The following is a 72,089-nucleotide window of genomic DNA, read 5'->3' as shown; positions in this document are numbered from 1 at the left end:
TGGGTCCGAAGGTCAGAGGGATTCTGAGTGTTTTACGTGGAGCATGTCCAACAGCTCTGCATTTGACATAGCTTTGTATGTTAGGCAGTGAGCCCATCTGAGTAGGTGATATGCAAGGGAGTACAGATGGAGCATTTTGAGATGGTCTGTGTATGGCATGTATTTCTGGCCACTAATGCTCTTTGTGAGGTATTGCTGCAGGCTTTACAATTGTTGTAGTTGTCTTGTGCGGTACATAGCAAAAGTGGCGTTGTACTCTATTATAGTTCTAGTGAATGATGAGTAGTGGGGAACAATGTCCTCTTCTATTCTGCATGAGACACATTTTGTGATGAGGTGTGCCACATAGCAGGGTTTCCTGACTACTGTGGGGATGTGATTATCACAGTTGTGTCCAGTGTACACCTGTGACCCAAGGTCTCTTATCACACTTTCAGTGTTAAGTATACTACCGTCTATGTTGTAGTTCTTGGCTACGGAGTTTTTAACAAAGGGGATGGCAATGCACCTTTTGGCATTGAGCTAGAGCCCATGGCTTTGACAACAGCCATCTGTCTCAGTGAGGTCCTTTTGTAGGATGTCCACATCTTTAGTGTTTACAATTATGGCTCCTAGTTTGCAGTCCTCTGGTAACTTCTGTAGCCACAGACCTTCCATGTTAAAGTTTACTTCCGGGAAGTAGATACTAAACAGGACAAGACACAGGACTGGACCTTGTGGTACTGCACTCATCACTGGTCCAAAGTCATACTTGGAGTCTGCTACTTTCACAGTGTGTGTTCCGTCAGTAAGCCTGTTGGTAGCCCATCTTGTGACATAGTAATTTATACCTAGTTTAGTGGGTTTATCTATATTTCCAGAGTGTGGGGTGGTGTTGTAAGCCATGGCAGGATCAACATAGGCTGTGTGAACCACCTTACCCTTGTCGATGGTTCTGTTGACTGCTTCAATGTCATCTATCAGGCTTAGGTGACATGATCTGCATTTTAAAAACCCAACATGGTTGTGGTCCAGGGTTTGGGGATTACAAATGTAATTGTTTATATGTTGTATGATGATACATTCCATGGCCTTGAAGAGCGGGCTTGTTAGGCTAATGTGCCACTAGTTCCTGGGGTCAGTGGTGTCTCCACCCTTGTGTAGTGGGATAGCCGTCACTGTGCACCATTCAACAGGCACAAAGCATGAGGTGAGGCTATGACTGCACATGGTACATCAGTGTGGTGCCTGTTTGTTCTCTGGTTTGTGTGGAACACAGCCTGTGAAGTTATCTGGTCCCATGGCTGCTGTGATACTGGCTTTGGAGAGTGTTTTTTACTTGTGCAGCCATGATGACAGCAACTTTGCAGTCTTCCATTATAGTGATGTGCTCTTTCATGGGTGAGGGGGGGTACAGTTAACACTGATCCTGCCTGCCAGGATGTTGGCAATATCAGTTGGGTCTGTATATTTAGTGCCATTGAGCTGTAACTCAGAACAGATCTGAGTGTAGCCATGACATGGACCTGTCTGTTGGGTAGAGATCTCCTGAGTAGACAGTATGCAACAGAGTACAGACTGGCTTACATTCAGTCTTGTTGCATGGGGCAACTGTTAGAGGCCAGTAATCCTCTTGTTAGGGTACTTCAGGGGTCTTTCTGGCTGCTGAACATGCCTAGTCTGATTCATCGCAAGTGTGTTGTGGTACTCTCCGATGGGTCTGATGACTGATGAGTACTGGGAACCTCCTTTGACCTACATGCACAGACCTTGGCAGTTTGTGTGAACACATAGCATGATTTTCTGACAACTTTGTGAATGTGTTTCTGGAAGTAGAGATGTCTATCCACATTTGTCCATAGATCCCTTATTATCACCTCTGTATTTGGTATAAGTGTGTGAGCATGCCCAGTATGACCTTTCGGTATGTTGTTGCTTGACATTTGCTTCGTTTTTTTAAGTGTGTGGGCATGCCCAGTATGACCTTTCAGTGTGATGCTGAATGAAATCCACTACATTTGTTGGAGTGTGTGAGCACACCCAGTATAGACATTTATACTATATGTTTATGGAAAATCAAGTTGTATTTTTACAGCAGGGCTCACCTTTGTGTCATAGATCAACAGGGATCATGCTGTGCCTGCAGGGCTTAAATGAGACACTTTGCATAGGCTTATCAACATTTTTACACACAGGGGGGACAGCTATCCTTTGTACATTTCTACCCAGGGGCACACTTGATTGTTACTGTGGTTGTACATAGGATGAGGGTTTCACCTGACACTTATACACATTTGCTATGCCTGCACTGCTATGTACGGTACACCATTTCAGTCTGTACTGTTGCCTATCGTACTGGCTTGAGGCATACTACTGTGCTACAGATCCTAGCGTCCAATGTCACGTATATTAGATTGCGACTTCATAGCCTACACAACCCACATCACACTGCCTGGCCTGATGTTCTCTGTCTGCATAGGCCTGTGGGGGAGGTTACCCATATGCCTCTTTAGGGACATGATACAGCATTTCTTTGTGTTTGCATTACTGTACAATTGTCCTGCTGTGTCTGTGCCACTGCAATGCTATCATGGCATAGTGGTTCAGTACTGTGACTATAGTGCACAGTATACTGGGTTCGAGCCCTGTCACTGCTTTTTATTTTCATGCTGGGCAGACCAGACTGCTTAAGGAACAGTAAAGCAAATATGAGCATGTTTACCTGACTTTGTTCAACTTTACACGACTTTGCCCGACCTTGCCCAACATTGCTCAACGTTGCCCAACATTGCACTAGTTAGCAAGGGCAATTTTGTTTACATATACTAAATATTAGTAAATGCTGCTTAGCACTGCTTTATATTGCTTAAAATATGGCAATCATGCCTCCAGTGGTGCGGCAGGGCTGCCTATGTTGGATGCACATACTACACTCCCTATACATGTTTGGAAACAGGTAGTGTCAAGTTAGGCATCCCTTTTATTTTATGTGCGAGTCAGAGAGAGGTATCATTTCCAGGGTTCCTACTGAGCCAGTGTATGTGCTATGCACTGCCTCTTTGCATGCTGGGCATGCCTCCTTCTGCCTACTGGGGCAGGCTCAGGTTGTTCCTCCTCTGAGTCACGCTGTGCCTGTGCAGGCCTTGGCAATGTTGGGGGACTGTTTGGCTCTGCCCCATGCTGTTCCTGGTGCAGCTGTTTTCGCAGGATCATATTGTGTAGCATGGCACATAGCATGACAATTTGGGTACATGTAGTTGGTGAGTAGTGCAAGGCTCCACCAGATGTGTCCAGGCACCGGAACCATGACTTGAGCATCCCAAACATACGCTCGATTACATTTCGTGTTTGTGTGTGTGTGCCTCATTATGGAGTTCTTGTTCAGGTGTGTGTGCATTTCTGATGGGTGTCATCAGCCATGGCTCCAGTGTGTATCTAGCATCCCCCACTAGTTGAACGTCAGGGATGTCCCCATTGGCAAATGTCTGGTACAGCTGTGTCATATGCCAGATATGGGAATCGTGGTAGTTTCCAGGACAGCCAGCACACACATTCAGTATTATGTCCTGGGCATCGCACACGACCTGGCAGTTGATGGAGTTGAAGCCCTTGCGGTTGATGTAGGCCCTACTCCACTCACCGGCTGGTGCTTTGATGTGTATGTGCATGCAGTCAATTGCACCGACTACCTCAGGGTATTCCACTATTTGTTGGAAGAGACGCATATTGCTGACCAATACCTCATGGGAATTGGGGAAATATACATGATCACTGACATGTGCTGACATGGCATTCAGGAACTGATGCAGTACCCTGGATGCTGATGCCTGTGAAATCCCCATCATATCACCAGTTGGTCTCTGGAAGGTACCTGTTGCTAGTATTCTTAGGCCAACACATACCTTGGTTTCCACTGGGATGGGTTCCCCTCTGTTGGTTCTGTGTGTGAGGCGTGGTCTGCACAGCTCAACTATTTGCTGCAGGATCTCTATGTCCACTCTATAGCGCTCCACTATCTCCAGCTCATGCAGCCCCTGGTAGGTTACCCTGGGTCTGTACACTCTTCTCCATCTAATCACTGTGGGTTGCTTAGCAACATCCACAATGGCACCACCCTCAGCATCTTGCACATGTTGCCTTATAATAGCAATGGCAGCCCATAACATTTTTTTTCTCAGTGAAGCTATTTAAGTTTTCACTTCTCTTTGTATACTGCAGTGTTGCAGTTTTTCTGAGTAAAACATGGGTGAATGTTGTTTGCAGAGTTTTCAGTGCTGGGCTGGGGTGGGCTAGTGTACTGCCTGTGCAATTGGCTGATTCTGAATGATTTCACCTGGCAGCTCTGCTAGTTCTCCTTGGTTAACTTCCTACTACTACTTTTCCTTCCTTTTCCCTTTCTGTTTCCACAGGGGGTGGCACAGCACAAACAAGCACAAACACACACACAGGAGTGCACACGCGTGCACACAGCCTTACACAGGCTTACACAGGCTTAGGCGGGTGCACATCCTCACCCACAGGCTTAGACAGCCTTACACAGGCTTACACGGACACACATGTGCACACAGGCTTAGACGGGTTTACAGGCGCGCACACACGTGCACACAGTGTAAGCATCTTTGCAAGAAACTTTGGTGGTAGCCACAGTGTATGCCTTCAGTTTCTGGGTTTCAGTTCAGACAACTGTAGACACGCCTCTTCCAGTCCTGAGTAACTCACAACAAACACATGCCACTCTGCTCCAATAAGCTTACAGTCTTTGATACATTCCACCCACATGATGTCACCTATCTTCTACTCTGTTACTCCCCTAATCCTACTCTTACACTCTAGGGACATGGTTCACATGGCAGGGAAAATTGGGATTCACTATCCTTATACTCATTTGCATAGGATTGCCTACTAATGCTCGGTTACATCGCTCACACTGAGCTTCCCCCCTTAGCAACCACTACTCGGTAGCCATGTTGTCTTCAGCCTACCATTCACTTGCATCGCAGATGGATATTTTAATAAAATGCCTATTTTTGGCTTTTATATATTTTTTTTTCTGTTTTTTAGAGTGCTGCATGTTTGCGCAGCACTGCGCTACGCTTAAACATCAGAGATCAGGGGAAAAAAATATTTTTTATTATTTTGCAACACATATAAATGCCAATGGCCTTATATTTGGCCATTGACATGCTTCCTCAACTGGATGCATCCTTTATTTGGAGCTGTCATTTCTCTGTTTTGCTATTTGCAGAACTGTACTCAGTTACCAACCGAGTACATTTCTGCAAATAACACTACTCTTACTCGGACAGGTTAGTGTTTCCTGGATCACAAATTTACCTCATTTGCATAGCTTTCAGCAGCAAATGAGGTAATTTGCATAACCTAACACTGTCCATGCAAGAGTCGTTTTAGGAGCTTTCATGCACGCCCCTGCCGGCTGTTCCTGGATCGCTCGGCAGACATATTGGTTGTCTGGAGTCTTACTCTACTCTTAGACTCCGTGCAAGCCTTCCTGAATCCGGCCTTAAGAGTTCAACATGACGTGGGGCACTAAGTGTGACATGCAAATTGAGCATTTTGTGAGGGTAATTAGTTGAGTCCTCATTTACAATAAAAAGTTTGCAAGTGTCAGCCAAGGCAGTAAACGTCATTATGCAATGGAGGAATGTGTAGAGCTGCAAACAACAGCTGACTCTGCTACTGATTGCTAAGAACCATTGAATGCCAGCTTCTGTAAGGTAAGTGTTACTTTTCAGTTTCACTTTACAAGTATTCTACTGTTAGCTGCTCTGTTGCTTAACTACATAAAGAAGTAGCTTTGGCATTACTTTTACAAATTATTGAATGGAGATACAGTGGTAGTACAAGGATAAACCAATTCATGTGCTCAAGTATTATTAAGCCTAGGAAACACATACAACAGCAAGTACTCAGAGCACATATGAGCACATTCTGGATAGCCTTGTAGCAGCTTTTGGTAGCAAACCATTTCCCTGCTGTATAGCTGCTAATGATAGCCCATTGCCAACTTGTTTTAACAATGAGAAGAAACACTCACATTGCCATCAGTGCTATAACAGGACTAACATTAGATAGGCAGGCTGGATATAACAATATGAGTATATCACATACCACCAGCATAGTATATGAACAAGGGGGATAACAGAATGACAATGTGTTGCTTGGGGCAGTCATAAACATCATGCTAATACCCCTGTTTATCATGTCAGCAGAACAATGCTTAAGAAGGGTAAGAAGCAGAGGAAATATGATGCTGCTAATAAAAGCTACCTGGAAAAATAAGCTTGTCATGGCAAAAGCCACTTCAGGCTCTCCATCTCTACATCTGAAAGTGTTTGATGCAGAATAATAAGGATGGGGACAACAGAAAACATGCTTACAATATTTTTGGTGGTATAAATTAATTCTGTAGGTGACCAGGAATGAACATATGAAATGATCCACTTCAGGGCCACTGACTGACATTACATACAAAGTGGGAAAAAATGTCTTCCTAGCATGGGAAGGTAGGAAGGCGGGAGATGGGCCATCAGTTGCGTCCCCATTATGTAGATGGAGAAGTTTTTGGTATCTCTCAAAGGCAGAAACGTCACTACAAGGTCCCACAGTGAGGTGCTGGTCATTGGTGGATAACTGCATTATGCACCAAAAATATCCATTGAAGATGACCCAGGTACTTAGTGATCTTCTCTTATCACTCTAGATGTAATACACCTTGAACCATTACTCACTGGCCAGCTTAGTAAATCTGCCTGCTGTGGGTTATATAGGATCATTATGCATTCAGCCACACACCTGCAAGAGCTGCAGTATTTAAACAGTTGGTTTTCAAGCAATGCTGTTATTACATTCACTATTTTATTTATCCTTCCCATGTACAGACCATGGATACATCCTCTGTGTCTGTAGACACCCTTGATACATACTACAGAGGGAGGACAGATTAATGGGAACACTGGCAGTCAGGGTGTTATGTTACCCCTTACAGGACAGTTGTTAGAATCTACCAGTAACCTCACTGGTTGTTGGTTAGATAAAGGTGGAAGGGTGCTGGTGCTCATCAGAGATATGGTTGACACCCTCTCTATAATGTAGCTTTGTGAATTGCTATGACCAAATGTATGTCCTGGACTATCATGGAGGCACAAGTTAATACTGTCATGGACATGTCAGAGTTAGCAAGCCTAATGCAGGCTGTGCGAGATGACTTCCAGGAGTGTACATCCTTTATTTTTGATAGTTTTGTCAGAGTAAATCATATATTATAATATGCCATGACCTCTCATACTCACATACGATTCCCTTTTAGAAGACTGAAGACGCATTCTTTCGAATGCATCTTGGTCAAACTCAAAAGCCTGAAATTGCAAAATATTGAAGCGGCTTTTAAGCAAATTCTTTCCCCTGGAAAGAATTTGCTTGGCCACTTCGTTACTTTGCCATTTTTTACACTGTAATGCGGTCTCAGAGTTGGTATATTTAAGTATGGGGGGTGTGGGGGGTGAAGTCCCCTACTTAATATAATGTTTAAAGTGTGTAATATTTTTTTTTTTTTTGTTGGAACAGCGATTTTTTTCCTTAGGAAAAAAATTGCTGTTCTGACAGTTTGAAATTGTAAGCTTTCACTTACATAGGGTCGATTAATCATGGTTCACTTTTTTAAGTGTTCAGTGATCTAATATAAACCCTCACATACCGTACTTCAGATATCATTTGTGAAGTCATTCCACCACTAACTTCAAAGATGGTGGGCAACATGGCCGTGGATGCAGTGGTACCACTTCCTTCGAGGATGTCCTCATGGTCATGGCAGTAATAGCAGTGACACTTCAGGTAATGGATGTCGTTCATGGTCATGCATCATGCCAACATTTATAGGTTCATGGGTAAGTACTAGGCTAGCTGCCCTTGTGGACTATATTAAGCAGAGACGGTTTCATTTTTTGTGCTCAAAATAATTTATCCCATTTGGTTATAGATTGGTCTTGCCCATCCCATGGTAAATAATTATATATTACTCCTAATACAAATAACTGGGATCATACCATAAATAATCTGAGGAGACCCATGCATGGGATAAGGAGACAGTCTTTGGGTAAATATTCTGTTTCCCCATCCATAAATCTAAGTTAGGTTTGAAAATGGACAGGGATGAACTTTGTTTTATGTGGATGGGGAGTCTGTTCCACAACTGTGGTATTCTCTGCGAAATATACTGGTCAGTAAACCATTCCGTTAATGTCTGAGAAGAGGTTTAGATTCCTAAAGCAAGCATTTCTGATGCCATTTGACTTGCAGATGTGCAGAAAATCCATCAGTAATGAGTTGGAGGATGCCTTCTATGACAGATACAAGTCACATCTTAGCAGTCGGTAGGATACTAAGTATAGTGCCAGAGCTTTAAATCAGTCCATATAGGACATGTTGTTTAGGCCTTGTATCCTGTGGGCATTCCAGTTGTTGTATGTGTCTGCAAAGATACATGCTAAAGGGCCATTATAGTAAATGATTGGCCTAATGAGTGCTGACTAAACGGAGTCAATGACATCCCTAGATTTAGACACAATTCCTTTATTTATAAGCTATGCAGTACAGCAGGACTTTCTTACAACAATAGACACATGTTGGTCAAAATGTAGCCATTGCAATTACTCTTACATGTAGCCCTTTTTTGTATGAGCATACATGGGATGCTTAAACTTCTATCATGTATGCCCTAGAACTGCCCATTGCACTGTACCCACATTCATATCACCACTACTCCCAGCACTCTTACAGGCAGCTATTATTAGTATGTGCACACATGGGATGCTTAAACCTCTATCATGCATGAACTGGACCTTTCCATTGCACTGTACCACACATTCACATCACCACATCAACCAGTCCTCTTACAGGCAGCTATTATTGGTATGTGCACACATGGGATGCTTAAACCTCTATCATGCATATGCACTGGACCTGTCCATTGCGCTGTACCACACATTCACATCACCAAAGCCCCCAGTACTCTTACAGGCAGCTCTTATTGGCATGTGCACACATGGGATGCTTAAACCTCTATCATGCATGCCCTGGACCTGTCCACTGCACTGTACCACACATTCACATCACCACAGCCCCAAGTGCTTCCCACTGTTAGACAATCAGTGGCACTAGTCCTTCACAAAGCTATTTACAAGGGTCTATATTATGAAATCGAACTTCCAAAATGTCAAAAACCATTAGTTTGAACTTGGAAGATCGAATTCGGATAACATTGAAACTTCAAAACAGCAAATTTTTTCCCAGGGAAAAAAATTTGCTTTTCTGAAAAACATGCACATAACACAATCACACCAAACACCTTCAAAACCTACACTAAACCTAACATAAACCACTATCTATGCACTATCCTTAACCCAGCCCTAACCCTAAAGTCCGTCACTATCACACACTTACCTGACCTGCGCCCTAACCCTAAAGTCCATCACTATCTCACACTTACCTGACCTGTGCCCTAACCCTAAAGTCCATCACTATCGCACAATTACCTGACACGCACCCTAATCCTAAAGTCTGTCACTATCACATACTTACCTGATCCACACCCTAACCCTAAAGTCTATTACTACCCATTTGTACACATACATTGATCCGGTCTGAAAATGCCAAAGCCGCAGAAACAGCCAACCAAATTCTTTCCATGGGAAAGAATTCAGGTTTCCGCGGATTTGACATTCTCACCTTTTGAACTACCAAGTTTGTTCTTCCCGTATTCGGTGTTCTTGATGTTCGATTTCACAATAGGAACCTGTTTACAATAATGTCCCCTTTTACACACACAATTCCCCTATAACTAAGTACAGACTTGGTTTTCGTTGTCTTGAGTACTTATACATTTCCTTTTGAAAGACATCTATAAATGTGTTTCATTACACACTTGTGCAAATGATAACTGTGCCCTGCCCTTCATATGTTGTTACATGCACTGCATATATCAGATGCACTGTGTGATAGGCCCATACTTGAGTAAGCACAACCTGCTGTCGGATTTTCATATATTAGTTTTACTGATTGCAGTGTATCTGTTTCAGTACAAGCCAAATATTTGTGTAAGCCACTTCCTGTTTGTCAGTGCCACTGCATACTGTACACACCTCCATCTAGCATATTCATACCCCTCCCCCACCAACTCGTCATTTGTCTCAGCCTCCCCGTCTGGTGTGCTGTAGGCTGCTACTCCAGCAATAGCCCCTCTGCTGCAACAAATCAGGATGAAATCACTGTTGATGTAAAGGTCCTCCCAGAAGCAGTAAATTAGTAGGTCATTGGCATGGAAGGCACCCACATGTAAGGACATGACTGAAGCTGCTATTGTAACAAATATATGAAAATCACCCAGTGTCTTACAGAGACCTCAAATAACAAGGGTAAAAAGTTGTTTCCCAATAGGTTTTCTGGAATCTATGGAAGGCCCCCAAATATTCTCAAGATCCATGAGTGCCATCCCAATAACCCAGAAGCCTGACATTGTCTAAAAGTCCAAAAACCACTCCAACCATCCAAAAGCTCAAGGTGTACTATGAGAGTTTTAGGCAAATCCTCAACTGCTGACCTGGCCACTAAAAATTGAAGTAGCACCTGCACTCCCCATGTCCTGGGACCAGAGACCAAAGACCTGTAGAAAGCCTTGAAACCCTAGAGAGATGAAGAATATGCCTTCCTCATATTGATGGTCCATGAGCTGGCCAAGAGTGATAGCGTTACTCATCTTCAGTTATCCAGGCTCCCACAGGGATGGGATGCCCTTTGGATCTGAATGCTTGACCAACTGGTGAAACCTGACAAACTGTCAGCTATAGGGTTAAGATAACTAGGGATATGAACACACAAAAATGACAAATTAAAGTCTAGACTCAGCAAAACTAAAGGCCTGATAATTGAGTACATCTACTTGGACCTGGAAGAACATTTATTGAGACCATGCACCACTGAGATATTGTCTGAGAGAAAAACAATCCTCCTGTTATCTAACATGTCTTTCTATACAAAAACTGCCACCCAAATGGGAAATATTTCTAAAAATGTAATGCCTCTCCTCCTCTTCTCAGGCCAGCTTTCCAGCCACCTTTTGGAAAACCAGCTGCTTAGGAAGTAAACCCCACACCAGATCCCCCTTCTGCATCAGTTAAAAGCTCAAGGTCATTGGAAGTAGTCCAAGAGAAGTACCAAAAAGAAATTACATTGAACTGGTTCAAAAATGTCAACTACAGTCAAAGATCTGGACAATGACACAGGGTAGTGCTTGGGCCTATCATCAAGCCAGAAACAGACCACAGAAAAGTACTGCCTGGAGAGCCTGCCCTGCAGGTAAGGTTCAGCAACCCTTGTAGCTGCATGATGCCTCCTAAGCAGACTTTGCTGGAATCGAAAAATTTCCAAAGTAACTGACAGACTTGTTGAAGTTTGGGTGAAAGAAGCTTGAACAAGCTATCAATGGTTTTGACTTCTAAACCCAGAAAAGTCAGGACTTGGCTTAGTCCTCCTGACTTGTTGCTGGTCAAGGGTAACCCTAACTTGGAAAAAAGCCACTTTAAATTGACATGGATTTAAAGCACCATCATGACCCTCCTCCACTATCAGAAAATCATGTAAGTAGCCTACTTCTGACTGGAAGGGTGCTCATTATTGCCAGCACCAATGTAAAGATGTGCTAAATGGTTTGAATGTCACACAAGCTACAGAGCACCCCATTGGCATTGCAGTGTTAAGAAATAGTTTACTGTCAAGCTAAAAACCTAAATAATGCCAATCTTCTTGTCTCATGGGGAGAAGATGGAAAGTGGATTGTGTATGCATCAGCAGAGCCATGGATCTGAATAGCCCATAATGACCTCCACCGCCTGGTCTGGAGAGGAGTAGCATACATACCTTGGTCAGCTCATTGTCAATAAAATCATTAATTGAACCCCCTCCCAGATGGGAAAGATGATGAATTAACCTGAACTCACATTCTTGTTTCTTAGGAACCAGACCAATGGGGGAAATTTTAAAAAAGAGGCCATGGGTGGTAGAAAATGTGTGATTATTCTGCCAGCTGATCGCTCTTTCTCTATCAGCATAGCAGCAATATGTTCAAGTCCTTTGATGGATGACAGATTATTTACTAACTTAGAATCTAACAGGGCTATGGGATGAATTGGAAAGCCTTTGGAAAATCCTTTAAAAAGAGTGGCTGTTGTCCTCTGATTTGGATGACCTGACAATAGGCAGGATAAGCTATATAAGCAAATGGGGGGATGAGCTCACTGTAGTACATTTAAGTCCACTACTAAAGGTATTACCTGTATCCATGAAAAGGTGCTTTAGCCCAAAAGGAGGTATTGTGCCCCTCCTCCAATCTCTCCCTCTGCCTGAGAAGTGAAAAAAACAGGCTTGTCCCTACCAACCAACCCCCAGCACCTGGAAGCAGGGTGCCCTTTCCCACATCCTGAAAACAAGTGGCTGTATTTGGATGGGGGGTCAAATGCATTTACCATAGTTGAAGCCCCAGAAAAACTTTGCATCCATTAGATTAATGACCCCTCCATCAATCCTGGTAGCTGCTTGCTTGTCCATCATGGCACTGAGCCATATGTCAGGATGCCTCGGCACTCACCTGAGGGACTTATCAAGATCTTTCAGCTTCATAAAATGCTGATCATAATTCAGCCAACCAGAACCCCATTTTAAATAGTGGGCTTCCCTTATGGCCACAACATAAGCTAATAAAGGCAATGTCTGACTGGGGTCCTATTTGACAATTACACCCATAAATACAACAAAGCCCAGTGACCAAGTATCCATTCCTGACCAGTGTCATGGTTGATGCCTTCTTCCTGATGGCCACTAAGGCTGCCATGAATCCTTGTTAGATGTGTTGTCAGCATTCAGGATGCACTAAATTCTCTCATTGTACACTAAGTTGAAAATATCTTCAAACTCCCCTTTTATAATATTGTCTTTGACCATGATGGGAAAAAGTGCTGTGATGCAAGAGCCCAGGGAATTGGAACCTGAAAAGTTGAGCGCTGCCATGGAGGACAAGAACTGTGGAATATAATCATCCAGATGAAGTGAGTCTTCCCTGTCTGAACCAATGACCTCCTCAGACCCTACGTCAAAGTTGGGTACAGATACTTGAGCAACCTGGCCAACATAAGTACTTACCCCCTTTCAGGAAACTGGAGGTGCAGGGGCAGTGAAGTTTCTTTCTAGGTCTAAGTCAAACAACCTAACCCTCCCCTCTTCCAACAAACAATTTATAAACTCCTGTAAAGAATCTTCAGAAGATTGACAGCTACCAATAATACTAAGCCCTGCTGACCCAGTAGAGATATTACTTTGTGCTTCCATTGATACTTCAGACTGGGATTAAGGGCTGACCCTTTGGCAGAAGGAATCTGTGCCGATCTTCTTCCAAGCTTTCTTAGTCTGGGCTGGTCCTTCAGCTGCACCTTCTTCTGCATTTAATGATGGTCTCTTCTTGTAATTCTGGCTCTGCTCAGCTGTTCCCACTGTAATTCAGATAGCTACCCTTCCAATGAAGAAATCTCTCCTTAATTAACTGGAATGAACATTAATGCAAATCATACTGTCTTCTACACCCCAATTCCCAGCATACAGTCACATTCAAATTAATTCTGAACAGCTAGAAAAAAATAATTAAAAATTCCTTAAAGTACAGTGCTAAAGAGCCTCACTGAAATTGATGATAATACCATATAAAGTATACAAATAAGCCCATCATAAGTATTCCCAGGGTAAGTAAACACTTGTCCATCATGAGGAATTATGCCCCTTTGCCACTGAAGTGTGATCCCGGAGTTGGTATAAATAGTTAGGGGTAATGTGGGGGATACAGCCCCTCCACCTAAGTTGGTTTTAGATAGTGCGGTGTGTTTTAATGTTGTGTTGGCCAATTGTTTACTTGCCTTGTGAATACTTACATGGCTCGGGTTTTCAATTTCATGATTCTCGTCAATATATTCTAGTCTTTGGTATTATGGAATTAAGGTGTTTAGAAATAGATTCATATATATGTATATATATATATATATATATAGATATACATACATACATACATATATATGGATTTACTTTAGAAGCTCAAAATACTGAAATATCAAAATTCAGTATTTTGAGCGCATAAAGTGGAATCCTGAAAAGAGCAAAACATCAGAAGCGCGAAATTCAAAACCTTGAATACTGGATATTTTGAATTAGCGCTTCTGGTGTTTCACTGTGGTTATGGATTCAGGTAAGTGTGTATGTGTTAAGGGTTTTGGGTAGGGGCTGTGGTGTTTGTTAATGTGTTTTGCTGCTGTGATGTGTGTGTGCGAGGAGAATGTAGCTTGTGTGGTGTTGTTTTGTGTGTGTTTGTATGTAATGCGACCTTGAAGTTAGAATATTTAAGTAGGGGGTGTGTGGGGAGCTTGTGTTTGCGTTTGGGGAGGAAGGTGTGTGTGGAGTAGAAGCGCTAATTCAAAATCTCCGGTGTGCAAGATTTTGAATTTCACGCTTCTGAGTTTTCATTGTTTTTAGATTTCGACTTTATAGCCTCGAAATACTGAATTTTGACATTTCAGTATTTCGAGGATATAAAGTGAATCCCCATACATATATATATATATATATATATATATATATATATATATATATTTATAAATATATTTGTTTAAACTTTGCATTTCCTGCATTCCACAGTTTTTAAACTCAAATGTGTTTTTGTCTCTACTGTCAGAACATTTAAAGTAACTAAAATTCTAGATTTTACAAAACATACTTTGCTGCAGTTTAACTTCTGCGGTGGTGCAGCGGTAGCGTTGTTGCCTCACAGCAAGAGGTTTTCCCATTCGATTCTCGGCTAGAATGCGGGGAGTGCCTTCTGTGTGGAGTCTGCATGTCCACCCTGTGGTTGGGTGGGCATTCAAAAGACATGCGTAAATGGGCGTGCCTTCTTTGAAGGTTGATCATCAAGCTGGCACCTTGGCATTCATGAAAATCTACTGCCAATCATTAGTGGACCTGAGTTCCGCTGTGGTGACCCCTAACTGGGAAAAACCAAAAGACAACAACAACTTTGCTGCAGTTTTATTTCCTTCTGAAACACAAAAGGTATAAAGACGTTCCTGCCATTGCATTGTTTTGATGAATATCCCTTATTTAATGACAGTAGCTTAGTTTCTTTTTAACCTTTCCATTGTTTTCTAACCTATGAAAGACTGTAGGACTTAATCCATTTACTGCATCGTACTGAACTCCACAATATGATAAGGAGATGTTCTGTATTACAGATGACAAAAAATATGAGACATTGTGATTATAGTACTTGTGCTGAAATGTCTGGCATTTAAAAATAGTATTATTTGTAAAAGCAGCTCCGTGAATGACTCCTTATGTATTAATTTCTGTTCATCATGTATAATAATTTGTTCACCAGTCACATGAAAATCCTTTGTTTTTACTAACATACACAGACACATGGAGACACACACACACACACATATGCTCACACACAAATACATGTGCGGATGTGTATGTGTGCACAGATCTTCATACTGATCAAAGTTATTTTTCTTGAACTGAAATGTTAAAATACTTTGCCTGCAGCTCATTTCTAACATAGTAGGCTGTACATCTAGTCATTGGGTTTGGTTGTAGTGGCAGGTTGCACTGCCTGTGATTAAGAGTAGCTGAGGCATGATTCATAGATGATCCCTGGGATTCAGGAAGGATGAATTTCCATGCAAGAACAGTGTAAGAGCTCCTGCATGGAAAATGGCCACTGAGCGATTCAGGATAGTACAGTTTCCACGTGCACACGCGCCCCTACACTGTTCTAGTGTAGAAAACCGTGCAGCATGCAAATCACCTCATTTGCTGGTAAAAAACATGCAAATGAGGTGATTTAGCAATTCACCAAGCTGCCAGGTCTCCATGCTAGAACAGTGTCAGTGCAGAAATGTATTCAGAAAACAACTGAGTACATTTCTGCAACTGACAAAACAGAGGCATGACAGCTCATGAAAAAAGCATGTATTATGTACATTAGACATGCCAATGGCCAAATATATGGCTATTGGCATGAAAAAGTGTTTAATTATTATGAAAATCCCTTTTAGAGCAGTAACTAACAACCTACACACTTGGGTATGCAATGAGGGGAGTTATAGTGAATCACATATTTATTCAAAGTGTCAGCATAACTGTGTAGGTGCAGCAATACAACAGTGCAAGTCTAAGATCTGAATGACTTCATAAGGGGGTGTGTCATGCTTGTTGTAAGCTCAATGGAGCTCTGTGGCCCATGTTTGCCCTTAGCTAAGCACAGCTAAGGAAGGGGATGTGTCAGATGTGCGTAATCAGTGTGTACATAGCCTAAACGGGTTTGCGTGCCACACACCGGGTTTTAAACATAAACAAAAACAAAACAAAAAAAAAACAGATAGGAAATGGCAGCATTGTTTACATTTCAGCACTGGGTATGCATGGCATGCATTGGGGCCTAAATAGGGAGGAACTGGTAAGGGGAAACAGCAGTAGAAAGGCAATTAAGGAGAACTAGCATAGCTAGCAGGTGGAATGTATCAGAATCAACCAATTATACATGCAGCAGCCCAGTACCCTACTATAAACTATGCAAACACCTTTCAGACTGTTTTTTCCACAAACTCTACACCACTGGTGTACACAGATGGGGGATTTTTAACTGGTAAAACTAACTAAAAATGTTAGAGGCTGCTGCTGCTTTACTCCATCAATATGTGCTAGAGACTGAGGGTGATGAGGAGGAGAATTCTGAAAACTGACCCACAGTAATGAGGATGAGAAGAGTGTTCAGACCCAGGGTAACCTACCAGGGCCACATGGGCTGTAGATAGTTGGGTGCTATAGCATGGACAGGGACATTCTACAGCAAATCGTCCAGCTGTGCCATCCCCACCTCTCACACAGAACCAACAGGGGGAAACCCATCCAAGTGGATACCAAGGTATTTGTAGGCTCAAGATTACTAGCCACAAGTACCCTTTAAAGACCAACTGCTGTATCATGGGCGGTCTCACAATCATCAGCATCTAGGGTACTCCACCAGATCCTGGTTGCCATGACACCACATGCCAGTGAGCAAATATATTTCCCCAACACCCGTGAGGCGTTGACCAGCAATATGCATCTCTTCCACCAAATAGTAGAATACCATGAGGTAGTAGGTGCTATGGACTGCAAACACATACACATGAAAGCACCATCTGGTGAGCAAGGTAGGGTCTACATAAACCCCAAGGGCTTCCCCTCCATCAACTGCCAGGTTGTGTGCGATGCCCAGGGAATTATAATGAATGCGTGTGCTGCCACCACCAACCTCACCCAGCAGGACAGGTGTAGATAACGATTAAGAAAGGCTGGGCTAAGGCCCCCAAATGATGGCAATGGTGACCAGCTCCCCTCCAGACCTACACAGACATACCACAACAGGTCTGGCAGTTGCATGTTAGTTCAGAAGGGTAAGTAGTCTGAAACTCAAATTAATGCCATTAAAATGTAACATGTGTACTCTACTGATATGCCTCCTTTCTGCATGATAGGCCACAATACAATATGAAATGGAATCCAACAGAGTAACTGAAATACCAGTACTGTCATCGCAAATGTTTAAAGTCTTCAGGTGTGCACCCTCCCCCCACACAATCCCATGTAGAAATGCAGTAACATGTAAGTTTGAGGAGTAATAGCACTGGAATACAGATTGCAAGAGCTGTCCCAATCTACAGTGGTGCATGCAGGGGGTCAGTGTGGTAAGCTTGCTGTGTGTTTAATATTGTGTGGAAGTGGTCAGCATGTAGATCTGGATGGTTGTGTCTCAGTGGCCTATATACAGTACAGTGGTCGACAGAGCCATGTTCCAACAACTGCAGTGCCAACCACACTTCTTCTCAGCTACACCCATGTCAGAAGTTGTACATACTCACTGTCCAGATGTTAATATCTGTCACCATCGGAAAGTTGGACATGCCATGAATGGGTGCCCATACATAGAAACAGTATACAGGTGGAAGTAACCTACACAGAATGAATATAACTGCACACATCTTTGGAATTATACATAGAGGTTAGCATCTCATTAGTTGTCCCTCTAGTATGGAAAACTGGTAGTCTGGCCAATCACTGGCAGACCACAAAAGGCACAGTTATAAAGTAATGATAGGCTGTCCATATCCACACACAAGCCAGCATAAGGGGAATGTCCCAGACATATCTGTGAGTCAGGTGCAAGTAGCTTTCATATCACACATGCACCCAGCTCACCCCACCATCAGCCACAGGTTTAACAAAGGTCATGTGCTTGCTGTAGGGAATGAGTATAGCATGAACCCATCTCTGTATAGAAATACATACATGATGCTGCATGCTGAATAGGTGTCCCATGCAGGTGTGTCCCTAGCTGTAAGCAACAACCTGACCACATCCAGATTTGTGTATTAGTATGAGCAGGAAGGATTGATAGGAACACCTCAGCCATTTACCACTGTCACCCCAGGCTAATCCATTGACTTTTAGCCTTTGAACATATGAGTGACAGGGTTTACTATTATAATTCCAAAGGCAACTCGGTCTACCGCACTATGTTTAAACATGGAAAGTCAAATACGGCAATGTCGAACTTCAAAAGCAAGCCTAGGAATGGGTTTTAATATGGGTCGAGATAGGGTTGAGGTTTGTAGTTTGGCAACAGCAGTGAACCCCTATCTCGACCCATGTTAAAATGCATTCCTAGGCTTGCTTTTGAAGTTCGACATTGCCATTTTCGACTTTCCGTGTTCGAACATAGTGCGGTCGACCAAGTTGCCTTCGAAATTATGATAGTAAACCAAGTGACAGAATGCACTGGTCTGCTACACATGCCCTGCAGCAGTCCAAATTGCCTACAGTCCTCTGCCAAAGGCTCATGCTTCACCCATAGAGACAATGTATGGAATTTCAGGGGGTTCCTAACTAACAACCTAACAGTAAACAGTAAACAAATGCAAGACCATGTTGACAAATGCCAGTAGCATGCCACCCCATGTCCTACTACAAGAACTGTGGACCAGGCCATAAATACTACTGAGATAAAGGCCCAGCTATAGGGATACCTCTGAGATATTGTTTTGATAATGTTAGGAAGAGGACAGAATAACAGAGGCGGTGTAGAAGCATGGATGTCATGGAGTGTGTGAAGTCTGAAACTCTAATGTCCACCCATACTACCTCCTGACTGCAAACCCATGAATGAATAGCCACAAAACTGCTTGTAAACCACAATGTGAAGGTAAACTGACCAGCTATATGAGTTCTGCCTCTGTATAACCTGGGTGTATCTGTACAGCCGAGAGGTAAGGCCCAGCAGGATTATGGCCATTCCGTTAAGTTGAGAAAAGCACAAGAATGGGATCCCCAGCCAGAATAGTAACAAGGTGTTGACCCATATACACAGAACCAGCAGTCTATTGTCTGTAGCTACCCCTCCACAATGGCAGGAGTGTGCCAGAATGTGTAATCTATGCCTCAGTATATTGGTCTCAGCTTCATTCATCTTGTATTTCCCTGGTAAATAACTGTGAGCAAAGAATGATAACTCTCAGTAGTTGATGACATGATACATCACAGTATAAAACAGTACATATGCCAGAAAATCTGTGCTACAACCAGCTATGTTACACAAGCAGCACAGACAGCAATAGTAACAGTATCCCCCATTTGTCAAGCCCATTGTGTCTCCATATTGGCAACCTATCTACAGTTATCCTGCAGAAACTGGTTGCTAGGTGTAGCTGTAGCACACAAAACCCTGAAATGGAGTCCAACTCTCCCTGGAATGGCTGCACACACTCAATATAGAAGGTCATACTGGGCATGCTCCTACACTTAGAGAAATGAAGCCCATGTCTGACAGCACAGTGGATGACAGATATCTGTTATACGCAGATGTCTGTGCACACCAAATTTTACACCATTGATACTTCACACACACACACACACACACACACACACACACACACACACACACACACACACACACACACATACACACACACACACACACACACACACACACACACACACACACACACACACACACACACACACACACACACACTCACATTAAATAGGAATTCTCACACATATCTAAGGCCAACATAATATAATATGTCAAACGTACGCACACAGAGACATGGGGAAGAGAGAGACAGATAGCGACAGATAGAATCCCATTATGAGGTCAGTCTCTCCCAGTACACATCCCATTGGCCTATATCACATGATGTGCTGATGTCATTCACTGTAGAAATTCCTTTGGTTAGCCCTCAGCCCTCTAGTCTCAGTGGTGCTTGTGATAACTGTGTAACACTATAGTACAAATAAGAATCCATGTAGCAGTTGTAATCTCAGTCCTGTCAAATGTAAAGTTGTGTGTGAGTGTGTGTGTGTGTGTGTGTTTCTAGATGAATGTGTTTGAGGCCAGTCACACTCATTGCACTTCCCATTGCCCTACTCTAGCACTCCTGCTGATGTCAGTCACCCTGAAATAACCCTTTGGGCAACTTGCAGTCCTGTAAGCTCTGTGGTGCTTGTGATCGCTGCATAATGATATAGTGTAGCAACCTAGTTAAGTAGGAGTTCTAATCCCTCTTCTGGCAACTATGAAAATGTGTGTATTTGTGTGAGAGAATGTGTGTCTTTTTAGAGACAATGTTTTGAGGCCATTCATACTCACCACACTTCCCTTACCTCTCCTTTAGCACTGCTGCTGATGTCACTCACCTTCAAAGATACCTTTGGACAGGTCTCCAACATATAAACTCTGTGATGCTTGCGATAAATGCGCCATACTATAGTTAGGGAAGAACTCTAATCCTGATCCTCGCAACTGTGAAAATGTGTGTGTTTGTGTGAGAGAGTGTGTGTGTCGTGGAAAACTTATTCTGTGGCCATTCACACACACTGCCCTTCACTTACCCCTCCTTTAGCACTGCTGCTGATGTCACTTACCTTAGAGGTATGTTTAGACACTGTTCTATCTATAAGCCCTGTAGTGTGTCTGATAAATGTGTAGCAATCTACTAGCCATAACTACATAGTAGGGGTTTGAATATCATTCTTGGCAGGTATGTGTGTTTGTACCATAAAGATTTTGGCCCCATTTACACCCAGTGCACTTCTCAGTGCCTAACTTTAACAGTCCTGCAGATAACATTCACATTAGAAGTACCTGTTGACAACCTTAAACCATGTAAGGTCAGTGGTGTGTGTGGTAAATGCGTAACATAAATGTCTGAAAACGTATTTAGATAGATGTTTGAACCTCAGTCCTGGCAAATGTAAAGGTGTGTATAGGGTGAAATATTTTATGAAGTCTCTCACCCACTACATCACCCAGTGCCAGTATTTACAAGGGCTGGAGATGTTCCTCACCTTAGAAGTACCTTGGGACAACATCCATCGTGTAAGCTCTGTGGTGCATGCGATAACTGCGTAGTACTGTAGTACCTAATACATAGGTAGGTAGGCGGTTTGAAACTCAGTACTGGTAAGCATGTGTGTGTGTGTCTTTGTCTATTAGTATCCTGTGGGGGTGTGATAACAGGATCTATTGGTGGGTGGGTTTTGTTAACTTATTATTTTGGGTATATGTCCCAATGTCCACATTACAAGGCCAACAGTTGTCAAACACTGTAGAGGGTGGTGTAGACAATCCATAGCCCTAAATGTGTAGTGCCATGTGCAATGAATATGTGACAGTATGGATTAGTTAACAATATAGGCAACCCTTCTAATATTCAGAGACCACTCTCCACCCAGGAATCATACACAAACACACTTGGCTAGGCAGCAACCACTATATCAGTAGTTCTCCTGCAAATTGCCTCACAGATAGTATCCACAGTGTTATTGCACTGGACTCCATGTCAAACCAATGACCAGACATGACTGGTGTCACCCAGGGTGTGGATCCATGTACTCTCATGATTGGGATCTACCCTTCTGAGGTGCAGGAGATCACAAAGGCACCCTGGCTGATAATGTTTGCATACAACAGTAAGATGGTTGGTAATATTCCCAATCCATGTGATGTTGACATCACGCCCAAAGGCCACTTGACACCTTTGACTGTTGTCAGAAACATGGACATTACCTCAGTGCCAAAAGTTGCACCACCATTACCTTTGGAAACACCATGGTTCACATGAAGTAATACATTGGTGGTAGTCCACTGAACAGTGATGTTATTATAAGAGAATGGGGAATACAGGTTGACAGTCAGCTGCCTGTTGACCACAACAGTGCCACTGACATCAGAAAGTACTTTGATGTGTTACATCTCCTTACTGTGGGTTATCCAGCAAGTAAAAGGACATGGCACCCTGTACCATCCCCTCAGTAGCCCAATCAATGTGTACAGTGGCTCTTTTGCCATGTTCCCCCATTGGACATCTGCAACAACTGTAGATTCTGCAAACGTACCCCAAAAAGGGAATACCATGCCCTATACATATGCCCTGTATGGACAGACTCCAATAACTCCAATGAATGCCCATATCATACTGTCTATATAGGTACAAACACTACCTCAGTTACACAACCATGTTCCAAACTAGGTCAGGAATGTTACTTCTGAAGATACCAGTCTGTCCACACAACATGCCCAAGAGACCTCAAGCACACTTCTACACTTCAAAGAACATGCATGTGGGATATTTGCACAACCCAGACACTGTCCATGTTATGGAATATAAAGCACATACATGTGAAGCAGTGCACATCACTAGCCACCCACAATAGAAATCTGGATGAGTGGATGGGGAATACAATACACACCACTGGGGACCACTCCAGTGACTAATCTCCTGAGCCACATTGGGGACTATTGTCATGTGGCCTGATGTCAGGTTATTCCCTTGGACTAGCCCTGTAGAGCCTTCAGGTCCATTCACCTACTACACACCTATGAAGCAATGAACCTATGGATCTCAGTACTGGCAAGTGTGTGTGTGTGTGTGTGTGTGTGTGTGTGTGTGTGTGTGTGTGTGTGTGTGTGTGTGTGTGTGTGTGTGTGTGTGTGAATAGTAATCTCAGTGTATTTGGTTGATGAATATTCCCTGTGGCTGTGGTTATTAGCAATCGGAGGTGTGTCCAAACCACAACATGTACCATTCTCCAGTCTACAACAGATGTTGTAAATCAGCATATACCTATGTACAACCCTCAGCGGAATAATCTGTGAGCCATATGCAATCACTGTGTTGCAGACTGGGGAATTCCATGCAGATACAGCCGTACCCTGCCTAAGACATGGTGGATGTGTTACCACACTGCCATACCCCTTGGTCTTGCTGCAGGGCCACATCCTGGTGACACACAGATGCCTATAAAAGAAACAGGGTACAGTATGTGAGAACACATTCACTCAGCACTTCACTTGTGGGAGGAGAGTGATAAAGCTGACATGGAATGTGTTGCCAAGACTGTGGCCAATATCTGTTGTCTCAAGATAGGTATTAACATTGTGTAGTAACTCGCAGCACTTATGTTTAATGCTGTGGAGGTTGTTGATGTAACTATTACAGGCTGTTGTGATTGTCATCAGCGTCTGCTGCATGTCTGCCATCATAGATGTCCTTAGGGGATTCCATGAGGGATCCAAAGTTATGTTTGAGGTTAATAAAGGAGTTCAAAAGTCATGGGAGACCACCTTTCCCTGCAACACTGTCCTCCTTTTGATGTACACTTTAGTAATGGCAAGGAACCATCACGTTGTCTCCCAGTGTTTGGAGGATAGTGTCTGGTTTCTGTTGGCTCTGTCTAGTACAATGCATTCATGTACCTGTTTGTACAGTGCATATGTGTATGATTCCACAGTCATGCAGATATTTTCCATTGCTATGGGTGCAGTGAGGTCATCCCCCTTATTCTCATGCCTGCAAAGTCAAATTTGGAGAGAATTTGCAAGGTGGTTAACTTTGTGCGGGGGGTGTGGCTGACATCTTGAGTTCCATTTTGATTACAGCCTGTGTGGATTTCACCATGCAGGGACTGACAACTGCAGATGAGCAACAGTCCCATATTTAAGTAGTCAGCACAGACAAAGGTTGCTGTATCCTCTACCAGGAGTCAGTATGAGCTGATCCAGGGCATTGGAAATGATGAATCCCATAAGTGTTGGGCCACTGTACTGGCACTTGGCTACTTTCCCCAGGTGATGAAGGGGTAGTTGAAGTCTTATATTATTTCAGTGTTGCGTTGGACAATCATGGATGGCAGGGTGTTGAGGAATGTGCATTGACAGTCTAGGGACATAGATGTGGACCCATAGCAGGCTGTGGTCTGGATTGCACTATTACCCCAAGGAAGTTGTACCGGAAGTATCTCCAATGCATTATGCTGGGATACAAGTCTGGAGGTGTTCCTAGCCATAATGAATATGGAGACAACACCACCTGTGGATGTGTGGTCCATGTTTGGGGGCTGACAGCTGTGGAATTTGTCATAGCCTGATACTGCAGGGCTGCTGTCTGCTGCTGTGAACCACATCTTCATTACAGCAGATATGTGTCCTCCACTCCAAGTGCTTTGAGTGACTGCATCTTGACAAGTAGATGTCTACTTTTGAGCAGCACAATGCTCAGATTGCACACGTCTAATTGTTATGGTGTTAATTACATTAGGAATACTGCCTAATAAGGCATCATAGGGGTGGCAAGACAGTTAGCCAGTACATGGAAACCCAGCACTGACAGATGTTGGACATCTGTGGCAAGTCATTGAGTTCTGTCAATCATGTCATCCCAAGCAGAGAGGTACTGGATTCCCTGAGAATGACACAAAACATGTAAGCCAATGTTGCAGTAAATCATCTGTTGATAATACCAAAGCATCATTCTGGGTGATGGTGGTACACTGCTCAGGGCTACTGTCACACCTGCCTGGACCATATAATCGGGGAGTTCAACCATGTCTCTTGTCATGTAGTCCAAGGAGGTGTGTCCCAAGTCATTCACACCCACATGGATACAGAGTGATACTCATAATTGTGGTGGAGTGCCATGACTGGCTGTGTCATGTGTTGGATGCTGGCATGTGATAGATATTTGCCTGTTACATGCTCCATATTCAACTTAGTGAGTGGGATATGCGTGTGCTTCAGTATGATCACTGTATTGTGCAAGATGGTTAGCCTTAGGAGCTTAGGTGGAGGGGCACACTGTGTAGATTAAACATGTATCCCTTATCATGTGCCATGTCTTGGTGCCTGAGTGGGTGTCTGTCTTGCTGTTCTGTGCTGTTTGGGTAATCTTTCTTTCTCCTTCCACCAGACAAATTCTCACCACTACCTATCTACTCCACTCACTAATGTATGGCACTCCTCTACTAACAAACCTATCTGCCTCTCTCTCCTCCAGATTGGAAGTCTGTTAAGATTTCTAAAGTTGCAGCCAAAGCCAAATTCTCCTCCCATCATTGCACTGCCCTTCATTTGTTAAATTGGCTTGAACTCTCCAACCATCTAGACAGTCTCCAAATTACTATAGCCCACAGACTAATTTTTCAACCTACTAAGTGTCCAGCACTAACCAACATCCTTCAACCTTACACCCCTCAGAGAACTCTAAGATCTACTCACCAAAACCTAATCACTGTCTGCAAACCCAGTCATCCTGCTGGTCAGCTTCTTCTATCCTTTTCCTTAGCTAAAAAATGGAATTCTCTTCCTTCCTGTCTAAGGACTTGTGAAAACTTTGAAAACTTTACAACTCAGCTACATTCTTACCTTTCCTCTAACAGGAAATGCAACTGCACTCTCCCCACTGAGCTTAATAATCATTCCACCCCTTAATCTCCTGACTAACTCTGAGTACAAGTGAACCTAACATAAATGTACATATTGTAAATAATATAATTGTATGTATTATAAATAACCCACCCCACCTTTTTTCTCTCTTTTCCTTCTAAGTCTTTATTCTCCCTCTCAATTAAGTTACTACTGCCATCCTAAATATTTAGACACTATGTAACCAAAGAAATTATTCCTGTTCTCTAGCATGAAATGAAATTGTAATTGTGTCTTCTTTACTATGATTGTATATGTAACTAAACTATGTAATGCAGAGCTTTTCTCCCTGGGCCTCCACTGAATACGGGCTCCCTGAGCCTAGTGGACATCCCCGGTCATCAAACTGGAAATAAATAAATGTCCATTGAGTGCCTTTGTGAAGGTGGATGTGTGTTTTTTCACTGTATGTCATGGCTGTCAAAGTGGGTGTCATGGTAAGCTATGTGTTCCACATGGTGTGATGCAGGTGTTTATCATATCCTCTTGACCTACTAGTCCAGTCTTTTCTGGAGAGTGCATATGTCCATATTGGGTGATATATGGGTAACTCTCATGGGTCTGAGTGTTTGGAGTTTAGATCGGAGGGTTGTCTGTGTACATGAGGCAGATGCAACAGTGCCTCAAAATGAACAAGTGCCCCAGGTTAATAGGTGAAAGCACAGAAAACTGCCCTTCAAACATGCCAGGAGGGGTAGACATAACTAGTAAGTACTGGGGCTACTTCTGTGATGAACGAGTACTGCTGATGGCTCCCAGGTATGCCACACTTCTTAATACAATAACCTGGTGAATTGCCAAGCCACAATGCTATTTAAAATGCAAGAGAGAAAGAATTAGCACAATGTAAGAGTGAAACAGAAGGCAGACTTTCTTCCACCTGTAATACTTTACCTCAGCTGTGCAGTCATCAGCAGCTTTGGCCATATGAAAGTTCAATAAGCAATGTAGCACATTTGGTCACTGAGTAACACTATAGTAGACATAACTAGATAGGCAGGAGTTCTAATCCCAATACTGGCAAGTGTGTGTGTGTAAGTGTGTGTGTGTGTGTGTGTGTGTGTGTGTGTGTGTGTGTGTGTGTGTGTGTGTGTGTGTGTGTGTGTGAATCATGTACTGTCTGGCTTATACCATTTTTGACTTGTGTACTACACCTTCACACTTCCTCTCACCAATCTCGTAGTCCTGTTGATGTCATCCACCTTAGAAGTACCTTTGGACTAAATGGAAATGTATAAGCTTTGTGGTGCGTCTGATAAATGTGTAACCCTATAGTAACAATATCTAGATAGGTAGGAGTTCTAATCACTCTACTGGCAACTGTTTGGATGTGTGTGTGTGTTTGTGTGATAATCATGTAGTGTGTGGGTTATACCATTTTTGACCTGTGTACTAACCTTTACACTTCCCCTCACTTCAATTTAGTAGTCCTGTTGATGTCATCCACCTTAGAAGAACCTTTGGAGATCAAAAAGTATAAGCTCTGTGGTGTGTCTGATAACTGTATAGCACTATAGTAAAAAATGCCTAGATAGGCAGTTCTAATCCCAACACTGGCAACTGTGTGTGTGTGTGTGTGCGTGTGTGTGTGTGTGTGTGTGTGTGTGTGTGTGTGTGTGTGTGTGTGTGTGTTGTGTTTGTGTGTGTGTGTGAGGGTCATATGTTGTGTGGCTTATACCATTTTGATGAGTGTACCATACATGGCTGGTGACCACCTCCTGCTGCCATTACTTTTGGTAACAGCATCTGCCTCACATGCAGCAGGTTAAACCATTGTACAATCCTCTGTACAGATGCATCTGGAATATCCATATGATTGCAACCTATACATGGTCGTACGTGGTCTGTGTGCCTTAACAAAGGCCATGTATGTGATGTTGTAGCCAAATAGGCCACAGTGAGTGTACTGACACATATGGCAACATGAGGTATCATACCTGACTAAAACATCATGCTGATATGAAGTCTACAATCCTCACAGGTGGCCAGCCTTGTAGGTGCAATGCATGAGTCCAGATGCTTGGTTTTCCAAGTGGACTGTTCATGTCATGGGTCACATTAAAGGCTGTGAGAGGTGTGGACTGACATAGTCCTAATTAGTATGTGACAGGAACACCTTGCAGCTTAACAGGGATGTGTATACAGTTTATATCCACTTTATACCACTAATGTTTCACACATGTCACTACCTTAGATCATTTGGACAGTCTATTTTGCTGGCCCCTGTCCAGACGTCTTAGCACTGACAAGTTGTGATGTATGCTACAGGAATGTTGAATTCACATGAGAGCCTCACTGGTGACCAATTTGATGCAATGCAGTTAACCCCAGCACAAGTGAACATGCACAAAAAGCAATATAGTTATCACATAAAGCATTATAGCTATTACTGATGGTTGTGTGCATGGTAAATTGCATGGTCTTCACATGCCTGGCGTATTGCCAGGCAACAACAGAACAATGTCATACAAACCAGCTTCAGGCTGCTGTCCCATATGCAGAACAGAGGGTCCTAGGTAGTTGTGAGAGGGTGTTACTGTCAACAGACTCACATGTGGCCTTGGTACAGGATGGATGCAACATGTCTGCACATTTGCAGTACTAACACCAATAATACACAATGTTCTGTCCTCAACATAGATGTGCACATCTGTGCATCAGAAAACCCCATCCACAACTGCAATTGGACCTGACACATGGATGTAGATACAATACAGATACATGTATGTCTGATACTTTAGTGTACTAATCCCCAGTGGGCTCTTACCAGCACGCTGCACATCCAGTGTGTATGTGCAACACACCTCCACAATGCTTTCCTCAGCTTCATGGCTTGTGGATTGGGTGGGTGCCCCAAGGGTGATGAGGAGCTCCTCGGTGGGTGTTAGTGAGAGCTGGATGACTGGGCTCTCACCTGTGGCTAGCTGGTCCCTAGCTACAGTAGCAGCCCATTGGCAGGCATGGTGGATGATGTCAGTGGCCTGATGCTGCACCTGCTCATATGTTCTGCTGTGCAGGCTAGCATCATTTACCCTGTGGACCAGACTGTTCCACAGGGCGGTCCTCTCCTGGACATTCTCTGCTCTCCGTCCAAATAACAGGGCATAATGTCCGCTCACATATTGGGTGACGATGTTAATTTCCCCAACAGAGAATTCTGGTAAGAGAGCACTCTGCATGTTACCTGGATGACATAAACAGGAAAAAGGTCACAAGACCTCATACGGTTGTCAAATTGGAGTCAACAGTGGATATTACTTGCAAATAATCCACACTACACCATAACACTCCAATCTATCATTGCTATAGCAGCTTGCATTACACTCCTGGCCCTGAGCTATCTTATTCCCCCAATGTTGGACACTTGATTGCATAATCCTCTATTCTCCATTCATTTCTGTGTAGAGGATTGACAGTGGCCATCTTCCATGTGCATGGTGTGTGGATGGTGGCAGGTCTGTGTTTGACTGTGGTGTGTGATGGAGCTGTGAGCACATGCCTGATTTCATGTAGGAGGGAGACAGTGATGTTATTATGGCCCATGGAGATATATTGTTGTTGCCATCAATAGGCAAACTGTACATCCTCACCATTGCTGAGGGGAGGAGTGTGGTTGATATGCATACCCCCCTGTACAACTTGGTTGGACAGGGTGGCGATGTTCTCATCTAACCTGTCTGATGCAGGTTGCCTAATATCCATGGCATGTGTGTATGAGGTGTTTTTTTACCCCAGTACAGGGTGAATTGTATTATTTCCTCTGATATTGACATATGTGGAGACACTGTTGCAATTGTCCTTGGTGCTGTGGATATGTCTGATTTGTAGTCATAGTCAGCCTTACAGGAAGCCACCTGTGAACTTACATGCTTGCTCAGATAGAGGTAGTATTGCTTCCAAGTTGTTGCCTGCACTTATGTTTCCCTGTACACCCAATATAGCAACCTATTATGTAGTTTGTGTATTGCTGCTGTCCACCAAAGAGGATTACTCTACCTTGGTGGAGGCTGGTTATACAGGTTAGGTACTGCTGAGTCCGTATAGCTACAGTGGATATAAAGGGTACACACCCCTGTTACACTGCCTGGTATTTGTGCAATTGGAACATGACACCACAATAACTCATTTCAAAACAATTCCCACCTTTAATGTGACCTATAGCCTGTACAATTCAATTGAAAACATAACAATCTGGTCTGTGAAAAGATATGGAAATAATAATCAGTACAATAAGCCAATTGAATGAGTGTGCACACCCTTAAACTGATATGTTGTGTATGCACTTCTTGAGATGGTTACAGCATTCATTTGTCTTGGTTTGGACTCTAACATCATGCAACATCTTTATTTGGCAATAGTGGCTCACCTTCCTAGAAAAACCTTTGATTGTTTTTTAATGGAATAGTACAGGTTAGGGGTCACATTCAAGATGAGAAACATTATGAAATGATCTTCTGTGGTCTGATTGTCATACAGCACACAAACCTGGCATTCCAACAGGGATGTGTACACTTGTAATATCCACTGTGTATAGGTGCTGATATAGCTGATAGTGGTAGGCATGGACAGAGGGTCATAACACAGTTGGACACTTACCTCATTACTACCTGATAATCATGCCTACTCTAGTACCCATATCAGAGTCAGGGCAATGTAACAACCAGTAGCTGTACACATTTATGTCTATTGTATCAATGACACTGATATTACACATGTGTGCAACATGCACAACCTATGTACCTGACTGCTTGAAACCCATGTGATTAGTTTTGTGCCTTCCAGCTGAACATATGCATATATACATATGCTCAGGGGATACCTGATGTACATTTATGTTCTATGTTAGTATGGCACACTGTAATTACAGCCTTGCTGCTCAATCATACTTCTCAACCTGTTATAGCAGTACATCTGGAGAATGGCAGACATTAATGGGTGACAAAAGGGACATCAATATTGATACTGTATTAATATAGCTGCACCATACATTAGTACCTTGATTGCACAGTAGGCCTTGACATCACTATGATAACCTGGAAGATGTCCAACAGTCATAAGTAGGCTATTTTGTTACATTGTCATTGCTCACAGACCTGCCAGTGTTTTGGCTTACAAAACACAGGTATATGTGTATGTGACTAAAAATATCAGTCACAAATGTGCTTATTGTCCAGCAGAACACAGTACAGTTGAATGTTATTAATTCAATATATCACATGCAGTTCAACACACATGTCTGCAAGAGTACTTTACTATGCACATGCCCTATATAATTCTCTTAGCTTTACAAGACAAACATGTATCATACACATATTCACAGGTAATATATGGATATGGACAATATCTCATTAACTGGCCTGGCAGTGACACATTAGCAACTGTTTGACAGACACCTCAGCAGTTGTCATATATGAGCTGTCCTTTCCCAGGGTGAGTAAGGCTCCTGAGCTGCGATCCTACCTTGCAACCTCTTAGAGCATCACATCTGGACAAAGCCTAAAATGATGGGGAGCAAAAATAGGGACAGACTTTAAATATTCCTGTTACAAACATAGGAAGTTTGTAGAATGATACAGAGCCGGATTCATGAAGGCTTGCATGGAGTCTAAGAGTAGAGTAAAATGCCATGCAGCCAACATGTCTGCCGAACGATCCAGGAACAGCCGGCAGGGGCGTGCAAGAGAGCTCCTAAAACGACTCTTACATGTACAGGGCTAGCTTATGCAAATTACCTCATTTGTTGCTGAAAGCTATGCAAATTAGGTAAATTTGCAATCCAGAAAACCCTAACCTGTCCGAGTAAGAGTAGTGTTATTTGTAGAAATGTACTCCGTTGTCAACTGAGTACCATAATGCAAATAGCAAAAAGGAGCTGTGACAGCTCAAAATAAAGGATGCATCCAGTTGAGGAAGCATGCCAATGGCCAAATATACATCCATTGGCAATTCTTCCCATTGCAAAATAAAAAAAAAATTTTACCTCGATCTCCAAAGTTTAAGCGTAGCGCAACATCGCGCAAAAGTGCTGCACTCTAAAAAACATGAAAAAAAATAAAAGCCACAAATCGGGATTTTATTCAAAATATTCAACTACCATGCAAGTGAATGGCAGGCTGAAGACAACATGGCTACTGAGTAGAGGTTGCTAAGGGGGGAAGCTCAGTCTAAGTGATGTAACCAAGCATTAGTAGGCAATCCTATGCCAATGAGGGTAAGGATAGTGAATCCCAATTTTACATGGCATATGAGCAAAGTCCGTGGAGTGTAAGAGTAGGATAAGGGGAGTATCAGAGTAGAAGATAGGTGACATCATGAGGGGGGCATGTATGAAAGAATGTAAGCTCATTGGAGAAGAGTGGCATGTGTTTGCTGTCAGTTACTCATCACTGGAAGAGGCGTGTCAACAGGTATCCTAGCTAAAGGCAAGAAATTGAAGGTGTATGCCATGGATAACACTAAAGTTTCTTCTAGAAGTGCCTGCAATGTGTTTGCGCGTGGGTGCGCCCCTGTAAATCCGAGTAAGACTGTGTGTGCGCATGTGTTCCTGTGTGCGTGCTTTCAAGCAGGAGTCAGCAAGTGTTAGGCCGTGTAAGCATGTGTGCGCGCATGTGAGCTGGTGTGCTTGTGTTTGCGCTTGTTTGTGCGGCGCTGCCCCCTGTGGAAACAGAAAGGGAAAAGGAAGCACAACAAATAGTAGGAAGTTAACCAAGGAGAACTAACAGAGCTAGCAGGTGAAAACAATCAGAATCAGCCAATTACATAGGCAGTACACTAGCCCAGCCCAGCACTTAAAACTCTGCAAACAACTTTCCACCATGTTTTCCTCAGAGACACTGCAACACTGCAGTAAACTGAGAGAAGTGAAAACTTAAAAAGCTTTAATGAGTCAAAGAAATGTTAGGGGATGCCATTGCTGTTATAAGGTGACATATGCAACATGCTGAGGGTGGTGACAATGCAATTGCTGTTGAGCAACCCACAGTGAGGAGACGGAGAAGAGTGTACAGGCCCAAGGTTACCTACCAGGGGCTACATGAGCTGGAGATAGTGGAGTGCTATAGAGTGGACAGAGACCTCATGCAGCAAATTGTTGAGCTGAGCAGGCCACGCCTCACACACAGAACCAACAGAGTGGAACCCATCCCAGTGGAAACCAAGGTATGTGTTGGCCTAAGAATACTAGCAACAGGTACCTTCCAGAGACCAACTGGTGATATGATGGGGATTTCACAGGCATCAGCATCCAGGGTACTGCACCAGTTCCTGAATGCCATGTCAACACATGTCAGTGATCATGTATATTTCCCCAATTCCCATGAGGTATTGGCCAGCAATATGCGTCTTTTCCAGCAAATAGCAGAATACCATGAGGTAGTGGGTACAATAGACTGCATGCACATACACATCACACACATCAAAGCACCAGATGGTGAGCGGGGTAGGGCCTACTTTAACCGCAAGGGCTTCCCCTCCATCAACTGCCAGGTCATGTATGATGCCCAGGGCATAATAATGAATGTGTGTGCTGGTTGCCCTGGAAGCTACCATGATTCCCATATCTGACATCTGACACAGCTGTACCAGACATTTGCCAATGGGGACATCCCTCATGCTCACCTAGTGGGGGATGCTGGATATGCACTGGAGCCGTGGCTGATGACACCCATCAGAAATGCACACACACCTGAACAGGAATGCCATAATGAGGCACACGCACAAACACGAAATGTAATTGAGTGTGTGTTTGGGCTGCTCAAGTCACAGTTCCGGTGCCTGGACACATCTGGTGGAGCCTTGCAGTACTCACCAACTACATGTACTCAAATAGTCATGGTATGTGCTATGCTACATAATATGATCCTGTGAAAACAGCTGCAGCAGGAGCAGCATAGGGCTGGGGCAAACAGCCCCCCACCATTGCCAAGGCCATCACAGGCAGAGCGTGACTCAGAGGAGGAACAACCTGAGCCTGCCCCAGTAGGCAGAAGGAGGTGTGCCCAGTATGCTTTGGCCTTGGCAAAGAGGCAACACATAGCACATACACTGGCTCAGTAGGAACCCTGGAAATGATACCTCTCTCTGACTCGCACATATAGTAAAAGGGATGCCTAACTTGACTCTACCTGTTTTCAAACATGTATAGAGAGTGTACTATGTGCGTCCGACATAGGCAGCCCTGCAGCACCACCTGAGGCATGATTGCCATGTTTTAAGCAATATAAAGCAGTGCTAAACAGCTTTTTCCACTATTTAGTATATGTAAACAAAATTGCACACACTAAGTAGCACAACTTTGGGCAATGTTGAGCAATATTGGGCAACATTCAGCAATGTTGGTTAATGTTGAGCAATTTTGGGCAAGTTCAGTCAAAGTTGGGCAAAAGCAGGTAAACATGCTCATATTTGCTTTACTGGTCCTTAAGCAGTCTGGTCTGCCCAGTATGAAAATGTAAAGCAGTGACAGTCCTCGAACCCAGAATACCGTGTACTATAGTCACAGTACTGAACCACTAAACCATGACAGTATTTCGGTGGTCCACCTGCATGAAGAAATGTTGATAAGTCTATGCAAAGTGTCCCATGGAAACTCTGCAGGCACAGCATAATCCCTGTAGAGTTATGACACAAAGGTGAGTCCTGCAGTAAAAATACAACTTGATTTTCAACACACATATAGTATAAATGTTAATATTGGGCATCTTCACACATGTCAACAAATGTAGTGGACTTCAGACAGCAACATACTGAAAGGTCACACTGGGCATGCTCACACATGCATAAATGAGGCAAATGTCAGGCAACAACATACTGAAAGGCCAAACTGGGCATGCTCATACACTTAGGCCATGTCTGAGTACAGCAGTGAGCCACACATATCTGGCAGTTGCATGTGTTAACCCAGGAACCTCTCACTATTCATCAATCCTGCCTTGTGCACACAGTTATATAACAACAGACACATATATAATATATTGGAACCTTGTCATAATCAAATATGTACTACAGATACTTAGGTTGTTCATAGAAAGTGGGAAAGCAAAGAAAATAAAAAAAACCTGCAATCAGTATCAATAAACAATGTTCACTCCAAACATTATCCAATCCAGGTTATGAAAAGATTATCTGCGAAGGAGTCAATACAGAACTATGACACTTCCTTCAGCTATGTCATAAATAGCAATGTACACTCATATATGTCCTGAGTCAGGGCCAACTGTAAATGACTGACAATGCCAACATCCTGCCAGACAGGCCCATACATACATACCCACTTCCCACTGAAGAAAGGCCCTATCATCATACCAGGAGATATCACATGTAGAATGGGTAAACAACTCCTTCCAAAGCTGAAAACATGGCATCAATTGGATTACATTGTTTCCCTATATGTGTCATAAGTGAACTGCAGAACAAACAGACCCTGCACCCCTCTACAGGATGTAAAACTGTTGCAACATATGGCACACTCCACAAGTGTTGGTGCACAACAGACCATGGGAACTATAGTCTTATAAGCCTATGAAGTCTAACCTGCAAAGCCATGGAGTCCATCATGATTAAAGTCATAAACAGAACTATTGGAAAACTACAAACACACAACCCTACCAACTTTGGTTTGGTCATGGGCAGATCATGATTCCGAAACCTGCTAGACTGTTTGCAAGGCAGCCACCCAGGACATACATCAATGAAATGAGCTACACACGTCCCACATAGACTTTGAATAGCCCTTTTCCAACATCCCAGACACATGTCGTATCGACAAAAGCAACAACCTGTGCATAAATATGTATTGTCATCTGATGGATTGGCAACTGGGCCACAGATAGATCACACAAGGTAAGAATTGTGGAGTCCTGTTCAAGCTGGTAACACTTGCTGTCCCCCATGGCTTAGTCCTGGGATTGCATAAAATAAAGTGCACACACATTACCATGTCTAGTCTGATGATGTCAGCATCCTACAAATATAGCAGGAGAAATAAAAACACCCAAATAAGCATATAGCATGTCGTGTTAATTCGTCTTTCTCTAGTATCCTAACGTAATTAGGTAGGGGTTTGAATCCTGCAATTCCTGCATGTGTGTGGGGGGGTATGTTTCTGTGCAATTTCCTTTAAGAGGAGTGCCCTTTTTGGAGACTAGGAAAACACCTTAAAAGTGTTATATTCCTCTTTGGCAAGTCTGATGATGTCAGCATCCTACAAATATAGCACTGGAAATAAAAACTCCCAGTAAAGCATATAGCGCATCGTGTTAATGTGTGTCTCTATAGTGTTATAGCATAGTTAGTTAGGGGCTTGAATCCTGCAATTGGTGAGTGCATGTGTGTGATGCTTCTGTGTGATTTCTCTTTGAGAAGAGTGCCATTTTTGGAGACTAGGAAAACACCTTAAAAGTGGTATATTCCTATTTGGCAAGTCTGATGATGTCAGCATCCTACAAATATAGCAGTGGAAATAAAAACTACCGCTAAACTTATAGCACATCATATTAATGCATATTCCTTTAGTATCATAACACAGTTAAGTAGTGGTTCGAAACCTGCAATTGCTGAGTGTGTGTGGGTATGTTTCTGTGTGATTTCCTTTAAGAAGAGTGCCCTTTTTGGAGACTAAGAAAACACCTTAAAAGTGGTATATTCCTCTTTGGCAAGTCTAATGATGTCAGCATCCTACAAATATAGCAGTGGAAATGCAAATTGCCAATAAAGCATATAGCGCATCATGTTAATACATTTTTTCTATAGTATCATAACACAGTTAAGTAGGGGTTTGAATCTTGCCATTGCTGAGTGTGTGTATGTCTCTGTGTGATTTCCTTTGAGAGGAGTGCCCTTTTTGGAGACTAGGAAAACACCTTAAAAGTGTTATATTCCTCTTTGGCAAGACTGACAATGTCAGCATCCTACAAATATAGCAGTGGAAATGAAAGCTCCCGCTAAAGTTTATAGCGCATTGTGTTAATGCGTATCTCTTTAGTATCATAATGCAGTTAAGTAGGGGTTTGAATCCTACAATTGTTGAGGGTGTGTGGGTATGTTTCTGTGTGATTTCCTTTGAGAAAAGTGCCCTTTTTGAGACTAGGAAAACACCTTAAAAGTGGTATATTCCTATCTGGCAAGTCTAATGATGTCAGCATCCTACAAATATAGCAGTGGAAATGCAAACTATTAATAATGCATACAGCTCGTCGTGTTAATGCAAATCTCTTTAGTATCATAACACAGTTAAGTAGGGGTTTGAATCTTGCAATTGCTGAGTGTGTGTATGTTTCTGTACGATTTTGTTTGAGAGGAGTGGCCTTTTTGGAGACTAGGAAAACACCTTAAAAGTGGTATATTCCTCTTTGGCAAGACTGATGATGTCAGCATCCTACAAATTGGAAATGAAAACTCCCAATAAAGCATATAGTGCATTGTGTTAATGTGTGTCTTTCTAGTATCATAACATAGTTATATAGGAGTTTAAATCCTGTAATTACTGAGTGTGTGTATGTTTCTGTCTGATTTCTTTTGAGAAGAGTGCCCTTTTTGGAGACTAGGAAAACACCTTAAAAGTGGTATATTCCTCTCTGGCAAGTCTGATGATGTCATCATCCTACAAATATAGCAGTGGAAATGCAAATGCCTAATAAAGCATATAGTGCATTGTGTTAATGTATATCTCTCTAGTATCATAACATAGTTAGGTAGGAATTTGAATCCTATAATTGCTGAGTATATGTTTCTGTGGGATTTCCTTTGAGAGGGGTGCCCTTTTTGGAGACTAGGAAAACACCTTAAAAGTGGTATATTCCTCTTTGGCAAGTCTGATGATGTCAGCATCCTACAAATATAGCAGTGGAAATACAACCTCCCAGTAAAGCATGTAGTGCGTCGTGTTAATGTGTATCTCTTTAATATCATAACACAATTAAGTAAGGATTTGAATCCTGCAGTTGCTGAGTGTGTGTATGTTTCTGTGTGATTTTCTTTGAGAGGAGTGCCCTTTTTGGAGACTAGGAAAACACCTTAAAAGTGGTATATTCCTCTTTGGCAAGTCTGATGATGTCAGCATCCTACAAATATAGCAGTGGAAATGCAAGTGGCCAGTAAAGCATATAGCACGTCGTATTAATGCATATCTCTCTAATATCATAGCATAGTTAGGTAGGGATTTGAATCCTGCATTTGCTGAGTGTGTGTGTGTGACACTGTTTGCCAATGTGTTGTGGGTTTTGCTTTTACTACTGTATGACATATCAGTATAACAACAGTATGTGCATTGCAGACTTCAGGTATCTGTGTGGCAAATGCATATATGTACATGTGACCTGAATTAGTTCATAGGTGTGAAGCCTGCTTTCTACATGAATATATATGTTACCTTTGACAGATTGTGCTGCTGCTTCTCAGACCTTCGGTCACATATGTATGTTTGTGACAAGGCCAGCCACTGTAGTGATCTGTGGCCTAGGTCATCTGTGTCACACACACCCATGACAGTTTCTATAGAATAGTGTGAGTGAGGGTTCATGCCTGGGGTATATTTCAGACATGTTCAAACACAACAAAGTCTGTCAATAATGGACATTCATTATAGGTGTACAACAACTTTGTGGATATGCATACAGACCCCCTATTGCTTATGTGATACACCGAGGGACTTCAGAATACCTATGGAAATGTGAATACCAAAGGACAGATGACATAACACTTGGCTGTATGTACACATCGGTACCTGTTCTACATGTTGGGGGCTACTACTTATGTGGTACTGTTGGGATACTATGTTTAGTAAATGTGGATGACTATGCTATAGTTGGCTTATAGCTTTACAGCATGGGTTAGACAACAGGTATCTGTCTGTATGATACCCTTGTGGAGGATAAGTGTCTCATCCAGAAAATGCATTGTAGGCCACTGTATGCATTTCCAGATGTGGACGGACATATCCCTAGTGTGTTTGCTTGTACCTAAGAGGGCTATATGCCAAACAGAAGTGGTCCCAGCAATGGGTGGTGGTCAATACCACTGGTTACTGGTATAGTATAGTATCAGAAGGATCCAAATGCTACTGAGTTTCCTACATCTGTGTGTCAGTTGTCAAGACATCATCTAACAATTGGTTATAGTCAGGCTGTTGAGGTTGTGTATACTACCAGAATGCAAACCAATCACAGATAGTAACAATATCACCCACAGCATAGTGTCAAACCATGTCATACACACATGTGTACCCAAGTTAAAACATATGTGTAGTAAAATGTATACTGGCCACCAATAGAAACTATGAAGTGTTGACACTGTGTTATACAGGGCATGTCACCCTTCCCATGTGTCCACTATGCATGTACATGCAGACAGTGCACCTCCACCATGTTCACAAATGTACACCTGCAAATCTGTACTGCACAAATCACACACGTACTGTCCACTCACCGACACATGCTGCCAAAACTACATACATCAGCCAAGTGGCACATGGGTGGACAATAAATTTTTGAGATTAACACTGTTGTAAAAAATACTACATTGATAATCAAAGCTTTAACGCATCATGCCTGCTCAGATATACCTACAAGGATATCATTACACTGTACTGTTGAAAGCATGCTAACATTGCTACACTGCTATAAGTCACCCTGTGCATCAGCACCATGTTAGCCTGTTCCTGCAACCGTGTTACAGATGACAGGAGGTGGCACAGTTTCATCATCTGCACAGGGTGTGTTGATGGTTTGCCAGAGCCCGACAATGACCCATCCAATCGACATGTATGTTTGTGTGTGTGTGTGTGTGTGTGTGTGTGTGTGTGTGTGTGTGTGTGTGTGTGTGTGTGTGTGTGTGTGTGTGTGTGTGTGTGTGTCAGGGATAACAGTACAGCATGGGTCAATGTTGATGTAATGTGTGTGTGTATGTGTTAGCCCTAGGTGTTTGGTTTATGTGTGTGTGTGTCTGCATGCACACAGTTCCATGTGGCTGCCATATATGGGAAGTTGTGGGACAGCCAGAGACTGCACCTGCCAGGCTGTACAGATCACCATCTCTGGCCACGGACACAGTCCCTGTGTCTGGCAGGGGTGCAACAGACAGTATCGGGTACTAAGCCAGACTGGGTACTATCATCAGAGGCAGACGGATGTCGACTGGACCCATGTCCCTGCTGGGACTGGCCAGAGCCACATGCACATGGTCTTTGATGACGGTCTATTGACAGCCCAGCCCCAACATTACCGGGGCTGGTATTACCACTACAGGAGCGGCTGTGACTTGTGTGTCGTCCATGATGACTGCCAGTCGATGAAGTTGCTAGCATACATCCACGTCGACATATCAGCCATCCTGCACTGTCCTGACACATGGACATGACATTGCGGAGGACATCTAATATCTCCCCTCAATGTCTATCAATGACCTCGATGTAATTACAGATGGCACCGGTAAGGTCACGGATACTGTCATTGATAGCGGTGTTATGGGTCCTCTGCACCCTTAGTCCCTGTCTGGTGTACCGTTCCATACATTCCTGTGCCTGCATTACAGCCCGGAACATACCTGAGATTGTAAGACCTGTGGGGGCACGTCTGCCAGGGGCAATATGACCAGCAGTGCTCCCACGAGAATCTCTGGGCATCCACCTATGTGGTACCATTCCAGGAATCTGAGCATGGATGCTGTGAGGTGATGCATGTGCCATAGATACCACATTATCCTGGTCAATTCCTACTGTATACTGTCCCTCAGCTAAGGCCATTGGTGATGAGGGATGTATTGGCAGTATGAATGTGCACATGGATGGGGTGGAAAGCTGTGTACTGTCGATTGGCGGCCCAACGACAGACCCTGTCAAACCTGCCTGTGTCACAACACATGTATCATCATTTCCACTATTTGTGGCAGTGTCTTCAGGTTCCCTGCTGCACTCAACCAACACAACCGCAGCACCTGTGAGAGGAATACAGGAAACACACTTTACAATCTGTACATGATGTTAGCACACATGCACACATGCACACATGCACACATGAACACATGAACACATGAACACATGAACACATGCACACATGCACACATGAACACATGGACACATGCACACATGAACACATGAACACATGAACACAATTACACTACTCACTAAAGTAGACACACACACACACACACACACACACACACACACACACACACACACACACACACACACACACACACCAACAGCAATCCAGATCATACCCATTAGTGGTTGATGGTGGAGTACAGTATCACAAGCCAAAGAGTCCTATCACACGTATCAGCATGTAGGATGTGTGTTGCTCTACAGCATGCAGTGCAAGTGTAGAGAGTCCTTGATAATAACAGTATGCATGTCTTTGATGCATGTGGGTTGTTCAATGATTGGCCTCACCCTGGAACACAATGTGTACATGGACACAACATTGATGTGCAAGTATTAAATGCTTTTCAATGTCCTGTGCACCATCACTCAAAGGTATACATACCATGGCTGGATGCACACAACTGTCAGGTGTAAAGCAATGAATGCTATGTGTAGTACTGTAGTTACTGTAACTGGATGTAGTGTAGTACCATGAACCATCATCAGGCAGCATCATGTGGTCACTCAAGGCCACTAATGTGTGCCACATTGGCAACTATCTTGCTGTACCTGAACTGCAGCACTGTGGCTACATTAACCATTTCACAGGCAGTTGTTACATTGATATGTAAGGTGTTCAATATGGAGCATTGCCTAACATGAATGTGTTGTGTGTGTTGAAGAGTGTCGCACCACCCCATGATAGGCCTCTACCCCTCAGGTATAGTATGTGTGCTATGTGAATGACATTTGGGATACTGGAGTCTGACCTTACAGCAGGTGTCTAAATACGCCATGTGTATCATATTAACACGTACTTTGTATGACAAAGTGGTGTATGTCGTGTGCATGTGTATTGACTCTGCAATGTCCACTACAGTGTACCACAATTTTTTGGGATGCTCTGTGTATTGCATTTGTTTGAGGCAGATACTCATGTTACTGGGATGTGCATAGTCCCACAGAAAACATGCAGAGCATGCATTATGTGTAGGTGTTTTACATGTGTATATGGCTTACAACTCACCTATGACATGCACATGTTATTTGCTATATTAAATGTAGAACACTCACCAGCATGGGTCTGCTGTCTTGCTGTCACACCAGAGGGACCTACAAGGATATGAGACAGTTTGTCAGTGTCAGCAACTATGGCATTGCTGCTGTGAGTTTGCAATTTTACAGTAGTACAATTGTTGACAGTCACAGTCATACAGATTATGTTCCAAATGATCAGTATTGCACAACACCAGGCTCCACATCGTACAAATACACAGTACACATCTGACATATGCATGTTCTAACAATCGAGCTAACAGTAGTCTACAGATATGCCATGTCACCTGCACGCTCGAGTCAACTTGCTGAGTGACTCCAGCCTCCATGATAACACATGTCTATTGTAGTGGTTGGCCAGGAGCCACCATGCTGAGTAGCAGCTCTACCACTCTGGTGAGGGTCGGATGTAATGCTGCACCACCACCTGTGGCAAGCTGTTGTCTGCGGACATCGGAGGCATGCTGCTGGACATGTCTAATTAAATTACTGCAGTGATGGCGTACCTGCTCATAAGTCCGGTTATGCATGCCTACGTCATTAACCCGATGGACAATATCTTGCCACAGTGCAGTGCGCTCATGCTGGTCCTGGCTGGTTCTGCAGAACAGCAGGGTGTGATGTTGTACTAGGGTGGATATTATGATTTCTTCCTCTTCAGGGTAATACGCGGGGTTGCGCTGGTGAGACATGTCCCTGGAAGACAATAAAACAATTATTGTGAGCAAGTCATGTGGCACACTTAACATTCTAAAGTACAGATATCAGTGAAATGCCATATATATAGCAACCTATTGGCTATCAGTAGATACACACTTTTAATACCACATATCAGTGCTCAGCCCACAACTGCCTGATAGTGCCTGGCATGTTCTATATATTAAACCATGGTCTGCACAGCAACAAAGTGAAACCAATATGTAAGACTATACAACATTTCATGGCACACTGTATGTGACACAATGCACCACCTAGCCACAGGAGGTATATATGAAGCTAATGCATACAGAAATATGTCATCCATTGAAATGATTGTAAAGTACAGTTACAGTATTACCAGTACACCACACTACCTGTTGATAGCAAACCCCTAAGTAACATATGTGCACATTCATCAATATAGGTGGCATACTGCTGTACTACACTATACATGTTCCTAGATATGCACTTATATCCTGTAACACACATACAACCGAGGGCATGTTACAGGCATACATACACACACATCAGACATACCCACAAGACACAAAGGTATGGCAACCCAGATGAGCTTTACCTGTGTACCATATAGTACTGTGTGTCAGCACTTACAAAACCTTATGCCTGAGGTATGTAATCTGTGAGGACTACAGGTAACAAACAAAACAGTGTTTCCAAGCAATGTGGATATACACCATACTGTGCTGTTTAGGCCTACAGCTTCAGGTAGTACTACAGTTCATATGGGATTTGTATTCACTAGTGTTAACAATCAATAAGCATACATGTACTGCTTTAGCCTATAATGGCACACTCCAGTCAACACCATGGGACTACGTCACAACGTATGCCATACTGCTTTTCCTGCCTAGCAACAGCATACATATCTTTTGTGGGGATCAGAGCTAGAACACTACATACCATGATATAAACAGTTTCCCACTAGGCTATCACACATATACACAACGTTGACACATTCACCTACACATTCACCATCACACTCAGTCAGCCTCACATAGCAATTAATGCAACATGTACATGAGTGTGTGTATCGGGTCCTAGGTAGCTAATAGGCTATTAGCCATAAGGCCTGTAGAAGCCTAGCCATACGGTACCCTGCCCTTCAACACCCATGTAATTTAAGTTCATGTGCCCCTGTCATGCAGAGCCACAGAGGTGATTCACAGGTTGTATTTCTTATCTCACATCCATTCATCATGATTATTCTTGACAACTGCTAATGAGGACCTTTCTTTGCTATTGATAGGTAGTTAGTTCCAGAGTATGGTATGTGTCTGAGATGAGAATGTACCATTCCAGCATGTTCTGCTTTTTGACGTTACAAGGTTTAGATCAGTACAGTGTGTAGCTTCTAGGGATTTTGATCTGTTTACATGGAGCATGTCCAACTCCTGTGGGTTTGGCATAGCTTTGTATGTTAGGCAGAGGTTGGCGCTGGGTAGGCAGTATGCGACACAGTGTAGCTGTGGTTTTGTTAGACAGTCTGCATAGGGCATCTGTTTGAGTCTGTAAAACTCTTTGTGAGGTTTGTGCCTGGTGTCTACAGTTGCTGTAGATGTCTTCTGAGGTACATACCAAATGGGCCATTGTACTCTATGATGGGTTTTATGACTGATGAGTAGAATGGAACACTGACCTCTTATTCCATGGATGACACACCTTTTCTGATGACATGTGGACCGTACACAGTTTACATGACTAGTGTGGCATTGTGATGATCAAAAGGGACACTACTATCCACCTGTGTCCCGTGGTCTCTTATCACACTTTTGGTGTTGTGTAGACTACCATCTATGTGGTAGTTCATGGGTACAGTGTTTTTAACAAAAGGGATGGCAATACATTTACAACATTGAGCTTGAGCGTACATATAAACATCCATTGGTGTACATATAGATTTACATATAGGCACATATACAGTCCACCTTTCATGGTGGGAATATCAATTATGCAAAGGCTGAGAGGGATACTGTTATGTAATAATATTGCACAGTCTTATGCAGAATGCATTGAAGGTATTCTCAGCCAATGTATCTTTAGCAGGACTCCCTGTCTGGAAGACTAAAAACTTAACAAATCATACCCACAGTGTTTAAACACCACATGTCATATACCAGCACTGTATGCTGTCTTGTTTGCCACACACTACAACCTACATAAAAATATGCACATAACAACCTTCACCAACATATATATATATATGTCCACCCTTCACAAACAGTTGCAGTATGTCCATTGCTCTATGCACATGTTAAGATGCTAATATATCTGACATATGTGTGTGCCATACACACACAAGGTCCACACTGTTGTAAGTCCGTAGACCTCACGGATGACCTGTTGGGCCTTGCTACAACATGAACAGTTGTCACATGTGTGCATAACAGTAATATTACAGGGATTATTTATAGCTGCTAATGGTACATTACTATACTAGCCTGGTACAGCAGTTGCCAATGCTAAGCTACACATTACATGACTATCATGCATGTGTTACTCTGTCACATCCAGGTTTATATAGCTATTTGAACTACTCCCCCAAACAGCCATTATACACAGTACTGTACAGAACATAGATGACATGATCAGATGTTTGACATTTAATGCTGAGCTACATATGTCACAGCTATGTCCCACTGCACACAGCTACACACTAATTTGTCCATGGCAGTAGTCATGCATGGCATCAGTGCATACATACCTACTGCTGCCACATATTCATGTTTCAAAGTATTTACAGTACTCTTCATAAACATCTACTACTTGCCGGTAACCACATATTTGTTACATACCTGTTTGTCACTTTCAGGTCCGTCTGTGTATGTTTTGACAATTTTTTTTTTTTTGGTATTAAGTAAAGTTTGCTTTTACTTTTTTTTTTGGTTATTAATTAAGTTTTTTTTTTTTTTTACTTAATTAATATTTTTGGTTTGTAATTCAGTCAATTTGTTTTACTTAATTAAACTTTTGTATTATTAAGTAATAATTTTTTTTTACTCCTCCCCAGGTTTACAGATGCTATAACACGTGCAATGTAATGATTGCATGTGGGGATAGCAAGTACAGTCTGCTTTTATAGGTATCTGCACATGTGCATGTGATGCCCTCTGCACCAATTGGTGGCCAGCATTTGGTAAATGCATACAGCCTGCTGTGTGGTAATTGCAGTACTCACTGTCATAGCAACCCAATGCTATAAATTGCTAAGTTTTATAGGCATAGCCCTTTCAGATTTCCAGAGTGGGGCCCATGCTTGTTTGCTGTGGACACTGTTGTTTAAGTCAGAAGGTTGGTATACTTCTTATATCTGAAGCTAGAGGTGTAGACAGTGATATACATGTTGTACTCAGACCTGACTGTTACCACTTCCAGTACAGAGCTATCAGTGTAGTGTTTACCTCACCCCTACAAATGCTTACATAAGATATATGTGAGTATGTAGTTTCTTTTCTACTTATGTAATTAACTTCCATACAAAAGTAGTTATTGAGAAGTATTCTTTTGGCACATGAACTGTTTGTGAACAGTTATACTGTGCATATTGATGTACTCACTTCTGCAGGGTTTGTGTTTTTTATTGTTGACATTATCACAGGATTCTCAGGAAAACTGGACAATTCCAGTACTGAGTATGCCTACCTACATCCTTGGTAGACCCTAAACATGCACGTATATTTAAAATTTGGGGGGGGGGATGCAGACATACAGAGGGCATTATGTATTATTGTGTGAGTGTTATCTTACTGGATCTAAAGGATTGGTGTGTACCTGTTAGTTTATCAAGGCAGGTGGTCTGTCTGCATAGTTTCCAAATGTGAACCTATCCAGATGGTAGCCAGATGTTAGCCTGTTATTCTTTGTCTTTGCAACCCACGGGTGTTTTCAGCACTGGTACAATGGCATTGTTACAGTCAGTTGCTACCAGTACATTGCTACATCCTTTGGTATTTCTGTGCTGTACTCCTACATAAGGGTATGCTTGTGGAAGTCCTCACAAAGCTATTTGCAGAGTGTGTAACAGCGGATAAGCTGATATGCCTGTGTGTTTGTACCTCTGCCAGGCCTATGAAACACTCAGATACATATTTGCATGGAGTCAGGGATAGGTAGTTAAAAGTGAGGTACACCTTCCAAATAATAGAGACAGTAAGTGTAGATTTGAGTGAAGCAGTGCATATGGATTAGTACACCTTTTATGAAGTACAAGCTGTGTCTACTGTTATTATTGTCATTATTCATTGTGTAATACCCCACCTCTATGACTAACGTCAGTACTTTTCAGAGGGATTCAGAGGGACACAGCTAAAATATGTTTCACAATCAGGGACATCCCTGAAAAGTAGTCACAGTTAGGAAGTATGGCCTCTGCCCTAATCAGATATGCCAGTGTTTGTCCTGCTATGATATTGTGTGGGGGTTGTAAAGTGCCTCTATAACATTATTTGCTTCTAGAATGGATACTTCTCTTATCACAGTCATGTAATGCAATTCCACAACAATTGCTGGTAAACATCCACAGAATAAGCTTTGTGTTATGGCCTTCCTATTTTGCCTTTACATTCACTCATTGTATTGCATGATATATTTATTTCAGCACCAAGTTGTTGCATATTTGCTGTGGCTTAGTGGTAGTTCATACAGTCTAGTGTGTCCAAGGTCTGGGATTCGAGACTGACAGAGGTGTATTATTTTGCTGCTGCGCAGAACAAGGGCCCTGACATACAGAGTGACTAAGGCACTTTTAAGCAGTTGTAAGCAGATTTTCATGAGTTTGCGTGATGCTTAGCGACGCTTCGCTAAGCGCACACATGCGCACTCTCGCTCAAACCCACTAACTACTGCTTAAAAGTGCTTACTCCCGCTAACCCCCACGCTAATTTCTTTAAAAGAAAAGAAAATGGGGAGATAGGAAAGTGGTGAAAAAGAGGGCACAAAGAGGGAAAGACAGTAGAGAAACCAGCTCAGGGTGTGCAGGATGGGTGTAGGGAAGGTCCATAGCTGCCCATTTCTTTACCAGCAACAGCTGTGCATATGTTAGATATTTGGAGGGAAATTTGAAACCCTCCATCCCTGAGAGAGGGGTGAGGACAACAAAGTATGTTGTACTGCCAATTATAATTATCAGTTTACATGTCCAGCGGACATGTGTGCAAAATGGGCAGCTATGTATGGGGCGTAATTTTTTTTTGGGAACAGATTTCCCTTTTTTTCTTTTTTTTTCAGGTGAGAGTGGAATGTGAGGTAGTGGAAGTAGGTATATTTGGGGAGGTGGGTTGGGAATGTAAACAGACAAGACAAACAAGATGCATACGGGGCGGAGTATGACACATGGGGTAGGAGAGCACAATTGACGGGGACAGATGTTTGTAAATCGCAAGCCCATGAGCCCACAGATGGTAACAGTGGAACTGAGATCCCCACCCATGGGCAGTAACCACTGCACCTTCACAGCCCTGAGGGTGGCTGTGCTGGGGGCTGCATAGGAGGGGCAGGTTCACCCATGAGTCATGCCACTCTTGCCTCGAACTGGCACAGGGCATCAGTGACTAAACGCTGGATCTCCCTACGCACCACAACCCGGACCCTTCAGAGGGTGATAGGTGGCCCTTCTCCTCTCATGCTTGCAGGGGGGGATGAGCCCCAACCCTGCAGTGCTTCCACCCAATGGTGGCACAGGACCAATGGAGGAGGGGAGCCCGGGCTGGGCACCGGACCTGCTGGTCCCAGGTGCAATCGCCAGCTGAGGAGGGACAGGTGGGTCCGCTGGGACCGGCCTTCCCATACATTCTGTGATTAGGTGTGTTTAATTACAACAGAGACAACAGCATTCCAAATTAGTTGCAACAGCATGCAGTAATATTCCCAGTAACCTAACACACCAGGGATCCAACAGTTGAACAGCAAGCATAGCACATGCATATATTGAACAACAGTGGACATTACAACAGCATGCATGGATGATTGGTGGCAACAGGCCACCAAGATTGTGGTGTTTGAACAGGGCACATGCATCAAAGTAAATGCAGATATTTATAGAACAATAGGACATATGTCCAAACAAATGTTTTGAGATTAGACATACCCATTGAGGTGTGGAATTGCATTGTTTATGCACATACAGTAGGGTGTAAAAAGAAACCTCCACTAACATCTTATAAGTACTTTTAGTCTACACTACATTCCTATTGACTGCAGGTGTATATCCCCTACATGTATTATTACACTAGGCAACATGCATTAGGTTGTGTAAAGAGTTTGGCTAGTTCATTATATACCTGACCTATATCTGACATACTAACTGTCCAAGATTCAGATGTTCCTGCTACATAGTTACATATTTTATTTATATTTATATATCTACATATCTGGATGTGTTCAAGTGACATTTTCAGTTAAATTTCTACAGAACCCTACATTTCAGGTAGCACACTCACATTTCTGGGGAACACATTAACAAGCTACTCATGTGCCAGATTTACCTATGCATGCCAGCCATTAACTGACTGTTGATGACTGTATATATGCTTCACAGCTACTGGCACTTCCTTCATCCACTTTGTATGGGACTGCCCAACTGTGGGTTGACAGCACTTATTACAACAGTACTATTTATATAATGCAAGGGTACAACAACGTTTCAAAGTAAGTGACACGGACACACTCCAAGTATTATACCTTTATTAATTACATTACACACTTTTCTACAGGCTCTCTCCTTTATTTGATATTACAGTGCATACGGAAGACTTATTCATGACATATTATACCTTTATTAATAGGTTACAACACTATTTTTCAGGCTCGCTCACTTATTTTATATGACAGTACATGCAGAGATATTATTCTGGACTTATTTTACCTTTATTAATGGGTTACTACACTCTTTTTCTGGCTCTCTGACTTATTTTATATAACAGTACATGCAGAGGAATTATTCAGGGCATTTTATGGCTGTATTATTGGGCTACAACCCTTTTTTTCAGGCTCTCTCACCTATTTTATATGACAATACATGCAGAATAATTACTAACCTGCCTGGTGGCATAGCCTTAGCAGCCTATCTGCATAGGCTTGCTGATTCGCAGCATGGACATCTGCAGCTGTGAAGTAAATGAAGGGATATTGAGACATACCTATCCATTATATAGACTAAATTAGCAGGTCATACATACTGCATTCCATGGCTACCTACTCAGTAGTGAGGCATCTTGCATGTCACGGGCCTCCTGTATCCATTGGTTCTGTAGGTCCTGCTTCTGTCTCTTTAGGTCTGCATGGTGGTGACGGATCTGCTCACCAGTCCGAGGGATGCCTGTGGCACTGGTGAGATCATGAGCTAACCGATTCCAAGCCTCTGCTTTGTACTCCATCCCTTGGAACTGGCCCTGCAGGACTCTTGACTCATGATGGTGGCCAAGGAGCCAAACCATGTATTTTGACTCCTCGATGCCCCAGTGTTGCGCTCGAAAGCAAGTACCTTCTCCAGCACCAGCCATTCTAACTGCAGATGGGAGCTACAATCAGCTATGGTGAGTATTCCCGCCTATGGAACTTAAATATGCCGCATTTCTTGCACTTTTTTGTGATTGGCCATTTTTGAAAATTCTCGGCTGACTGCAGACCTGCTTAGCAATGATTAATCTACCATTTATAAGTATATGTATGTTAACAGTGGATGCTTACCCTAAGCTGTCATGGCTTAGTGGTTCAGTACTTAGATTATGGTGCATAGTGTCCTGGGTTCGAACCTTGTCATGGCTTTTTATTTTATTACTGTCCAGACAGGCTAGGGGGTGTGGCTGTGTTTAGGCAACTTTGCTGTACGTTGCTCCACATTGCCCTACGGTGCGCTGGTTTGCGCGGTGCGCAGCTCCGCACAAACCTATTGCACTGGGTAAAGCACTGCTTAACTACAGGCAACTACATTGCGCTGGGTAAAGCACTGCTTAACTACGGGTAACTACATTGTGCTGGGTAAAGCGCTGCTTAACTACAGGCAACTATATTGCACTGGGTAAAGCGCTGCTTAACTATGGGCAATTATATTGCACTGGGTAAAGCGCTGCTTAGCTATGGGCATTTATATGTCAAGATCTTTCTTACATTTATATATATACATTTTGTTCACTGATACATAGGCCATTTCAATGCTTTTTAGTAAAATTGTATTCATACATGTCAGGAATTATTTCATATACTAATTTAAAACATAAAATAGAAAGGGGAGTGGTGGGATTTGCACCGTGAATGCCTCCTCTTTGTGCGAAGGCTCTACCACTACGCTATTGCTATTTGGATTAATTTGCATAAACATTTCTTATTATGCTCTTCAGTGTCGAAATTGCTAACTGCAGCTAAGCAATGGGCACACCCACGCAAACACACGCAAATACGGGCAGCTATATCGGGAATTATAAGAAAAATAAATTAAAAGTTTTACATTTTATAACTGTACTGGGGGGTTACAATGTGAGGAAGTGTAGTGTTGGATATGTAGACATTTGAGTGGACTCGCTCATGTGTGTTGACATTTCACAATTCAGACACTTGCAGGGGCATGGACCTTTGGACTGCTCAGCAGTCAGACACACCCTCTGCCTTCCTGCATGGTCCATGTTAGACTTGGAGTGGAGTCAGCGTGCCCTCATGAATATGCATGGCACGCTGACATCATACCGTTCAACTGCAGTTTCCGAGTAAGACTTATTTAGTCTTACACGGAGGATTCATGAATCCATGGGACAGTTTGCATTAATGTTTATATTCTTAAGGATGTGGAGTCTTAAACTCAAGTGTTTGTCATTACTGGATGACTTCAATCCTCTGCTATTTGCCAGAAAAGTAGATTTCAGTAGGAAAATACAAAAAACTATATTGGGAAAATCTGGACATTCTGGGAAGATCTGTACAGTTGAGAGGTATGGCTGTGATCTCTCCCACTGCAGAGAGGGCAAGATGCTATGGCTATAGCAGCTGTTCAGCAAGACATCAATATAGCAAGTCTTGTTGGGACATAAATTCCTCCAAATCATATTTACCATTTTTACAGACCAAGTACTACATTCAATTACATGCTTACATGTTCCACTTACCTTTTTTCCTTCTCTTTTCCAGTTTATCTTTTATTTGTTTTCTCTCTTTTTCTCTCTCTGTGTACACTACAGGGATAGAGCTGGTTTGAATAGGTGGCAGCATGGCATTTGTAGGTGATGCTCATGACCAGGTGATGGCCTGTGCACCTATTGGTGTTCCCCACTTGCTAATTGCATGCAGAGCAGCTGTGTAGTTCTTCCAATAGCCAATGTCATGGCAACACACTCCTATAACTGAGTGCTCCATGTGGGCATTGGCCCTTTCCCTTACTTGTGAGGAAGACATCCTGGAGTTGTGTGGGCTACTACCTCTTACAACAAGACTTGTGGAGACAAGCCAACTAAATGGTGGAGAATGTTCAAGACTTAGGGGTAGAATGTGAGTATTGTTGTTATATGTTTGGAATACTGCTAGTTTAACAGGGTCTGTCTGCACATGCTGTTTTTGCATGAGTTTCAGTCTGACAAAGTTCTGTCTCTGCATAGCTCTCAACTGTAGGGCCATCCACATAATGGTCACTGGTTAGCCTGTTATGTTTGGTCTGTCCTTGACAAATCAGTAGCATACTCTGTTGACTGCATTCTGTAAATGGTAACATACATTTGTTTTTCTATCCCTCAGAAAAGATATGTTACAACAAACCCTGTAACACCAACAACTTTCTCAGTGCATAACATCAATATTTCAAGTATGGCCATGTATTTCGGTCTCTGTCCACCAATTATGTCAGGATTTGTCCAGATGTTATACAGTAGGAGGTTGATAGGTATACTGGTCTATCATTATTTAGTTCTGTCATTCCTGCTGAGATGAAAGGCTGGAAAACATGTTGAAGTCTGTACATTCAAGATGTTGGTGTATAGAGAATGCTCTTAGATGCCCTTGTAATATATGTTATGTGGGGAAGAGTAACACATGTGAGACATATTACCGATAAGAAAGATGACAGTTCTATAGCCATACATTTGATTAAATCTCACCATGGGGAAAGTAATGGGTTCTAAGGTGCAATTTCTGAAAAAAGACTATTCCTCAGTGTGATGAAACATTCATAAAAGAACAAGTGTTATGCACAGACTCAATATATTAATATTACATGTGATAATTTATCCTGTATGGGGTTAAATGAGAAGTGTAATTGGAGGTTGTGTATATAATTATGTATTTAAGTGATAATTGCTTCTTGTGATTAAGGCATGTATTCCTTGTAATGTTTTACTCCTTGAAGGCTTTGGCAAAGGCATCAGAGTATTACAATCATGTCTGAATTGCTGGCTGGTTACATTTCTCTTTGCTATGTTCAGACATTTTAGTTAGTTTGCTAAGAGGTTATTCTATGTCTGGCCATTGTGTGTGGCTTATCATGATTTTGTAGCAGTGTACTGTTCACTTATTTGTTTGGACTTTGGGAGGTGGGGCAGGTGTGAGTGTCATGGCTCCTTTTATATCCAACTGTGCATGCTGCCATAGATGGTCTATCAGCAACATATATTTGTATGGGCATTTTGGGATATGTATGCACATATAAATATATATATATATATATATATATATATATATATATATGTATATATATATATATATATATATATATATATATATATATATATATATATATATTTATATATATATATGTGTGTGTGTGTGTATTATATATATGAGTGTATATGTGTCTGTCGTGTGTGTGTTTGTGTGTGTTTGTGTGTGTGTGTGTGTGTGTGTGTGTGTGTGTGTGTGTGTGTGTGTGTATGTATATATATATATATATATATATATATATATATATATATATATATATATATGTCCATGTCTATGTTTATGTATGTATACATTTATATATATATATATGTCCATGTCTATGTTTATGTATGTATACATTTATATATATATATATATATATATATATATATGTGTGTGTGTGTGTGTGTGTGTGTGTGTGCATGTGTGTGTGTGCATTAATATATATGTATATATATATATATATATATATATATATATATATTATATTTGTATACATACATTATGTATATATACATATATGTATATATATATATATATATATATATATATATATATATATACACACCTCAGTATTTATTGGTACTATATTTATCTATGTTATATACATTATATGGATCTCCATGCATATCTAGCTCTCTCTCTCTCTATGTATATGTTTCTTTTCGGATATATATATTTATAGACACTAATCCTTCCTATTTATACAGAGTCTCTTCCCTGTTGTAAACTGGCTGCAAAGAAGGGTGTGTTTGAGAAAACATACTAAGAACATACAGCTGAGGTGGGTTACTGGTAAGTTGTTTTGACTGTGGTGTGCAGGGTCCTGAGTTCAAGACCTGCAAAGGCTGTTTAGTTTGTTACTAGGAAAAACAAGGACTGTTGGATACAGAGTGACTAAGGCAGTTTTCAGCAGCTTTAATCATGTTTGAGTGGGTTTAGCCGATGGTAAGTGATGCTAACATTTGATTAAATGAATATGTGCTTACTGCGTAGTCTTCGCTTACCACTGCACAAATCTGCTTGGCATTTACATTTAAGCAATGCTGAAACCTGCTAAGCATAAGCTCAGCCCTGGTAACTAGTGATCAGATTTCAGTCAGATAAAATAGTAGGGTAATTACATCTTTAATATGTGTATTTAATTTCCTGTACATACCATGCTTCTATATGCTGTCATTACAGTAGCAAGGGGTGTGACGATACTGTATGAGACACCTGGATATACATGGGTGGTGCCACAATCTTTTTTCTTTTTATTTGTTTTATACATAGGTAGTTTCCCAGGTTATATGCAGTCACACTTTCATGTTGCAGCAGCTACAGTGCACTGGTTGACAAAAATAGTTTAACACATATTGTATCATTACATTAGTACTTTTAACAGTGCTTTTCCAAGTAAGAGTAAATTGCAGATTGTAGTACTAGAACCATACACACCTGTATGCAAAGCTGGGACTCTGAATACTGACTATCTTGTTCTTGTTGTTTGACCTGTATGTTTTTATGTATCTCCTATTGGATATTGTTCTGATATGTTGATATTAACTGTAGACTACTATGTTTTTTGGACATGTAAATGAGGATTGCTGTCATGTAGTAATGGCATACCTTTCAGTTTCAGACTTCTATCTTTCAAAGCATTCATCCTAATGCATAACCTGTTGGCTATCTACGTTCTGTCTGTCCTCTGTACAGATGTGCAGATGTCAGGTATTGCTAAGGTGATACCACTATGTTGGTGTCCACATAGTAGTGTGCTGTGGGGCTAGACACTGCTACTAGATCCGACATATGGGAAATTCCTTAATGCAGGCCTTGCCCTTTTTCCTTGCCTGTATGAGGCACATTACAGAGGTGGTGGGCTAAAGATTCACATACACTAGGTGGCAATACATCACAGGACAGGACATGTGGAAACAGCCAAACAACATGGGGGACATACCCCCAGATTTCTGAACAGATTCTATGTCATCATTGCTGTTATACACATGGTGGAGTGATAGATTGACAGAGTTTGTGTGGACATGCATTTAGTGAGCGACTTCATGACTGACAGTGATATGTCTCTGACATACCTCTCCACTGGCAGGGTGTTCACAAACTGGCCACATGTCTGCCTGTTAAGTTTTGTCTGTTCCTCAGACAGTTGGTGTCCTTGGTAAATGAGTCGTGGACTCTGGGGGAATGCAGTCAGTAAATACTGAAATCTATAGGTATTACCAATGTCATATTCCTCATAAAGGACATTACAAGAAACCCAGTAACATCTGCAGATGTCTCAATGTATGACAGCAATATGTCCAATCTACCCCTGTGTTTGTCCCTCTGTCCCCAAATGATGTCAGGCTTTCTCCAGATTTCAATGAGGTGCAGATGTATTTATTATCATTATTTCTTGACTTCATTCCTGCTACCATCCCAGTTATGTAGCAGACCCACAGATATGTCAGAGAAGATGCCATTCATATGAGTCCTGAGACTGTACATTCTGAGGTGAATTGTACATGTGAGAGGCCTTTGTGTGTGTCTGGCCATTGTTAGACTGTCATAATTGTGTATACATGTCATGTGCACATGTTATTTGGGCTGTGTATGGAGGGGGTGGATGTAAGTGTTATGGCTCCTTCTTTATCTGACTGTGCATGCTGCTCCAGTTTCCGGTGATCTATTGGTTGTATGTTTTTGAAGGGGAAGATTGAGACATGTCCTGTACCAAGGTCAGGATTCAGACTACACTGAGAAATGGGACTGTATATGTAGGGCTAGTGTGTGAGTGACAAACAATGATGTATTTGTTCACACAGTCCATATAATCTACTGTTCACTTCACTTACTGGTATGTAACTGTGACTGTGGTGATGCTGGTTGTGGGTATGCACTTTCACCCTGGTGTCTGTTTGTTATTGCTGTTACATTCCCATAGTGCCTGATATATTTGCAAATACATGTCTAATTGCCCATAGCAGATTTCCTAATTCAATTACTTGTGGTATTTCAATAAATATATGTTAGATCACACAGGAGTGTGTTACTACAGCAACTGTGTTAGCTTATCTATGCCAGTACTTCAGAAACATCCTCATTTTCATGGCTTCCACCCACCACTTTGTTAGACCTGGTCCAGATTCATTGCAGAATGGGGATCTGTGCATACCTGACAACTGGCTGGATCGTTTCAGGATGTCCAGGTTTATTGCTCATATTTCTGGTCTGTTTTACAGACTATTATCATTTCTCTGGAAAATCACTGTAATGATATGATTGTTGTCAGAAAATGAGGACATACATTTCATTTACCTACCTCACATCCATCAGAATATGTATGCTGAAACAAACTGTGTCACTCTGTCAAGTAGAGTACAGGGGGACAATGACCTCTTGCTTCCTGGATGCTAATGCGTTAGTACTGAGATGTGCCACATAGGACTTTGTCACCACAGTAGCAATGTGCTGGTCAAGAGACATTGATGTCAGCCTGTGTACCCAGATCTCTTATAATGCCTTCTTTATTCAGGGGACTACTATCAATGTGGCAAATTGTGGGAACAGGGTTTTCCACAAAGGGGATGACACCTTTTCTGACATTGAGCTTAATACCATGGCTCTGACACCAGTCATTGGTCTCAGTGAGGGCTTTCATTAGGATGCCAACATCACTTGGGTAGTTAATAATAGCTCCTGACTTACAATTGTCTGCAAACATTGTCAGCCAGAGTCCCTTCATGTTGGCATGGACTTCAGAGAAGTTGATACCAATCATGAGAGGACCCAGTAAACAAGTCGGGTAGCAGCAAAACCAATGCAGACCAGTAAAAGCCAAAAAGATTTAATAAGATTAAGCGCTTTTCGTTTGCTCTGTCAGCAAACTTCTTCAGACAATAAAGGTAATCACATTGTGAGTATATATACATTTTGCTCTGGGTTAATTAGTTGATTAATCAATTAACTTACGGAGGCAACCAACTTCTCTAATTACAGAGCCATCCACTGACAATAGTAAAATACTTATGCAAAAATACTAAACAGCATTCACAACCAAATAGTGGTAGTAATAAATCTAAGAATAAAGGGAAATTCCAATAATACTAATAGTTATGGTAATAGTTGATATAAAAAAAATGGTAGATATAAGAAAAACTATATATCTATATATATCATGAGAGGACCCAGGACAGAACCCTGTGGAACTCCACTTATGACTGCTCAGCAGTCTGATTTGGAGTCAGCTATTTCCACACTGTGAGTCCTCTCTGTGACCCAGTTTAGAGGTTGATGCCTAGCTTAGTGAGTTTTGCATGATTCCTGAGTGGGGAATGTTATCAATTTTTTTGGCCAGATCAAAGTAGGGTGTATGTGCTACCTCGCCTTCATCCACAGCTCAGGTGACTGATGCCAATAAGTTGACCAGGTTGATTGAGCAGGTATGACCTAGCCTTCACAAAAGTAAACTGTGTAAGATCCTGAGTCTGCAGATTCCCATATCCTTGTTTATTAGGTGGATGATGATGCATTCCTTAGCTTTGCATAACAGACTTGTCAGGCAGTTGGGGCAGTATTTCCCAAGGTCTGTATTCACACCTTTTTTGTGGAGAGGGGTGACTGTAGCAGTGCACAATTCAGTAGGGAAAAAGCCTGAGGTGAGGCTGTGCTTGAACAGGGCACACAGGTGAGGTGCCAGATCAGTCTGTAGTTCATGTAGAACACAGCCAGGTTTATTGTCAGGTTCCATAGAAGCTGCATTCTTGGCCTTGGATAATGGTGTTTTAACCTGTGTAGCAGTAGTACTGGGGTCTGGTATTGTACTGGTATTGTGAATGGTCCTTTGGGGTGGAGGGGTAAAGTTTGCACTCAATATGTCAGCCAGTATATTGGCAATATTTGTTGGCTCAGTCTAGGAGGTACCATTGTCTAGTAGCTTAGAACAAATCTTCGTATTGCCATGGAGATTCTTTACATAACTGTATGGAGCCTTGTGGTTGTCTTTACTATGTGCTCCAATTTTGTTTTTCACAGCTAACTTTGTAGTATTTGATGAGGGATCTCAACTTTTAATTGAGGGTGATAAAGGTTTTTTCCAGTCATGAGACTTCACTGTATTCCATATTGGTTCCCTCCTTCTGTTATATAGTTTCTTTATGGCTGGGGACCACCAGATTGGATTCCTTTTTTTTGGAGGTGAGGGTCCTGGTTCTATTGGGTATGGTGGTATCCATGCATTTGTGTACATGTTCATAATGTATTGTTGTTTGATTCAGCAGTCATGCAAGTAGTCTCCATTTGCATGGCTGCTGTGATGCTAGCGACCTCTGTTTTTATGAGGCCATAGTTAGCTTTAGAAAGGCTTTTCATGGTGGTTACCTGTACAGGAGGTGGGGTGGGAATGCTGTGGATTTCCAAAGGCGATTAATTTGTGTTCATATATAACAAGGGAGGAGTTGACTACTGGTGTAGAGAAACAGTCACCCATGTTAGCAAGGACCAGGTTGATGGGATGGGCATGTGAATCAGTAGATGAGAAGCTTTCCCAGTTAATGGTGGGGTAGTTAAAGTCAACCAGTATGAAAGTGTTAGATTGGACACTAATATTCTCCAGGGTGTTTAGGGACATGGAGTGTGAGTTTTGGGACATGTGTGGGGACCTATAGCAGGCTACAACCTGAACCAATGTCTTACCCAATGTTAGCTACACCTGCAGGATCTGAAATGCATAATGTTGGTCTACGACTCTGCATGTGTATATATCCTTAATGAATATGGAAATACCACCACCTTTGGAGCTTCAGTCCAAGTTATGCAACCAAACGTTGTGGAATGAGTTATAGGATGGTAGTGCAGGGATGCTTCCTGCTGCCTTTATCAGGTCTCTGTTACAGCACAGATGTCATTGTTCCCCATTTTAAGGAATACTTACAGTGAGGGCATTTTCCAATTTAGACTTCTAGTGTGCAGCAGCATGACACTCAGATTGCATGTGTTTGTAGCTGTCATATATTTCTGTATATTTATGTATATGTATATATATATATATATATATATATATATATATATATATATATATATATATGTGTGTGTTTGTGTGTGTGTGTGTGTGTGTGTGTGTGTGTGTGTATGTATTTATTCACCTTTCTATATGTGTATGCATATATGTAGAAATAAATGTGGATGTGTATCTCTCTCTATATATATGTAATATGTATAGATTTGTCCATATATATATATATATATATATATATATATATATATATATATATATATATATATATATATATATACATCTCATTACATATATTCATGCATATATAGAGAGAACCTGACTGATTCTACAGACTCCTTTCCCTACTGTTGAATGACTGTGCTAACTGATATGTTTGGAATGTTATCACTATTTTGTAGTGCTCGGCTGTTGTAAAAAAAAATAAAATTGCCTGAATCTCTCTGTATTCTGACTGTGCTTCTCAAACATTTTGGAAATATAGAGTATATTTTAGTGCATTTATTAAAACTGTATTTGCCTTAATATTTCTACAACTCAAGTGCTCTAGGATGCACTACATCTGAATTGTTTTAGTGTGTTTTAGCTGCTTTTCTGTATATATAGACTTTTCTGTATATGTAGACTAGTTACTTATTCTACTGTATTACTGCTTTTTAAATCATTTTTCAGTTGTGCACTTGCCTTGTTTCATTCAAAAAGTATAAAATTGCTAATTTTGTAGAGTTTTAATTGCATTTACTATTTAGGGCTACACACTCAAGTGCATTAGCCTTTTCTGTGCTTATTTACTGTATTAATGCATTGTTTAGCCTCTTTTAACCCCCCAAAAATAGTATATTGTTTGCTTGTTTCCCGCCTTTCCTAGTTAGTATAGTCTAGATCCCAAGCTTTGCTGGTTTCAGGAATGTATTTTCTATGTTCAGAGCTATCCAGACCTTGCTGTGGTAGAGGAAAGTCCTATTGCTTACCAGTTGGAGTGGTGAGCATTGTACTGCCTATCTAATACTAGAGAAGAGGTTTGCAGCTCTGAAATTATAATTTTATTAGCCATTTGGGCTAATTTCTATCCCTTTGAACTTTCTGGCTTAAAAGCACATGTGTTTGTGCATTTTTCACATTGTGCAGCACAACGGGGCTACAGTTAAACTATTCCAGGTGCCAGAAAGTCTGCTCTTCAAATTTACCCTTGGAACTAGCTGGTTTCTAAGTAGTAGCACTAAAATCTGAACCCCTGTGACTAGCACTTGCTCTAGAACCTGCTGGAAAGCACTAGGAAGCCTTAAACTGATGCAAGCCCTCAACTCTCCTTGTTAATAAGGAGAAATTAATCATAGGCACTAAACAGCCTATAATTGCAAAGTATCTTGCAAAGGTAAGGGAAAACAGCTCTTGTACTGTACAAAAAAAGCACCTAAATAGGCATGTCCAAGGTGCAGCTTCCAGTGATTTCTCCTATCCACATGGTGGATTTAGGCATACTGGGGCAATGCAGCAACTGCCTCGTTTACACAGACAACCCTCTTCTTCTACCACCCAACTCTTCAACCTGTGAGAGATGCACTTACATAGCCAAACTAGAAGCAAAGCTCCCTCCAGCCAAGATTGTGCTAGACAGTCAAGAGGAGAAGGTTAACACCTGCACTACATCTCAAGCAGCACATAGCCCTTCAAAACCCATACCATCAAAATCCAGACATAGCAACACTAAACCCACATATGCGGAGGCCCTTAACATTAACCTGCCCAAGCAACAAGGACCTCCGAAGTTGAAACGCAAACAAACCAAAGTGACACATAGCTCACAACACCGGTGTGCCACTCAAAAGCAGCCCCTAAGGCAAGACAACGTACCCAACACTTTAGTCATAGGTGACTCTATAGTCAGGCACACTGATGTCCCACTCACCAGGTTGAGCAAGGAGAAAATTACAGTCAGCTGCCTATCGGGTGCCAGGATCCTCCACATAACGCATGCACTCAAGTCACTCCACAACAAGTACAAATATGACTCTGTCATTGTCCACGTTGGAGTGAATGACTTGAGATGTGCCTCCCTGGATTACATGAAAAGAGACATGGAAGAGCTGCCGGATCATGTGGCCCAGGCAATTATGACCCTAGCCCTGGTTCAAGACTGCTGAGAGCACCTCTACAATACCAGGCTACAATTCTTACTATACTTTTTGCCCACCAAACCAAGACCAAAACACTAAAGGTGGAGGAGTGTCCGTATTCACCAAGGATATTTACACCTCCAGGCTAGTTGCCCAACACAATGCATCTGAAATTCTCACGGCGCAACTAACACTAGGTAAGACTACAATCCAAATTGTAGCTTGCTACAGATCCCCCACCATGCCCCAAGATTCTCATTAGACCTTTCTAAACATACTGGAAAATATTAAGATACAACCAAACACCCTAATACTGGGTGATTTCAACTACCCTGCCATTAACTGGGAAAACTACTCGGGTACCAACACCTTTTCTCAACGGTTCTTAGAATTCATAAATTCCAAAGCCCTGGATCAACTAATCCATTGTCCCACCAGGGGCTCCAATATTCTAGACCTGGTCATTACCAACATGGAAGAAAGATGCTCCACACCAGTGGTCACCCCCTCATTGGTCAGGTCTGACCATAAAAAATCACCCTTGACATCCACATCCCACCCCACCCACCAGTAAGGAAACCTCTGTAAAAAACTTCTCTAAAGCCAACTTCATGCTACTTAAGTCAGAAGTGACAAACTTCATGGCACCCATGCAGACAGGAGCTGAATGTTCGACTGCTGAATCCTACACTAAGGCACTGTATGAGCACATCCACTCATGCATGAATCGTACCATCCCACATAGAACCAAGACGCTCTCCTCAAAAAAAAAAGGAAGACAATCTGGTGGTCCCCTGCCATAAAATATACTATACAACAGAAGGAAGAAACTGTTGCAGAAATGAGGAAAATCCCAGGATGCAAATAACTCCCTTACCAGCCACAGTAATAAGCTGAGATCCCTCATAAAATCCTCCAAAGCTAGTTACAAAAATAAAATTGCCAAAGATTCTAAAGACAACCACAAGACATTCTATAGTTATGTCAAGAATCTAAATGGCAATGCTCAGATCTCCTCTGAGCTACAACAGAATGGCATTAAATATACTGATCCCAAGGATACTGCCAATATCATGGCAGATAGATTTAGTGCCAACTTCACCCCCCTCTCACCCCCTAAAGGGCCCATCTCAATACCAAAAGATTGCCAAATTCTGGTAATCACGGCGACACTGGTAGAAACCACACTCTCCAAATCTAAGAATACAGCATCAATGGGACCAGATGACATCCCGGGCTGTGCACTACATGAACTACAAAATAAAATGGCACCTCACTTAGTGTCATGTTTAATCATAGCCTCACCTCAGGCTTCGTGTCCACTGAGTGTGCACAGCTACAGTTATCCCACTTCAAAATGGGAATCCCTCTTGGATCCCGGGAACTACCGTCTCATAAGTCTGACAAGCCTGATCTGCAAGGGCATGGAGCACATTATCATGGAACAAATAAACAAAGACACTGGCAACCTTCAAACACTGGACCCCACCCAGTTTGGGTTTGTGAAGGTCCGATCTTGTCTCCTGAACCTCATTGACTTCTTTGAATCAGTCTCCTGAGCTGTAGATGAGGGTAAGGTGGTCCACACAGCCTATCTGGACTTTGCCAAGGCCTTCGACACCATCCCCTACTCTGGAATCATAGATAAACTTACTAAACTGGGCATAAATCCCTACATCACTTGATGGGATGCCAAATGGCTTACTGACAGAGCCTGGGCTGTAAAAGTAGCTGACTCCAAACCCATCTCCAGACAAGTGACAAGTGGAGTACCTCAGGGTTCAGTCCTGGAACTGCTCTTGTTTGGCTTCTACTTGGCTAACAAAGTTCGCAGATGACTACAAACTGGGAGCCATTATTGAATCCCCAAATGATGTGGATATTCTACAAAAGGGCCTTAAAGAAACAGATGCTTGGTGTCAGAGCCATGGGCTCAAGCTTAATGCCAAGAAATGTATAGTTATCCCTCTTGGGAAAAAACATGTACCCATGAATTATCACATAGGTGGCAGTACACTAAACACCGAAAGTGTGATGAGAGACTTAGGGACACAGGTGGACAGTTGTCTCACCTTCGATAACCACATCACCACAACAGTCAGGAAATCCTTCTATGTGGCACATCTCATCACTAAGGGCTTTTCATCCAGACAAAAGGAGGTCATTGTCCCACTGTACTCATCTCTCATTACACCCATTATAAAGTAAAACGCCTCATTTGGTATGTATCTCACAAGACATCTGCAACAGCTGGAAAGGCCACAGAAATACCTCACTAAAAGAATCACGGGCTTATAGCAGATGCCCTATGCTGGCCATCTAAAAAAACTCCTGCTATACTCTGTGACATATTGTCTACTCAGAGGTGATCTCTGCTTAACATACAAGGCCATGTCAAACCCTGAGCTGTTGGACATGCTCCACTTAAAGAAATCCCAATCCCTCAGAGCTACACACTCCAGGGATCTAAACCTTGTCATCACAATGAACAAAACATGCTGGAGGGATAGGTTCCTGACCCAGAGACTCCCCATACTCTGGAATAGACTGCCCATTCATGTCAAGCAGAGCATCTCCTTGCCTCTCTTCAAAAAGAACCTTGATGATTTGGATGAGAGATAGGAAATTTACCCCAGAGATGACGTCAGTCGCCCTGCTAGACAGGGGTCCAGGGAAGTAAATGTTGTGGGAAGAAATATCCGGGGAATTGTTTGGCTAGGCTTGTATAGGTCCTAGGGTCGATAGCCTAGTAACAACCTATGAATTTATAATGGCACCTTGCATTGCTTGTAGTTTACAGGGTCCTGGGTTCAAGTCTTGGCAGGCCTTATTATATTGTTGCAAGGCAGAACAGTTGCAGCTGGGGAAGAAGGGATAAGGGCAATCATTTAAAGAGGTCTCTAGTTGGAGCCCCTTCACCCCCATTTAGACAGTCTTTGGACAGATTTGTAAGATGTTCAGAGTGTGGACCTGATGTCCGAATGCACTACATATATATATATATATATATATATATATATATATTCCTAACTCAGTTGGTTTACATAAAAATGGCTACCAAAAGCTAAAACTTTGCATGGATAAATATAACAACGACCAACCAAACCCCGCACTAGTACGCATTCACTATTTACAGGAATAATATCATGATGAACAACAGAAAAAGAGATTGACCAACACTTTCTTCAAGATTTATTTTGGTATTTGAATTCCATGGCTTCAGATATTAGCCATGATACCACAGCAAACGGTTTCACCCAATAGGCATCATCAGTGCTCAATAAACCTGGATATCCTTCTTTAGGCCATTTATATATGCATCACCTTCACATTCTTTAAGTGACATCAATGTGTACAGCACACTACACCCCTCCAAATAATACAAAAGAGTAAAAATATATACAATTTTTAAGAAATGCAATAGACAACAAGTGACATATAATATACAATAGACATTAAAGACAGCATTCCAAATGGAATGCAAATCATATAGATGTAAATACACATATATATAAAAATACATTTGCTCAAAGATCTTACATACTAACTAACATACATGTACACACACACACACACATATATATATATATATATATATATATATATATATATATATATATATATATATCATGTACATGTAAGTATGTTAAGAGTAATGTAAATTATAAATTCTCATTTAATCCTGGATTATAGAGTGCTCCCAATTTAAGTATCTGCATTTTTTCATTATTATCTAATATGTTATGTTTTTTTGTCATAGTAATATTGTCATCCAGAATTCTATCTATTCCTACAAAAATAAAATGTGCTCTGGTGTGCTCCAAATGATGCTTATACAAAGCATTACAAGTTCTCCTACATTTTATGTCGCTTATATGAAGGACCATCCTATGTTTGAAGGGCCCAGTGGTCTGCCCAATATAGAAGGCACCGCACTTGCACACTGCCATATATATAATCCAATCGATGTTGCATGTAATAAGGATCCTAACATCATCTATTCTAGTGGTATTAACAAATGTAAAAGATTTTGTTTTAGAAACTACCTTACAGTACACACAATTCCCACAAAACGTACTACCTCTTATCTCATCACTTCACATTTCTTTGCTCATAAAATAACTTTACTTATATTTATTGAAATATTCTCCTAAATTCTTATGTATGTATACTTGGAAACAGAAAAAATGAATGGTTTGTTTTTCCACTGATAAGAAAGAAAGGAAGGGGTAGTTAAAAGAAAGAGAGCACACTCAATATTAAGGAATTCTAGTGTTAATATTGTTGAAGATGACTGTAGTACATCTGAATTTTCCTCAAATTTAACTGATACTGATGCTGAAATTTTGGATCAAGGGGACATTTTGTCACATATGACAAAGGGGAGTAAGGGCCCTTTAGACAAGGGGAAAGAGACATAAACATTGGAAAGGTGGAACAGGATTTCAGGAGGATGTTGGAGACATGATTTCACCTTTGTTTGGTGTACAGAATGAGAACAAACTGGTAGTGAATTTAACACCATATACCTTATCTAAAGATGAAAATGATATGCTCAATAAAGGCTTGAACTATGTGCCTGCATTTTTTGTATCTCATTTGTCCACTTTTTCTGATGTTAAAAGTTTTTGTCTCTTATTGAACTTAAGATTTTTCTTTAATAATAGAGATGAAAGTGTATCTGAATCAAAGTTTAAAATAAAACAATTCACTTTTCAGCCTGCATACCACCCCACTGTTAAGATGTTTGAAGAGAGTGTTTTACATGATTTTCATACCAATCAGGATGATGTATTTAGAAATTATAGTTCTGCCTTACAGAACTTACTTAAAAATGATAGAGTGGTGTTGGTAATGGCTGATAAAGGTGGAGCTATTGTGTTATGGGAATCTATTGAATATGACAAAGAAGTGATGAGACAGCTTAATGATCCTATCTCATAAATGAGACTACCTTTTGACCCTAGTCATGGCTTCAAATCTATTATTGATGCTTTTTTTGACAATGCTGTAATGAATGGGATGATAACTGAGGAGATTTGTGAACAGTTGAAGATTGTTGATGTAAAACCTTCAACATTTTATATATTGCCTAAAATTCACAAAACAATTTTAAATCCCCCTGGTAGACCAATAGTTTTGAGCAGGGGGTCCCTGACAAAGCCTTTGTCCATATATTTAGAAGAGAAGTTGAACCCATTGTTACCATTGATTAGAGCTAGAATCAAGGATAGTACTGAATTCTTGAAGGTTATGGATGACATCCAAATTCCAGTACGTGCATATTTGTATACACTTGATGTCCAGTCGTTGTATACCAATATTCCCCATAAAGGTGGTTTGGCTGCGGTTAATTACTGAGCTGATTGTTCTAGATTATACAGTAAGGCTCAGATTGATTTTTTGCTCATAATGCTCAGTTTTGTTCTGGAGCATAATGCATTTACTTATAAAACGGATTGTTTTTTACAAATGAGGGGTACTACTATGGGCACAAATTTTGCGCCCATATATGTAGAACTCTTCATGGGTTATTCTGAAGCCAGATGGATTTATAATGATGTAAATGAGTATAAACAATATATGGACATGTGGCGAAGATACCTTGATGATTGTTGGTGTGATGGGTGGGAACCATAGAGAAATGGCATCAATTTATTAATTATTTATATAGCAATAACTTTGGCATAAAATTTACCAGTAAGATTCAACAATTCAGTATTGATTTTTTGGATGTTATTGTCACCAAATTATTAGATGGGACTGTGGTAACAAGCCTGTTTAGGAAACATTTCTCTAAAAATTCAATATTAGAAGCAAAAAGTTGCCACCCTTCACATATTGCCAGAAATATATCAAGGGCACAATTCATGAGGTTGAAACATCTTTGCAGTAAGCAGCAAGATTTCGAAAAAGAGGCAGTAGATTTGCAAAGATTTATGCATAGGGGATATGAGAAAGAATTAATATCTAGAGCATTTGAATTCAGTAACAAACAGGATAGGAGTGGGTTGTTAGAGACAGGTTATGTAAGAGATGATAGGACAAATGATAAATTGAGATTTATTACTACCTTCGGTACTAACACTTTTAGAATAAAACAGATAATTGAAAACCATTACCCTATCTTAAGAAATGATTCCTTCTTTGAACAAATAGGAGACGAACGCTGTAATTTTGGTTATTGAAGGGGGAAGAATTTAGGAGAATATTTCAATAAATATAAAAAAGTTCTTTTATGGGCAAAGAAATGCAAAATGATCAGATAAGAGGTAGTATGTTTTGTGGGAATTGTGTGTACTGTAAGGTAGTTTCTAAAACAAAATCTTTTACATCTGTTAATATCACTAGAGTATACAATGTTAGGGTCCTTATTACATGCAACAGCGATTGGATTATATATATGGCAGTGTGCAAGTGGGGTGCCTTCTATATTGGGCAGACCTCTTGACCCTTCAAACATAGGATGGCCCTCCATATAAGTGACATAAATTGTAGGAGAACTCAAAGTGCTTTGTATAAGCATCATTTGGAGCACAACGGAGCACATTTTATTTTTCTAGGAATAGATTGAATTCTGGACGACAATATTACTATGACAAAAAAACATAAAATATTAGATAAAGAAAAATGTGGCTACTTAAGTTGGGAGCACTCTATAAACCAGAATTAAATGAGAATTTATAGTTTACATTGCTCTTAATATACAGACATGTACATGATATATATATATATATATATATATATATATATATATATATATATATATATATATATATATGTACTTGTTAAGTATGTTCATTAGTATGTAAGATCTTTGAGCAAATGTATTTGTATATATATGTGTATTTACATCTGTATGATTCACATTCCATTTGGAATGCTGTTCAATGTCTATTGTATATTATATGTTACTTGCTTTCTGTTGCATTTCTTAAAAGTGTATATATTTTTACTGTTTTACATTATTTGGAGGGGTATTGTGTGCTATATTCGTTAATGTCACTTTAAGAATGTGAAGTTGATGCATATATAAATGGCCTAAAAAAGGATATTTGGGTTTATTGAGCACAGATGACACCTATTGGGAAGCCATGGAATTTAAATACCAAAATAAATCTTGTAGAAAGTGTTGGTCGATCACTTTTTGTTTTGCTCATCATGGTATTATTCCTTTAAATAGTGAATGCGAACTAGTGCTGGGTTTGGTTGGTTGTTGCTTTTATATATATATATATATATATATATATATATATATATATATATATATATATATATATATATATATATATATATATATATATATATATATATATATATATATATATATATATATATATATATATATATTTATATATATTAATATTGATTACATTTGTTTTACGTACATACTGAGATATTTATATTTATGTTTGTAATTATTTGCTTTTACATATATATATATCATATATGTGTGTATTTTGTATGCATATCTCTACATTTATAACGTATTAATGTATTGTTTCCATATTTCCATATACATGTGTGTGTGTATATATATATATATATATATATATATATATATATATATGTATGTATATATATATATATATGCATCTCCATACTCATATACATTTATATATATGTGCAACACATGACTAATGTTAACAAACCTTTTCCCGACTGTTGAATGACTCCGCTGAATGATATATTTGAAAAATTATCAGACATATTTACAGCTCACATGGCTTAGTGGTAACTTGCTGTGGCTATGGTATGCAGGGTCCTGGGCTCAAGCCTTGCAAGGATGGATTATTTTGTTGCTGGGAAGAACAAGGGCTGTTGGATACAGAGTGATTATGGCAATTTTAAGCAGTTGTAAGCAGGTTTGCAGTTGTTGGCATGGAGGTAAGCAATGCTAACTTCCAGTTAACTATGCTGACAGACAACCTTAGAAGTGCTTAATCTGTGTAGGCATCACTTAGCACTGTGCAAACAGGCTTACTCCTGCTTACTACTGCTTACTCCAGCTTACCCCCAAACTAATTTTTTTAAAGAAAATAAAACAGGTGATAGGAAAGTGGTGAAAAAGGGGGCACAAAGAGGGAAAACAATTTGAAAGATAGCTAGGGATGTACAGGATAAGTGTAGGGAAGTTCCATAGCTATCCATTTCTTTTACAGCAACAGATGTGCATATATACTGAATTTGGAGATAAATTGGCCACTCAAACCCCTGAGAGAGGCATGAGGACAACAATAATGTGCTGTGAAGCCAATTAGACAAGATTACACGTGTCCAGTGAACACCTGTGCGAAATGGAAAGCTATGTATGGGGTACATATATATTTTTTTTTTGGGAACAGATTGTCCTTTTTTTTAAGGTGAGCGTGGGATGTTGGGGGAGGATAGTAAGTATATTTGGGGAGGTAGGTGGGGTAGGAAGACAGACAAGACAGCATATAGGCGTGGTATATGGCAGAAATACCTCACTAAAAGAATCACATGGCTAAAGCAGATGCCATATGCTGACCATCTAAATAAAGTCCAGCTATACTCTGTGGCATATCGTCTACTCAAAGGTGATCTCTGCTTAACATACAAAGCCATGTCAAACCCTGAGCTGTTGGACATGCTCCACTTAAAAAAATCCCAATCCCTAAGAGCCACATGCTCTAAGGATCTAAACCTTGTCATCACAATGAACAAAACATGCTGGAGGGATAGGTTCCTGACCCAGAGACTCCCCATACTCTGGAATAGACTGCGCATACATGTTAAGCAGAGCGCCTCCTTGGCCCTCTTCAAAAGGAACTTTGATGATTGGATGGGAGATAGGAAATTCACCCCCAGGGTCATGTCAGTCACCCTGCTAGACAGGGGTCCAGGGAAGTAAATATTGTGGGAAGAAATATCCAGGGAATGGTTATGGTTAGGCTTGTATAGGCCTTAGGGCCGATAGCCTAGTACCAACCTATGAACCTATGAACCTATGTAGGGGGTAAACACTTTGGATGGGGAGGTGTGTTTGGCAATCGGAAGCCCATGAGCCCCGAAATGGGTACAGTGGGATTGAGGTCCCAACCCATGGGCAATCACCACTGCACCTTCATGTCAGAGAAGGTGGCTGTACTGTTGGCTGAGAAAGAGGGGCAGGCTGACCCTCTAAATGCACCATGTGGCCCTCAAGCTGGTGTAGCAGATTTCCCAATTCCTTGTGGAGCTCTCCATGAACCAGACCATGGACCTGGCTTCAGGTGACAGGATCCTGTCTGTGCCCACACTGGGGGGGGGGGTTAAGCCCCATCCCTAAGGTGGTTCCACCCAAAGGTGGTGCAAGACCGGCAGATGAGGAGGTCCCAGGGTGGTTCCCAGATGTGCTGGGTACAGGTGCAATGGCCAGATGAGGAGGGAGAAGTGGATCCACTGGAAGTGCTATGGTGTTGCAGTTTTAGAACATATGTTGGTTAGTAATGGTAAGCACATTCCAAGATTGTTTATAATAGCATGCATGAATATTCCCATTAACCCAAAGCAAAAGATTTGGAACATTTGCATAGCAAACAGAACACATATTCATATATGGAACCACAGTGGGCATTACACCGGCATGCAGTTTACATTAATAGCAACAGGCCACCAATGATAGGGGAAGCCAACTCAAGCAGTAAACCCGTAACAAGCGGCGTACCCCAGGGTTCGGTCTTGGGGCCTCTTTTGTTTGGGATGTACTTTTCTGAGGTGCAGGCCAAAACCAGTGGGGTATGGCTGAACAGGTCTGCAGATGACTGCAGGCTGGGTGCTGTCGTTGGTTCCCCTGGTGATGTGGACATCCTCCAGGGGGGGTCTCGCTCAGGCAGATGACTGGTGCTGGAAACATGGCCTTGGTCTAAATGCCGGGAGGTGCATCTTCACCCCCTTTGGGGAGAGTGATGTCCCCACAAATTATTACATTGGTAACAATGTCCTGAGCACACAATCAGTCGTGAGGACTTTGGGCACCCAGGTTGATGGCGACCTGACTTTTGACCACCATGTTTCTGACATTGTACAGAAAGCCTTCTACATGTTGCCCCTCATAGGTAAGGGCATCTCATTCAGAGATGACATCCCTGTATTCTTCCCTTGTGGGGCCTGTATTGAGTGCAGTGCCCCTTTCAGCATGTGCCTTGCAGGGCATGTGTGGCAGCTGGAGAGGCCGCAGAGATTCCTCACCAGGAGAATCCAGGGCCTCAAACATCTACCATACACATATAGGCTAATAGCCCCATCCCTCTACTCAGTTTCATGCAGAATCCTCAGAGGTGACCTCTGTCTGACATACAGGGTGATCACAGACCCCACCTTTATGGTACTGCAGCATATCTGCAAGTCAAGCTCCACTCAAGTAACCCACACGCATGGCCTCAACCTGGTCTGTGACATCATCGAGACTAGTTGGCAGGACAGGGTTGTGTCTCAGACACTCCCCCTTCTGTGGAATGGGCTCCCACTCCATGTCAAGCAGAGTACAACCTGGATAACTGGATGGGAAACAAAAAAATATACCCCTGGGATTTCACATGTGTCCCCTGCTGGACAGCGGTATCGGGTGCTGATTTGTCTAAACAATGGCTAAACTCTTGGCTATGCTTATAAGGGCCACAG

The sequence above is a fragment of the Protopterus annectens genome, chromosome 2.part0 (assembly GCF_019279795.1).
Source record: "Protopterus annectens isolate FY-2018-M chromosome 2.part0, PAN1.0, whole genome shotgun sequence".
NCBI classification, from domain to species: Eukaryota; Metazoa; Chordata; order Ceratodontiformes; family Protopteridae; genus Protopterus; species Protopterus annectens.
This window is presented reverse-complemented; position numbering follows the sequence as displayed.